Genomic DNA, 72,089 nt, shown 5'->3' with positions numbered 1-72,089 from the left:
ATCAGAAATCCACTACCTCATTGATTTTGAAATCTGCCCTTACATTGTAATATATGGATTCAAAAGAGAATATAGCAAGCTTTTCTCTTTTGAATATGTGGAATTATGCCAATTTTTTCTGTGTGTTTCTTAGAGATGGGAAGAGAGGAATGATAGCAATAATAAAAGTGTGTGCGTCTGAAGGTATGAAGTCAGTCTCTGCCTCCTTTGTATGCCAATACAATGAATAGGCTACACTGCAACCAATTTCACAAAGAAACATTTCAGAATTAGTTGAAATAAATGAGAATCAGTAAACTCACATCTAGAATATCACATTAGCAACTTTTTGTGTGTGTAGCATTCTAGGTAGTGATAGCTGGGTCATCCTGAGTTAATGATTGGAAAGGTTTATTTTCCGAGGCTCTGCCCTTTACCTGGTTTTATTTTAAAGTGCTTCACCTTTTAGGCATTCTGATTTAGTTACTTACTTTCTAGAAACAACAACAAAAAAGTAAGAGATGTTTGTTTTTATTAGCATTTATGCAGCATAATGTGATAAAAGCTACTTCTATGTTTCCTAATGTGCAAGGGCTTTTGCTGAAAGCTAATTTAACCTGAAAATGACAAGATATTGACCCATTATCACAGATAAGAAATATCTTTAGTTATGTAGTGTTCCCACAAAAGAAAAAGAACTAAGATAAATGGTCTCTTGCTATAAGCCTAAAATGATAACGAAATAGTCATTTTTCCAGTTGTAAAAATACTAAGATGAAAATAAGGAACTATCAGAGACAAAAGAATATTCAGTAAGATCATATGTATTAATAGATTCAAGCATTTCAAATATTATGTGTGTGTTCTTGATAATTCAAGGTGACCAGCCCCATACATGAAAGCCAGGCTTTTGTATCCACAGAGCATGTTCGCTGAGCAGTGCTTTAATGTTAATGAAAGTTGGCATCTTGTGATATTCTGTTCTCTGCTTTTTGAATAGTTGAAGGTTATTTCCATATGGCCACTTAAGGTTGTGGAGTTTAAAGCAGTATGTAAAACACTTTCTTTGCAATTTAATCCTATCAACAAAAAAGACTTTCCGAGATATATGGTAACTGATCACATTTTTCTCCTTTCACTTTAATTAACAAGAAGCCTAAATGTTAAAAATGCTCAGTTTTACGTACCCTGTTATGGCTTATATATTGAAATGATTTTTGAATCTTGATTTCCACTTCTTTTTTTAAAAAAATTTGATTCTATAATTTTATTTCTATTTTCTTATGTCTTAGGTGTCCCAAATTTGTGCATGTGAATAATGTTGTGCATAAGTGAATGGATAAATAAATGTTGTGTGTTAAAACTTTCTAATTTCTTTAGACACTTTTCAAAGATTTGGTGGTCTTACTTAGCCAATAAACCTGTCACAGAAAATTAAACTTGCTGGAGACAGACTAACAATTAGTCAGAATTCTGGACAAAAAAATTGTTAGGGTAATTGGTCTGCCAAGTCAAGTTGAAGTGTATCAATATTCAAAATCAGCTCACAAAGCAGTGATAACCTGACATAATCAATTATGTGAAAGCTTTTTTATTTAGAATTATATTTTCCAGTAAACTAGTATATGATAAGGGACATAATATTGATTTCCCAAGACTGACACTTGGAAATGCAAAGTAGCCTCTCATATAAAGCCTTTGTTTTTTTTCTTTTTACATTAAAGAAATACCTTTATAAATGGCTTTCCATCTTAGATTTTAAAATAATATTATTTTAGCATCAAAAACTTGTATATATTTTAATAATTTCCAAAAGAATGTAATTTTATTTTCCCTTCTAAAATACCATTATGTACAAGATGTTTGAAAGAGAACTTTATCCGAATATTGTGTTCAGTTTAAAATCATACATTTCAGGAAATGATAAAACAGGCTAGAGGGCATTTAATATGATTGGAGAGGTGGAAAAATTATTTTTAGGCTAATCTAGAGAAGTAGTCATTACTTATTCTGGAAAGATAAATCAAAAGGGGCAAATGAAAGACTCACTTTGAAACTCTCTTTGCTTACCTGCTCTTCATCTTCCCATGTGTGGACTTAAAAAATGAACTTTATTTATTGTGAAGGAAGAATTCACACATAGGGAAGATGTCTTTGATAATATGGTAGATCAAAATGCTGACCTAGTTTGCTGAGGGTTAGGATGCTGTGAATTTTAATCCCTAGGGAATCACTAAATTTGATAGAGAACTATGTGATTTGAATGATTTAGATAGTGGTGCTTGGTACTGAATCACTTGAAGAGATGAAGGTTGGGGTGCTTTTCTAATTTATGTTTCAGTGATTTTATTGAAGCAGATATTGTATATTCCAATAGATATAGTTGCTTCTCCCTAAATTAAGCACAGAGACAGATAATTAAGTTTCTGAAAGTTTTATGTATTACATACACCTGATATCTTTTTTAAAAATTACATTTTTCTTCCATTAAACTCCTCAAATGTGCTGTACATGCATTTATTTGAAGTATTTAATATGTTTCATTGAGTTATATATTCCTTTCTTTCACTAGGTAGTATTTTTTTTTTTTTTACAGGTAAGATCTTGGTGGAAATTATTTGTATTCCTGGAACCTAGTACAGTGTTGCACATGATGTTCACAATGATGATGTGGTAAATGAAAGGAGAAAGGAAGAAAGCCAATAAGAAAGAAGAAATTTCTGGCTCCTGTCTTAGAAAGTTGATCCTGTAATTTTGGCTTGTAGTCATAAGGTGGCAGAAGTGTGCCACCATGAAGAAATTCATTTATTCATTCATTCATTTAATCCTATTACACACTGTTAGATTTTCTTTTCCTCCATGATCTTTCTGGAGTCTTGAAGACTATAGAAAACAGTGAATAATCTGAAAAGCATCTCACCCAATACAGATTTGTCAACTAAACAGCTGAAATCTTGGTAAGGTTAAAGTATCCTGATGCTAAAATGGAACATTCTCTGACATATTTTTTCTCACATTTTTGCTCTTTAGTTTCTACATACACTTTTGTTACTCCGAGAGTCCTAATTTTAAGTTAATCTAATAAAATATTCCAATGTAGCTGAAAATAATTTTGCAATTTCAATGTCTCTACTTTAAAATTTATGCATATTTTATCCTGATGGGGAGGCAAAAAACATCTTTCATTATTCTAAAACTAGCTATCATTCATTGTGGCCCCATAAGATATCACTTCTTTTTTTCTTACTTTTAAGTTTTAACTTTACTTACTTTTAAGTTTAAGTATTATTTTTTTCTTACTTTTAAGTTTGGTGTAATAAATATATTCACTTTTTTAAGATGAGGAAACTAAATAACCAAATATTTAAAGAGTTTGCTCAATGTTGCACTGAAAGTTATGGGAAGAACTTGGGATATGAACCTGGTTTGGCATTCTCATAGATTTGGGTCCACCCATCAGAATTTACCCATGTAGGGTTTTTTTAAAATTCATATTTGCTGATGTATCAGATTTCATTTTTATTTCAGTTCACAGTCAATGTAGAGATGACCCAGCTGAGGACATATATATTAGAATTCTTATCACAATGTATTATAATTGCTCATTTACTTGCCTGCTTAATTAAAATTGAATTCTCTGAGGGCAAAGTTTGATCTTCTATCTTTGCATTCCCAGCATCTGGTCAAGAGTATGCGTGCATGCTAAGTTGCTTCAGTTGTGTCCGACTCTTTGCGACCCTGTGGACTGTAGCCTGCCAGGCTCTTCTATTCTTGGGATTCTCCAGGCAGGAATGGGTTGCCATCCCCTCCTCCAGGGGATCTTCCTGACCCAGGGATCAGATTAAACCTGTGTCTTGTGCGACTCTTGCATTGCATACAGATTGTTTATTGCAGAGCCACCAGGGAAGCCTGGTAAAGAATATTCTAGGTGCAAAATACTCCATATATAAAAATGTTAAACAATTTAATAAATCAAGGTTCTTTTACCAAAGCATAGGTTTCTTTTTCCCTCTCCTCAATCCAAAACCTCAGAAGTAGTTTTCTTAAAGTGAGAATATTTTTGCAGCAGACTCCATTGCTTACAAACCTTACTTTCTCCTCTAACTTCAGTTTTGTTTAGGTGTCAGGATGCTTTATGTTTCAGGGGAGTATGACGTGGAGAGGGAATCAGTCAAGGTAATTTAATCCCCTAGTTTTCAGTGGTTGAGTTAGGAGTGTGTAAGTGATATGATGCAAAATGTGAGAAAGTCTGTTGGGAGTTGACGACAAGTTTTTCTTGCCTTTAGGAAGCAAAGTAAGGAAAATGTTTGTGTTCTTCTGTTGGGTGTTTCAGTGTGAGGATATGATAGTTGGAAGCTGCTTCAACCATTTGAAAGATAAACATCAGAACAATGAGAATTGCAGAAAAGAAAGGTGAAAGAACTTGATTACATTGTAATTTTCTGAATTAATAATGTTTGGAATTTCCAATCCTTTGTATTGGGATAGATAATTCAATCAGAGCCATTGCCACACCTGCCATTTGTTCACCTTAGTTTATTGTAAAATTTCCTGTACAATCAAATGCGGCCACAGCTGTGACAGGGAGGCTTCCTCCCCTTAACTGGCAAACTGCCACGGTCTTCCATAGCAGTTCAGCCAGTTCAGTTCAGTTGCTCAGTCGTGTCCGACTCTTTGCGACCCCATGAATCGCAGCACGCCAGGCCTCCCTGTCCATCACCAACTCCCGGAGTTCACTCAGACTCATGTCCATCGAGTCAGTGATGCCATCCAGCCATCTCATCCTTTGTCGTCCCCTTCTCCTCCTGCCCCCAATCCCTCCCAGCATCAGAGTCTTTTCCAATGAGTCAACTCTGCATGAGGTGGCCAAAGTACTGGAGTTTCAGCCTCAGCATCAGTCTTTCCAAAGAACACCCAGGACTGGTCTCCTTTAGAATGGACTGGTTGGATTTCCTTGCAGTCCAAGGGACTCTCAAGAGTCTTCTCCAACACCAAAGTTCAAAAGCATCAATTCTTCAGTGCTCAGCTTTCTTCACAGTCCAACTCTCACATCCATACATGACCACAGGAAAAACCATAGCCTTGACTAGATGGACCTTTGTTGGCAAAGTGATGTCTCTGTTTTTCAATATGCTATGTACGTTGGTCATAACTTTCCTTTCAAGGAGTAAGCGTCTTTTAATTTCATGGCTGCAGTCACCATCTGCAGTGATTTTGGAGCCCCAAAAAATAAAGTCTGACACTGTTTCCACTGTTTCCCCATCTATTTCCCATGAAGTGATGGGACCAGATGCCATGATCTTCATTTTCTGAGTGTTGAGTTTTAAGCCAACTTTTTCACTCTCTTCAAGCTTTTTAGTTCCTCTTCACTTTTTACCATAAGGGTGGTATCATCTGCATATCTGAGGTGATTGATATTTCTCCCGGCAATCTTGAGTCCAGCTTGTGCTTTATCCAGCCCAGCGTTTCTCATGATGTACTCTGCATAGAAGTTAAATAAGCAGGGTGACAATATACAGCCTCGACGTACTCCTTTTCCTATTTGGAACCAGTCTGTTGTTCCATGTCCAGTCCTAACTGTTGCTTCCTGACCTGCATACAGATTTCTCAAGAGGCAGATCAGGTGGTCTGGTATTCCCATCTCTTTCAGAATTTTCCACAGTTTATTGTGATCCAGACAGTTAGGGAAGATCTAGATGCCATTCACTTCGAGGAGGTTCAGCTGCTCCATAGACATCCAAAACACATCTTCTGAACTACTCACCACCTATGTCAGGACAAGGTAGTGACACAAAGCCTCTGGTATACCAGTAAAAGTTTAACAACTCACTTCCCTAAAACAAAACAGTTGATATTTTAAAATTTATTAATAGTGTCACAGATAGAAAGCAGGTATAGCACTGCTACTGCTGCTGCTGCTGCTAAGTCGCTTCCGTCGTGTCCGACTCTGTGTGACCCCATAGACGGCAGCCCACCAGGCTCCCCTGTCCCTCGGATTCTCCAGGCAAGAACACTGGAATGGGTTGCCGTTTCCTCCTCCAATTCATGAAAGTGAAAAGTGAAAGTGAAGTCACCAAGTCATGTCCATCTCTTAGCGACCCCATGGTCTGCAGCCTACAAGGCTCCTCCGTCCATGGGATTTTCCAGGCAAGAGCACTGGAGTGGGCTGCCATTGCCTTCTCCAGGTATAGCATGCAGTTTATAAATAATAATAAAGTATACAATACTCTTTATTGTAAGTTCCATATAGCTAATTGATTCTCACATAATGCTTTGTTTGGTGTCTGCCAAATGTCGGTTATCTACAGACAAGGTAAAGTTGCAGCCAATGAATGTATTTCCAGCATGACTGTTGCTTGATATTTTCATTTGCATTAAGAATAATACAAATGAAACTATAAAGACATATGTTGGAATACTACTCATTTGCCAATGATATTACCAACTTTTTTGCTGAATATAAGAATGTTTTTCAAATATTGGAAGAATATTTCCTTGCTATTGTGTTCTATTCACAGTGGAACAGATACAGCCATAATATACTTTAAGTTTACTCTACACTATTAACATTTTCTCTATGAATTAAGTTTTCCACTAAGAAAACAATCAATCAAGCCTCCGTTTGTAGGGTTTCCCAGTTGCTCTGGTATAAATATTCTTTCAATGACTGACTTCAAGCTACAGTAATGACGAAACATGAAGCTGGGAAGAGGTGTGTATTGGCACACTATATTTTTCCATCATGTAGAAATAAGGCAAATAATATCAAAAGCAAAGATAATTGTAAGATACACTAAAATAATTAGGAAGTGATGAGGCTTCAGAATTTAATATAAAAATTATCCAATTGTAAATTTATATGATTTAATTTTTAATAATAGCTATGTTTTACAACCACCTTGCGAAATTCCTGAAAATTAAATAATCCGCTTTTGTGAGCTGGTATGGGCCAGCTCAGGCACACTGCTGCACCATATGTTTCATCACTGAAATAAGTGATTCATTTTCCTGGTTCAGTTTAGCAAAATTTGGGTAACAAATTATGTAGAATCTCCTGTTGCTATCAGATGTATTTGTTTTTAGGCAAACAATTCTACTGGCAGACTGTTTTTTCCCTTTTGAGAGTTAATGCCAGTATAGACTGGATAAGTTGTTGTGGACCAAAATCTAATTATTTTAAGATGCTTGTGAATGTCATATACCCAAATTTACCAAAATAATTTTTACTATTATGACTGTTCTTACACATATCAATTGAAGGCCCCTTTAAGAAATATATGTCAATCAAAACTTTGGAGTTGGGCATTTGTTTTGAGGATTCAGTTCAGTTCAGTTCAGTTGCTCAGTCTTGTCCGACTCTTTGTGACCCCATGAACCGCAGCACGCCAGGCCTCCCTGCCCATCACCAACTCCCAGAGTTTACCCAAACTCATGTCCATTGAGTTGGTGATGCCAGATAACCATCTCATCCTCTGTCATTCCCTTCTCCTCCTGCCTTCAATCTTTCCCAACATCAGGGTCTTTTCCAGTGAGTCAGTTCTTCGCATCAGGTGGCCAAAATATTGGAGTTTCAGCTTCAACATCAGTCCTTCCAATGAACACCCAGGACTGATTTCCTTTAGGATGGACTGGTTGGATCTCCTTGCAGTCCAAGGGACTCTCAAGAGTCTTCTCCAACACCACAGTTCAAAAGCATCAATTCTTCTGCGCTCAGCTTTCTTTTTAGTCCAACTCTAACATCCATAAATGACCACTGGAAAAACCATAGCCTTGACTAGGCAGACCTTTGTTGACAAAACTATGGCAAATTATTTTTATGTGATAGTGAAATAAACGTAAGTCTTACTTAAATTATGTTATCATAAACCTGAAATATCATATAATTTTAAAATTTTTGTTTACAGTTCAGTTCAGGCCTTTTGGTTATATCTGATGAATTTATGTGGGTGATTTTCTTTTTACTCAATCCAGATAAATTTAGTGATTTGCCATGAATATAGCCTTAACTTTTCAGATTTATTTAAATCAGACAGGGAACAAAATTGAGGGATTGAAAAATGATATCAACAGCTTTACAATACTATCCTATGATTTGTCTTCTTCTAATTTAGGTTCAGAAATAACATCTAATTATGTTCCTATTCCTGTAGAGAATTCCTGATATTTATAAAACATTCCTCATTGGGTATGTTTTTTCAAAATCTTGATTGCATGCACAATTTCTTTTGTTTGGTTTTAAAATAAATCAATGGAAAGAAAAGAAACTACAGAAATACTTTCCTTCTTTAAATTTCATATTAAATAAAAGGATTTATTTTTGAACCTGAACAATCGCTGGTGTAGAAGAAACGATACATAAATTTGGCATTAGATGAAACAATATATAATTCTGCTCCAAGCTTTTGAGAAACACATGGGAATTAAGTGTCACTGAAATTGAGCCCTCTCTTATCTTAGTAGGGTCAGGAAATAGAGAAATACTTTCTTTTTCCCATAGCTTCAGACTGGGATCTAGCTGAATTTGCCCACTCTGGATTACTGACTTGTGCTTACAGATAAGTTACAGTTGAATGCATGAGCAGCCCACCTACATGGATTTTTGAATGAGGAGAAAAATAGTTTGGCTTTACTGTCACAAATGTATTCCAATTGCGATAGACATAATACAGTTAATATTGGACAATTTGACACAAGTGTCTGGGCAATTCAAGAACAATCTTTTCTATTACCTAATTATTCATGTAATTGAGGAAAATGGGGATATTATGGTGACCCCTGTATTTAAATCCAACCTTTCAATTTTTCGGTGTTTGCAGAGAACTTCATTTGAGAAATTATTCTCAGTGTTAATTTTATACATGTTTTCTCTACTTACTGTCTTTAGAAATATATAAAGGGATCTTTTTTCCTAAGAACTTTCCTGTTTCTAATATCTCGGTACTAAAATTATTATAAAATGGCTAGATATTTCCTCAGTAATAATTTATAAATATCTCAACTTGAGAAGCTTTTAAATACAAACTCTAAGATTTAAAAGTTCTATTTTAAGTATTGCTATTGATTTTTTTTTTTATTTTGAATATGTTAAGTTGCTCAGTTGTATCCAACTCTTTGTGACCCATGGACTGTAGTCCATGGAATTCTCCAGGCAAGAATAGTGGAGTGGGTTGCCATTCCCTTCTCCAGGGGATCTTCCCAATGCAAGGGTCGAACCTGGGTCTCCTGGATTGCAGACAGATTCTTTACCATCTGAGCTCCCAGGGATGCCCAATCAATAATATGCTGATTATTAATGCTTAATGAATATGCTGATTTTTCCAAAAAAATTATTGATAATTTTAAATGAGGCCCCTTTTCCCCCCAAAATAATGCCTCTAGAATATATTTTGATCAAAAGAGTATACATCCTGGACCTGTTTTCAGTAAGACCTATGATATGTGATGTGCATATGATTTTTGGTAATTTAACCACTAGGCCATACAGGTATGAACTAAATTAAATCCCTTATGATTATACAGTGGAAGTGAGAAATAGATTTAAGGGCCTAGATCTGATAGATAGAGTGCCTGATAAACTATGGAATGAGGTTCGTGACATTGTATAGGAGACAGGGATCAAGACCATCCCCATGGAAAAGAAATGCAAAAAAGCAAAATGGCTGTCTGGGGAGGCCTTACAAATAGCTGTGAAAAGAAGAGAAGCGAAAAGCAAAGGAGCAAAGGAAAGATATAAGCATCTGAATGCAGAGTTCCAAAGAATAGCCAGGAGAGATAAGAAAGCCTTCTTCAGTGATCAATGCAAAGAAATAGAGGAAAACAACAGAATGGGAAAGATTAGAGATCTCTTCAAGAAAATTAGAGATAGCAAGGGAACATTTCATGCAAAGATGGGCTCGATAAAGGACAGAAATGGTATGGACCTAACAGAAACAGAAGATATTAAGAAGAGGTGGCAAGAATACACAGAAGAACTGTACAAAAAAGATCTTCACGACCCAGATAATCACGATGGTATGATCACTGACCTAGAGCCAGACATCCTGGAATGTGAAGTCAAGTGGGCCTTAGAAAGCATCACTACGAACAAAGCTAGTGGAGGTGATGGAATTCCAGTGGAGCTCTTTCAAATCCTGAAAGATGATGTTGTGAAAGTGCTGCACTCAATATGCCAGCAAGTTTGGAAAACTCAGAGTGGCCACAGGACTGCAAAAGGTCAGTTTTCATTCCAATCCCAAAGAAAGGCAATGCCAAAGAATGCTCAAACTACCGCACAATTGCACTCATCTCACACTCATCTCACATCTCATTACTAGTAAAGTAATGCTCAAAATTCTCCAAGCCAGGCTTCAGCAATATGTGAACCGTGAACTCAGTGATGTTCAAGCTGGTTTTAGGAAAGACAGAGGAACCAGAGATCAAATTGCCAACATCCACTGGATCATTGAAAAAGCAAGAGAGTTCCAGAAAAACGTCTGTTTCTGCTTTATTGACTATGCCAAAGCCTTTGACTGTGTGGATCACAATAAACTGTGGAAAATTCTGAAAGAGATGGGAATACCAGACCACCTGATCTGCCTCTTGAGAAATCTATATGCAGGTCAGGAAGCAACAGTTAAAACTGGACATGGAACAACAGACTGGTTCCAAATAGGAAAAGGAGTACGTCAAGGCTGTATATTGTTGCCCTGTTTATTTAACTTATATGCAGAGTACATCATGAGAAATGCTGGGCTGGAAGAAAGACAAGCTGGAATCAGGATTGCCGGGAGAAATATGAATAACCTCAGATATGCAGATGACACCATCCTAATGGCAGAAAGTGAAGAGGAACTAAAAAGCCTCTTGATGAAAGTGAAGGTGGAGAGTGAAAAAGTTGTCTTAAAGCTCAACATTCAGAAAACGAAGATCATGGCCTCCGGTCCCATCACTTCATGGCCAGTGGATGGGAAAACAGTGGAAACAGTGTCAGACTTTATTTTTCTGGGCTCTAAAATCACTGCAGATGGTGACTGTAGCCATCAAATTAAAAGACGCTTACTCCTTGGAAGGAAGGTTATGTCCAACCTAGATAGCATATTCAAAAGCAGAGACATTAGTTTGCCAACAAAGGTTCTTCTAGTCAAGGCTATGGTTTTTCCTGTGGTCATGTATGGATGTGAGAGTTGGACTGTGAAGAAGGCTGAGTGCCGAAGAATTGATGCTTTTGAACTGTGGTGTTGGAGAAGACCCTTGAGAGTCCCTTGGACTGCAAGGAGATCCAACCAGTCCATTCTGAAGGAGATCAGCCCTGGGATTTCTTTGGAAGGGATGATGCTAAAGCTGAAACTCCAGTACTTTGGCCACCTCATGCGAAGAGTTGATTCATTGGAAAAGACTGTGATGCTGGGAGGGATTGGGGGCAGGAGGAGAAGGGGCCGACAGAGGATGAGATGGCTGGATGGCATCACTGACTCAATGGACGTGAGTCTGGGTGAACTCTGGGAGTTGGTGATGGACAGGGAGGCCTGGCGTGCTGCTATTCTTGGGGTCGCAAAGGGTCAGACACGACTGAGCCACTGAACTGAACTGAGGCATTAATTTTGTGTACCAATACAGATTGTTTGCACATAATGAAAGAGTGGAATCTGGTACACTGGAGAATCCTCCATACACACACCATAAAGGAGAAAGATGTTTTTAGGAGTAAATGCTGGAAATTTTTTTGTTTCTTACTGGTACGTTGATGAAAAATAAGCCAAAAGCAAACCTGATGTCTTAGGGAAACACTCCCAGATATTAGGTAACAGAACCTAACGGAATGCCTTTCTCCTTTCCTCTTGTTAAAAAGCCAAAAGACTGTAAAAATGGCCATATTTTTTAGTACCTTGGTTATTTTATTTTATTTTTTTGTGAGTGCGTCATCAAAATAGCAGCTCTCAATTTCTCCTCTCACTTTGCAACAGAACCATAGTGATTAACAGCATAGATATGGAATCTGTAAAGAGTCAACTTGTTTGGGCTAAGGGATGCTGGGATAGCCGGCAAAACATACATTTCTGGATGTATCTGTGAGGGTGTTTCCAGAAGAGATTAACATTTGAATCAGTAGATGTCAGTCTAAAGAAGATCTGCCCTCACCAATGTGGGTTGGCATCATTCAATTTGTCGAGGGCCCAAATAAACAAAGAGGTGGAGAAAGGTAAATTCTCTCTCTTGCCTTGAGTTGAGTCATTCGTCTTCTTCTGGCCATGGACATTGGAGCTCTTGGTTCAATGTACCAAGAAGCTTCACCAGCAGCACTTCTGGGTCTCACGTCTTCAGTCTTGAAATGGGAGTTAGTCTCATACGTTCCCCATCATCTTCCTTGGTTCTCAGGTTCAGAATGAATTATACCACCAATTCTCCTGTTCTCCAGTTTGCACACAGCAGTTTGTGGAACTTCTCAGTCTTTGAACTGTGTGAGCCAGTTCCTATATCTCCCTTTGTAGAGATCTTGGAATATCCTACTGGATCTGTTTCTCTAGAGATCTCTGAATAATACAGACTTGGACTGCCTGACTTCACATTTTAAATGTTTATTTATATATTTGTAAACTTCTATACCGTGATATTGGTCTTCCTAGGTGGCTCAGTGGGTAAAGAATTCGCCTGCAGTGCAGGAGACACAAGTTCAATCCCTGGGTTGGGAAGATCCCCTGGAGTAGGAAATGACAACCAACTTAAGTATTCTTGCCTGGAGAATCCCATGGATAGAGGAGCCCGGAGAGCTATAGACCATAGGGGTGCAAAGAGTCGAACACAGCTGAAGCAACTGAGTGCATATATATTTAAATAGTGACGATTATGTGCCAGGCAATGTATTAAGCACATTTACAAATATTACCTTATTTGGTCCTCATAACAGCAAAGCTAGTATTAAAAGCTCAGCACTCTGTCTCAGAGCCTATGCCCTCAGCACATTCTCAGCTTTAAGATGTTGGGCAGATGCTATAGTTTCTATAAAATGCCAATAAAAATCATATCTTTTTATATTTTTGAAGAACAAATGAGTTGCTACATATTAAGCACATAGGGTGGTGGCTGGCACTTAAGTATTAAGTGTCACCATTCCTGGGCTTCCCTGGTGGCTCAGAGGTTAAAAGCATCCACCTGCAATGAGGGAGACCTGAGTTCAATCCCTGGGCTCACCCCTTGCCCACTCTTGCCCCCTCCTCCTCCATGCCTGCAGCAGAAGGGTGACTTGATTACTCTTTGGTCATTATCGATAATTCCTCTTCGTTTTTTCTTCCAATGATTTTTGTTTTTGTCTAATCTAAAACCTATTGGTTCTCTATAAGTCATACGTTCATACTTGCTATGAAAGAGAATCACATTGATTTCATTGGTCACTGTCAATCTATGTAAGATTACTAGCTTTTGAGTGATCCCTTTGGATTGCTAGATTTTTAGTCTTATAGGCAACCAACCCTGGGCCCATGATCTGAGTGAGGCAAGGATGGCAGAGTCATGAAACAACTTTTCTTAAAACTGGAACAAATGCCTAATATATTCCATCATTCTTCACTATGAAGATATGCTGTGTGCTAGATTTTTAACTATGCCAGACTTATACTCCTTTAATGATCAATATGCTTTATTCATCAGTTTAACTAATTGTGTTGCTAGTTTGAGTTCTGGCCAAAGCATGTTCAGCCAGTAACACTCCAGTCTACCTCAGCTTGTAATTTGTTCACTGCTGCACTTCCCAAGTGCCACTAGTCGTAAAGAACCCACCTGCCAATGCAGAAGACATAACAGACATGGGTTCGATTCCTAGGTTGGGAATATCCCCTGGAGAAGGAAATGGCAACCTACTCCAGTGTTCTTGCCTGAAAAACCCGATGGAGAGAGGAGCTTGGTTGTCTACAGTCCATAGGGTTGCAAAGAGTGAGACACGATTGAATTGACTTAGTTCTTAGCAGTTGGCTTTGACCTATTTGCAAGGTAGCAAGCTGGCTGTTAATTTAGATTATGTTCTTGGTTTATTTTAATTGAATAATTTTATTTATTGTTTCTATTAGGCATATAGAAATTAACTTTTTATAGTATCAAATGTTATTTACCATTTACATGCATTAGTCTGTTTACCTAAAATAATATATAAGTTTACAAGTAGAGCAGAGTCCTTTCTGAGACAAAACTGCCCTTTAGAGTTGGAAGTGGCTGACAAAATGGTTCAGGACTTTATTTGGATGCATTAATTTGAATTTAAAGAAAGAAAAATGGAAAAGGTAGTCTGAAGACAGAGACTGAGGGAGGGCTGAGTATTTTCTCTCCCAACTTTAAGGTCTGGGTATGAGCCTTACTGGGCTTTCCTGGTTGTTCAGCTGATAAAGAATCTGCCTTCAATGCAGAAGATCCTGGTTCAGTTTCTGGGATGGGAAGATTCTCCTGGAGAAGGGATAGGCTACCCTATCCCACTCCAGTGTTCTTGGGCTTCTCTGGTGGCTTAGATGGTAAAGAGTCTGCTGCAGTGGTAGAGACCTGGGTTTGATCCCTGGGTTGGGAAGATCCCTGGAAAAGGAAATGGCAACCTAGTCCAGTATTCTTGCCTAGAAAATCCCATGGACAGAGGAGTCTGGCAGGCTAGAGTCCATGGGGTCACAAAGAGTCAGACACAACTGAGTGACTTCACTTTCTTTCTTTCATAAATCATATAATCAGTCAACTTTTTAAGTTTCCTATCAGTATTTTTTGTTTATAATGCATACAGAGTAAAAAGTTAATTCACATATTTAACATTTATTAAATATCTTGTTGAAAGAGTTTAGGTATAATCTTCTGTATCGTAATGATTATGATCGAAACTGTTTGCAAACTGTTTTGGACCTAGATCCTTATGATATAGAAAATAAGACCATATTTGATGAGTATCTCTAGTTCTGGTATAAACCAAGATCCACTCTACTTAATGAGTTAAGATGTCCAGGGCTTATTCTCCCTGTAGCTGTGACTCTTGGGCTTTTAAGTTCACCTAAATTAAAACAGAAACCAGGTGGGTAGAGGAAAGTTTGATGATGAGCAGGATAATAATGCTGACCATGATGGTGATGATTTAGACACATTTTCTATGGCACCCTATAGAAGTTAAGCAGAGTTCCATTTTATAAATTATCACGATTTTTTTCAGTTTCCTCTCAATAGCTCCTCCTTCTGTTGCAGCCACTAGATTCACAAGAGTGGGGGTAAAGGGAACATCTTAGGAATGTATTGTTTCAGATTTCACCTCGTATCTTAACAGGTTTCAGATCCTTTCTTTTCCAGTGACCTTGTTCATTTTTTTTATTTTCCATACACAACATGACTTGGTATCCTACGCCTTCAGTCCAGTTCAGTTCAGTTACTTAGTAGTGTCCGACTCTTTGTGACCCGGTGGGCCATAGCACCCCATTCTTCCCTGCCTATCACCAACTCCTGGAGCTTGCTCAAATTCATGTCCATCCAGTCAGTGATGCAATCCAACCATCTCATCCTCTGTTGTTCCCTTCTCCTCCAGGGAAAAGCATTCTTTATGCTATACTGTGTTATGCTTAGTTGCTCAGTCATGTCAGACTCTTTTTGCCCCTATGGACTATATCCCACCAGGCTCCTCTGTCCATGGGATTTTCCAGGCAAGAATCCTGGAGTAGGTTGCCATTCTCTTCTCCAGGGATCTCCCTGACCCAAGGATTGAACCCACATCTCCTGCATTGGCAGAAGATTCTTTATCACTGAGCCACCAGGGAAGCCCTAGTAGAACTCTTTCCATGGCTATAAAAATAATTGACATTTGCAATTTTACAGGGAAATATTAGGGTTTTCTAGAACTTTCAAAAATTGTCAAGCTTGTGCAAATAGGGCAGAACATTTAGGTCAGATTATTTATTATCTCTTTTGGGCTTCCCTGGTGGCTCAGATGATAAAGAATCCTTCTGCAATGAGGAACACCTCAGTTCAATCCCTGGGATGGGAAGATCCCCTGGAGGAGGACATGGCAACCCACTTGAGTATTCTTGCCTGGAGAATTCCATGGGCAGAGGAGACTGGCAGGCTACAGTCCATGGAGTCCCAAAGAGTTGGACATGATTGAGCGACTAAGCACATACACACTCATTTATGATCTCTTTAGTTGAAGATATTAAAAGGCTCAGACCAGTGGAACAGCTCTGCTACTTGGGTAGGTGGCTATGAAGACATTATCACAGAGAAGAAACTGTGATCCATTTTCTCACTAATGAGGGCCTTTCTTTGTTCTTGTAACTTTCAGGATTTAATTTTCTTTTCATTCTTTTGGATAATGCACTCTAATAGAAAATGTTATTATTAAGTTGGGGAAATAGGTGGAAAAAAGTATAATATTGAATTGAAAATAATATTGAAAATTCTTGAAGTTATGGAAAATTTCCCTATATAGTTTAGACAATTCAAAAGCTATTTCAGCTTCCATTCAATTTCCAAATCTTCTACACAGGGGGCATTTTTATTTTTCTTCTTAATAGACTTTATAACTTATCTTCAAAGAAAGTTGGCTTTTAGGCACTTTATGTGGCTGCTTCAAAAGTATCCTTTAAAATGTCGATTTTGATGTTTAATTATTACAAAGCAATCAAACATAATTAAACTGTGTTGATGTTTTCTTGAATTGTTTATCTGTCACTTTCATTGACATTCATTTTAGGTCAATTATCATATTTCAATATTTAGTTTCATTACATGCTTTTTATGACTATGACTATTACTATTATTGGAGGTATATTTTATCACTTACTTGGAAAAGGTTTAGGGTGCTCTTTAATGCCTTTTGAATTTCTTAATTGTAATTAGTTAAATATATGAGGAATGCAAATTTTATTGCTACAAATTATTAGTCAATTCATTTCATCCTAGGTTAGGTAATATTTATCTGAAAAACCCAGAGCTTCACTCACTTCAGGCAAGGCTTGATGTCATATCTAGCAATATTGAGGATCAAATTTCTTTCTGTCACTCTATTTTGGATTCAAATTCATTGTAAGATTGTCTTCCTTTGTGACTTCAGGAAGACTATTGGCTACTCCCAGGGCTTTTTGATTTCTTAAGCATGCCCATTAGCGTTCTCTGTGATGGTTTAAGGTTCATTATGAATGTGCAATTTAGGCCACATGTCTAAGTCAGTCACCATGTATTTCAATATGAAATATATTGATTGCTTTGCCTAGGTTATGAGCTATATCTTTGGTTCTAATGATGGAATCAGCTTCCTGAGAACTTTGTTGCATGTGGTATTAATATTCTATTGCTATATTTTAAAAAATATATCAAAACTTAGTGTTTTGAAACAACCACATTTATATCATCACAGTTTCTGTGAGTCAGGAATATGGTCAAGTCTTCACTGGGTTCTCTGTTTTCCAGGTTCCTCACAAGCCCTAAAATTCAGGTGTCAGTAGGAAGTGTAGTCATCTCAAAGCCCAAATGGGAAAATATATGCTTCCAAGTTCACTTGTATGGTTTGTTGGTAGAAGTCAGTTCCTTGTGCATTATTGGGTTGAAGGACTCAGATCCTTGCTGCCTATTGGCTGTAGGCATCTCTTGGCGGTGGTTTAGGGACTGTGGTCATCTCAGAGCCCAAGTGGGAAAATATATGCTTCCAAGCTCACTTGTTTGGCTGTTGGCAGAACTCATTTCCTTGTGCATCATTGGATTAAAGGACTCAGATCCTTGCTAGCTATTGGCTGTAGGCATCTCTTGGTGGTGGTTTAGTTGCTTAGTCTTGCAACCACATGGACTGTAGCCTGCCAGGCTCCTCTGTCCATGGAATTTTCCAGGCAAGAATACTGGAGTGGATTGCCATTTCCTTCTCCATAGGCATTTCTTAGCTCCTCACTACATGGGCCTCTGCAACATGACAGCTTGTTTCATCAAAGCTGCAAATCAAGAAGGCAATAAAGAATGCCTAAAAACGTTGAAGTTATATCCACTCATAAACTCAGTTTATACATACCTGAGTTAAAAATATCAGGTTTGTGATTCTTTTTATAGTAAAAATATTTATCTCTTTTTCTATCAGGAATGCTTAGGTTAAACAGAGATCAGTTGCAACAAGAAGAAAAGCAATCATAAAATTAAGGGAGGCAAGAGGCTTGGAAAATGGATTTTATTTAATTCAGTAGTGTCTAAGTTTTAAACTGCTAATTGTAAGTACCTAGAGGCCTTTTAACTGATCTCAGGCAAATATCCTAAAAATTGGACATGTTCTTTAAATCATTTTTAGGGGACCCAAATTAATAGCAAAATAAGAGGTTGATCTATGAAGGATAGTAATCCTGACATCAGTCAGTCATCTGTAATCTGGAGGCAATTCTGGCAATAGAGATAAGAAAATGTTTCTTCCTGAGCATTTACTTATTAATAGTAGTTGAAGTTTGAAGTCTGCATCTCTATTAGAGAAGTAAGGTAGAATATTTGAATACTATAAACCTTGCAGCCTATATCAAAGGAAATATTTTAATGATTTAATAAATGAAACCACACACCAATATTAGCTCTGATTTCCACTGTGACTGGATAAACCATATACATTTTCTCATTTATAAAAGAAAGATACTGAAGTATGAGCCATCCTCACCCTGACTTATCAAACTCTTCTGAATCAAATATGAGTGTTTTCTTTGAGTTATTATCCCAGCCCTTTCAATGCAGCACTGAGATTTACGAGGGTCTTTTGTTTCTGGTTTAAGTCCTTCCTGAATTTGATACATTTATATTAAATTTTTATGTAGATGAAAATTTCAGCATCTTAATTGCTGGGTATTTTTAGTAATATTTACTAAACATTAATTGTGTGTTTTTCAAATTCATGCATTGGTTTATAGTCTAGTGATGTAGGAAAAAAATATCTACGAAAGAAAGGCAATTCAAAACAGTGGGTCTTAGGTTTATGAAAATATTAGAAATAAGGAACTAGAGGAGAGAAATTTTTCATGGCTAGGGCCAGGGCCAATGAAGGAAGTTTTCAAAATGGAAGTCACATTTGATACATGACTTGAAGGAAAGGTGAACTTTAAAATGTGGAGATGGTGGGTCAAAACTTTTACTTACTTCAGGGGGAAAAACAGGAGCAAAATATAGATAGCAGCAATGAACAAGCAGTGAACACAACCAACTGCCTCAGTTTGCCTTGACTTGCACAGGCGGTGCATACAATAAAGCCCTAGTGGGCTTGGAGTCAGACTCTGGAAAAGCTTCAAGGCCAGATGATGGAGTTTCCATGATTTTTTGTTAGAGGAGGAGAGTTATTAGGGGTTCTGAGTGACATGGTTGAAAGGCGAGAGGCAGAGTTAAGAGACTGGTGTCATAGCACATAAGTGGGCTACTGCACCAAGTATGGTTTTCCGTACAAGCTGCTATTCAGTTAAAAAAAAAAGAATGACTAGCCCTGAAAATAACTTCCAGCCTTAAGTAGTTGACATCACTTGAAATTATTTTATCATTAAATGTGTCTAATAGATCAATTCCAGCTTTCAAACTATAGTTTTTCCTTTTGGGATTGATTTTGAAACAAAAGGTAATTTTTCGGTTGTTTTGTATGTCTTCCTTGTTCGTGCTACAGGATTTTTTCTTGTTGCTGTTCAAATAAGAGCTCTATTCTTGTAGCAAAGAAGATTTTCCTTTCTTTGTTTCCATCAGGCAGTGAATTTATAATCCTGTATTTCTGACATCGGGTCTGTTTCCATGGGAATGGATGTAATAGAGCATATTTGGCACTATGGACTTGATCCAGCTAAAAATATTTGTAACAGTCTGGAATGTGAGGCTGTATAAAGCTATGGGTGTTGGCTCTGCCTTAGTGTTGATGTCTTCATTGAAAATGTCAGCTTTCTGTGAAGTCAGAAAGCAATTAAAATGGCACAGCAGGAGACAACCCTTCAGAGCTGACTTCTCTGCCACCTCAGTTAGGTTGTTCGGTTTCTTCCTAAGAATGCTTAGAAAGGTTCGTGTGTTACTAACTATAATCAAGTGAGAAGATCCTTCAAGATCCCTGTTTCAGAAGTGTGATTTTTAACTGCAGTAGAAAAAAATGTAAAGAATACTAGCATAGAGAAGATGTAGCATTTGCCTTCTGCTAAGAACCTATTGCCTTTAAATTCTTGTTCAAGCACACTTGGGCTTCCCTGCTGGCTCAGACTAGAAGGAATCTGCCTGCAAGGCAGGAAACTGGGGTTTGATCCCTCGGTCAGGAAGATCCCCTGGACAAGGGAATGGCTACCCATTCCAGTATTCCTAAAGAATTTCATGGATGGAGGAGCCTGGTGGGCTATGGTCTGCTGCTGCTGCTGCTGCTGCTAAGTTGCTTCAGTCGTGTCCGACTCTGTGTGACCCCATAGAAGGCAGCCCACCAGGCTCCCCTGTCCCTGGGATTCTCCAGGCAACAACACTGGAGAGGGTTGCTATTTCCTTCTCCAATGCATGAAAGTGAAAAGGGAAAGTGAAATCGCTCAGTCGTGTCTGACTCTTCATGACCCCATGGACTGCAGCCTACCAGGCTCCTCTGTGCATGGGATTTTCCAGGCAAGAGTACTGGAGTGGGTTGCCATTTCCTTCTCCAATGCATGAAAGTGAAAAGTGAAAGTGAAGTTGTGTCTGACTCTTAGTGACCCCATGGACTACAGCCTACCAGGCTCCTCTGTCCATGGGATTTTCCAGGCGAGAGTACTGGAGTGGGGTGCCATTGCCTTCTCCGGGGCTACGGTCTATGGGGTCACAAAGAATCAGACAAGACTGAGGGACCAATACTTTCACTTTTTCAAGCACACACAGAAGTTACAGGGAGAGACAGCAGTGCCCTGTTGACCAAGAATAGCATTCTCTAATATGAAATGCTAGTTGAGGGGACAAACTAACCCCTGAAACCATTTTTATGTGATATGGAAATTTTATAGGATATACCAATCTGTGAACAGAGTAGTATTTCAGTATCTTCATATTTAGTTCAAATATTATCCTTGAGAAAAGTTTGATGATTCTTTTTTAATTAAAAATTTCTCAGATTTATCGAGATATAGTTAACACATAACAATGTATACATTTAAAGTGTGCCATGATAATTTGATACACTTATTTTTGAGAAATGGTAACCATAATAGACTTTATTTTTTTGGGCTCCAAAATCACTGCAGATGGTGACTGAAGCCATGAAATTAAAAGATGTTTACTCCTTGGAAGGAAAGTTATGACCAACCTAGATAGCATATTCAAAAGCAGAGACATTGCTTTGCCAACAAAGGTCTGTCTAGTCAAGGCTATGGTTTTTCCAGTGGTCATGTATGGATGTGAGACATGGACTGTGAAGAAAGCTGAGAACAGAAGAATTGATGCTTTTGAACTGTGGTGTTGGAGAAGACTCTTGAGAGTCCCTTGGACTGCAAGGAGATCCAACCAGTCCATTCTGAAGGAGATCAGCCCTGGGATTTCTTTGGAAAGAATGATGCTAAAGCTGAAACTCCAGTGTTTTGGCCACCTCATGCGAAGAGTTGACTCAGTGGAAAAGACTCTGATGCTGGGAGGGATTGGGGGCAGGAGGAGAAGGGGCTGACAGAGGATGAGATGGCTGGATGGCATCACTGACTCGATGGACGTGAGTATGAGTGAACTCCGGGAGCTGGTGATGGACAGGGAGGCCTGGCGTGCTGCAATTCATAGGGTTGCAAAGAGTGGACACAACTGAGCGACTGAACTGAACTGAATTGAACTGAACCATAATAGAGCTAGTTAATACCTTCATCACCTCATGTAATTGCCATTTTTTTTTTTTTTTTGGTAAGAATGTTAAAGATCTATTTTCTTGGTAATTTTCAAGTATATAATACAGCATTGCTAACTATAGTCACTATGCTATACATAGATTCCCCAGGACTTATATTTATTCCCCAGGAGAAGGGAAAGGCTACCAACTCCAGTATTCTTGCCTGAAGAATTTCATAGACAGAAGAGCCTAATGGGCTACAGTCCATGGACTTGCAAAGAGTTGGACACAACTGAGCAACTTCTTCATATTCTTCTTATAACTGGAAGTTTGCATCTATTGACTGACAGTTTATCTCCCTTACCCCCCAGGCCCTGGCACCTACCTTTCTACTGTCTGTTTCTGCGAGTTTGATTTTTGTTTTATTTTTCTAAATCTCACATATCAGTGATATCATATACTGTTGCTTTTCCTTTGTCTTATTTCACTGTGTAATGCCCTCAAAATCTATCCATGTTATTACAAATGTCAGTATTTCCTTCATTTTCATGACTGAATAACACTCCATTATGTCTGTCTACTTATCGCCCTTCGATCTTCTTTATCTATTCATCTGAACCTCACACCTATTAGGTGATTATTATCAAAAAGAGACAAAAATATCAGAGAAGATATGGATAAAAGTAAATCCTTGTGTACTCTTGATTGGAATGTAAATTGGTATAGTCATTAAGGAAAACTGTGTAGATGTTCCTAAAAAAAAAAAAAAATTAAAAGTAAAGTTATCCTATGATTCAGCAATCTACTTTTGGATATTTAGCCAAAATAATTGAAATCAGGAACCTGAAGAGATATCTGCACTTCCACATTCACTGCAGCATTGTTTGCAATAGCCAGGACATGAATACAACCTAAGTAACCCTCTTCAGATGAATAGATAAAGATGATGGAAGATAGATAAGTGGACAGATATAATGGAGTATTATGCAGTCATGAAAATGAAGGAAATACTGCCATTTGCAATAACATGGATAATACACAGAAGAACTATAAAAAAAATTCTTAAAGACCCAGATAACCATGATGGTGTGATCACTCACCTAGACCCAGACATCCTGGAGTGTGAAGTCAAGTGGGCCTTAAAAAGCATCACTATGAACAAAGCTAGTGGATGTGATAGAATTCCAGCTGAAACTATTTCAAATCCTGAAAGATGATGCTGTGGGAAAGTGCTGCACTCATTATGCCAGCAAATTTGGAAAACTCAGCGGTGGCCACAGGACTGGAAAAGGTCAGTTTTCATTCCAATCCCAAAGAAAAGCAATGCCAAAGAATGTTCAAGCTACCACACAATTGCACTTATTTCACATACTAGCAAAGTAATGGTCAAAATTCGCCAAGCTAGGCTTCAACAGTAGATGAACCAAAATCTTACAGATGTTCAAGCTGGATTTAGAAAAGGCAGAGGAACCAGAGATCAAATTGCCAACATCTGTTGGATTGTTGAAAAAGCAAAAGAATTCCAGAAAGACATCTACTTCTGCTTCACTGATTATGCTAAAGCCTTTGACTGTGTGGATCACAACAAACTGTGGAAAATTCTGAAAAAGATGGGAATACCAGACCCCCTGACCTGCCTCTTGAGAAACCTGTGTGCAGGTCAGGAAGCAACAGTTAGAACTGGACGTGGAGTCAAGATTGCCGGGGGAAATATAAATAAGCTCAGATATGCAGAAGACACCACATTTATGGCAGAAACTGAAGAGGAACTAAAGAGACCCTTGATGAAAGTGAAAGAGGAGAGTGAACAACCTGGCTTAAAACTCAACATTCAAAAAACGAAGATCATGGCATCTGCTCTCATCATAGATGAGATGGGGAAGCAATGGATACCATGACAAACTTTATTTGCTTGGCTCCAAAATCACTGCGGATCATGACTGCAGCCATGAAATTAAAAGACACTTGTTCCTTGGAAGAAAAGCTATGACCAACCTAGACAGCATATTAAAAAGCAGAGACATTACTTAGCTGACAAAAGTCCATCTAGTCAAAGCTACGGCTTTTCCAAAACTCATGAATGGATGTGAGAGTTGGACTATAAAGAAAGCTGAGCACTGAAGAATCGATGCTTTTGAACTGTGGTGTTGGAGAATACTCTTGAGAATCCCTTGGACTGCAAGGAGATACAACCAGTCCATCCTAAAGGAAATCAATCCTGAATATTCATTGCAAGGACTGATGCTGAATCTCCAATACTTTGGTCATCTGATGCAAAGAGCTGACTCATTGTTAAAGACCCTTATGCTGGAAAGATTGAAGGCAGGAGGAGAAGGGGACGACAGAGGATGAGATGGTTGAATGGCATCATCGACTTGATGGACATGAGTTTGAGCAAGCTCTGGAAGTTGGTGATGTGAGGACGCCTGGCATTCTGCAGTCCATGGGGTGGCAAAGACTCAGACACAACTGAGAGACTGAATTGAATATGTCATTTTTATTTTGATTTGCATTTCCCTTATAATTACTAATGTTGAGCATCTTTCCACATACTGTTGGCTATTTGTATGTATGTTTTCTTTGGGAAAATATCTATATAGTTATTAGGTCCATTTTTAAATCAGATTGTGTCTGTGTTTTCTTTATATGTTTTGGTCACTTATCCCTGATCATTTATGTGAACTTCTAGTATTTTCTCTCATTCTGTAGGTTGCCATTTTGTTGTTTGTTTCTTTTGCTGTGCAAAAACTTTTTAATCTGATGTAGTCCTGTTTTTTTGCTTTTATTTGTGCATTTGATGTCATATCAAAAAAATTACAGCCAAAATCTATATCAATAAATTTTCCCCTATGTTTTCTCCTAGGAGTTTTATAGATCTGGGCTTTGCATTTAAATCTCTTATACATTTTGACTGAATTTTTCTGTATGTTATAAGGCAGGGGTCCAATTCATTCTTCTGCATGTGATTGTCCAGTTTTTCCAACAGAATTTTTAAAAATTTTTAATGGAGTATAGTTGATTTACAATGTTTCGTTAGTTTCTGCTGTACTGTAAAGTGAATCAGTTGCATAATACATATGCTCACTCTTTTTCAGATTCTCTTTCCATACAGGTACTCACAGAGTATTGAGTACAATTGTCTGTGCTATATACTAGGTATAGGTCTTTATTAGTTATCTATTTCATTTGTATTTTTTAAAATTTATTTTTATAGTAGGTCCCTGTTGGTTTTCTATTTTAAATACAGCAAGTGTGTACATGTCAATCCCAAATTCCTAATCTATTCTTCCCCCACAACACTCTCCCCCTGGTAACTATAAGTTCATTCTCTAAGTCTGTGTATTTGTTTTATAAATAAGTTCTTTTTTTCCATTTTTAAAGATTCTATCTATAAACAATATCATATGATATTGATCTTTCTCTGTCTGACTTGACTCAGTATGATAATCTCCAGTCCATCTGTGTTGGTACAAATGGTATTATTTCTTTTTAATGGCCAAGTAATACTCCATTATATATACACACACACACATACACACACACCACATTGCCTTTATCCATTCACTTGTTGATGGATAATTAGGACACTGAATGTCTTTTGATTGGGTATTTTTTTTTTTTTTCACTATATTCTTGGCTCCCTTGTCAAGTTGACCGTATATGGGAGGATTTATTTCTGGGCTGCTGGTTCTATTCCATTGATTTATGTTTTTATTTTTATGCCAGTATCATACTGTTTTGATTATTACAGCTTCATGGTATAGTTTGAAATTAGGAATTGTGATGTTCATTCAGTTCAGTTCAGTCGCTCAGTCATGTCTGACTCTTTGCAACCCCATGAATCGCAGCACGCCAGGCCTCCCTGTCCATCACCAACTCCCAGAGTCCACCCAAACCAATGTCCATTAAGTCAGTGATGCCATCCAACCATCTCATCCTCTGTTGTCCCCTTCTCCTCTTGCCCTCAATCTTTCCCAGCATCAGGGTCTTTTCAAAGGAGTCAACTCTTTGCATCAGGTGGCCAAAGTATTGGAGTTTCAGCTTCAACATCAGTCCTTCCAGTGAACACCCAGGACTGATCTCCTTTACTTTCCTTAAATCAGGTATTTTGAATTCTTTATTGAGTAAACTGTATATCTCCATGGCTTTGTGGTCAGTTATTAGAGGACTACTGTGATCTTTTGGTGGTGTGTTCATTCTTTGATTTTTCATTTTTCTTGAGGGTTTGTGTTGCTGTCTTCACATTTGAAGTAGCAATCATCTCTCCTAGTCTCTATCAACTTATTTTGGAAAAGAAATACCTTCTATCAGCCACTAGAAATTCTGAGGCTTTCTCAGAACTTCTGTGGATATGCCTGCTTGATGTTTCTTGCTCACTCTTGTGACAAAATTCTTAAGATTATGACTTTTCTTGATTCTGCAAAGCATCAGCCTGGGTGCTGACAGTCTTCCTTTTAGTTTTCCAAGGTCAGAAGTAAAGCTCAAATTTGCTGGTTTTCCCTGATCCAGAGATTCTGGCAGAATTTCTGCAAATGCTCACTAGCTGTCTGTCAAAGCTTTCTGTCATTGCTGTTGGGAGTATGTACAAGAGCTGGCTACAGGATGGGGATATATGTGAGTAAATCGTGTAGAGCACTAGAGGTGACAATTGGCTGGTTTGGGGTCTATGTACAAGGCATCCACAGTGGCTCATAAGCAGGCTTATTCATACAGTCAGAGCATAATTGGTAAGATCCATGTCCCTTTAACACCTTCTGAAGATTCTATCTGCTGTCTCAGTCTCTTTTCACTCCCCAGTTGTATAAGTCATGGATGAGGTGAGAGAGTAATGGGCTTCTTTGGCTGCATTCTGTACAGCTGGGGAAGCCAGGGGCTCACTCACACACTTTTACTTTTCCCTGTAGGAGAATCATAGACTGAGATGATCTCGCTTGGCACTGAGCAGTACCATGTTGGGGGAGAGGATAATTCAGATAAAATCAAACTCTTCCTGTTTCTGTCTTTAATGTGTCAAAATTTGTATTTTTTTTTTTTTTTTTTTTACCCTCCAGTGGTCTTCTGGAACTTCTCCACTGGAAAGTTTTACTTCCACAAAAGCTCTTTTGTCTGTGAGTGATTGTCTAAGATAGTGTTCTCCAAAATCTCCTGGACTGTGGTTGAGAGGCGCTGGAGCCAGTTCACAGGACACTGCAGGATCCATGGCTAGTACTGAGATCTGTATCCTCTTACCCAGTACATGGATGGGAAAGACTTTTTATGGGTCTTGTGGCATCTTGTGTTCAATCCCATAGCTCCTATAAAGGTACTGTGGGTGGATGCCAAATTATTGTTGAGGAAGGGGTACAAATGAGAGATGTTTTATTTGGCTTTGTTGCTAACATCACTCCAAGGAGTTCTTTGATTTTGGATTTTTAAAAAGGAATATGGAAAGATTATTTAAGGATAGTTGAAACTTTAATATGAACAATTACTTACTTTGCTGCCAGTTTATCATGAACACCCGTGAATCACTACTTACCGGTTTCCTTGGTTCTCTTATAGCTATATCTTGAGTTGTCTGTGCAAAATATCCTTTCCATATAGTCAGTCATGTAATTTGAATAAGTTTGTGTCCATCCTCAAACATTTCTGGGGGCTCTCAATGGTTATTCCAAACATATACCCTAGTGCTTGCTTCAAGGATACATAATAATGGTAGATTATATTATTTTGACAAATGTTTATACCTTCATGTTCCTATTCATATCAATGATCTATGTGGCCAATGTAACATGTTTTGGCCAATGCCAATGGTATATGAAGAGTGATGATCTGTGCCATGTCCAAGAGATTACTTTAAATGTCCTGTGTGTCAGAAAATGGGTGTATCAGTCAGGAATTACAAGGGGAACAATTATGATGAGTTTTATAGGATGAGGAATTTATTTTGAGAATTAGAACTTACATGTCAAAACAGGTGAAGAAGATATAGACAGAGAATTTGAATATCAGAGAAATCATTAATGAATCTCAGAAGTTAAGCAAAGAAAGAAAAGTTTGTGAGGAGGTATTTTGCTATGTGCACTGATAGCCAAACATTTACTGGTGAGTTATTCAGTTGCTAAGTCGTGTATGACTCTTTGCGACCCCATGGACTGTAACATGCAAAGCTTCCCTGTCCTTCACTATCCCTGAGTTTACTCAAACTCATGTCCATTGAGTCAGTGATGCCATCCAACCAACTCATCCTCTGTTTTCCCTTTCTCCTCCCGCTGTTACTCTTTCCCAGGATTAGCATCTTTTCCAATGAGCCTACTCTTCGCATCAGGTGGCCAAAGTATTGCAGCCTTAGCATCAGTCCTTCCAATGAATATTCAGGGTTGATTTCCTTTAGGATTGACTGGTTTGATCTCCTTGCTGTTGAAGGGACTCTCAAGAGTCTTCTTCAGCACCACAATTTGAAAGCATCAATTATTCATCACTCAGTCTTCTTTATGGTCCAACTTTCATATCCATACATGACTATTAGAAAAACCATAACTTTGACTAGATGGGCCTTTGTTGGTAAAGTAGTGTCTCTGCTTTTTAATATGCTATCTAGGTTGGTCATAGCTTTTCTTCCAAGGAGCAAGCGATTTAGGAGACCAAGAAAATAAAATCTGTTACTGTTACTACTTTTTCCCCATCTATGTGCCATGAATTGATGGACTGGATGCTATGGTCTTAGGTTTTTGAATGTTGAGCTCTAAGCCAGCTTTTTTTTATTTTTTTTATTTTTATTTTATTTTAAACTTTACATAATTGTATTAGTTTTGCCAAATATCAAAATGAATCAGCCAGCTTTTTTACTCTCCTTTTTCACCCTCATTTAGAGGCTCTTTAGTTTCTCTTTGCTTTCTGCCATTAGAGTGGTATCATCTGCATATCTGAGGTTGTTGGTATTTCTCCTGGGAGTCTTAATTCAAGCTTGTGCATCATCCAGCCTGGCATTTCACATAATGTACTCTGCATATAGGTTAAATAAGTAGGGTGACAATATACAGCCTTGATGTACTCCTTTCCTGATTTTCAACTAGTCCTTATTCCGTGCCTGGTTCTAATTGTTGCTTCTTGACCTGCATACACATTTCTTAGGAGACAGGTAAGGTGATCTAGTATTCCTGACACCACTATTTGTCAATAAGATAGCATTCAAAAAAGATACTTAAATGCAGAGCAAAAAAGAACGAGACTAAATTACAGTGCACCCAGACTATGTGTAACTAGTTTTACCTGTATTGAGTCCATAAACTTTTGACTTTCTCATCTGTTCATCATGATATCTTACTCTGATGTTCTTCAGGCAATAATGGTCACTGGTTCACTTCTGCCTTGTGTATATAAAGCAAAATCATCTTATGATCAACTCTAACATGAAGTTTTAGAGGGAAATAGATTCTGGAAAACAGTTTTAAGCTTAACAAGATGGATAGTACAGGATACTGAAATGGGTATTTGCCAAATTGAAACTACTCTTTCAACCTGGATCAGGATAAAGAATACATGTAATTGAACCACAGCTGGAATAGAGTTTCAGGTAACCAGCAGCTCTTGTATAACATGAACAAAAAAATATTTGTAGTCAGTCACTGAGAGGTTGGAGTTGTTTGTAATTGTAGCATACTTGACTCACAGGGAAATTGATACTAGAAGTGATGTACTGCCCAAACCCAGAGCCAAAAATATATATCATTTCTTTTATTGTTGGCTAGGGAGGAAACAGGAATCTGGAAAAAGAGTGACCTGTATTTTCAATAAAATGCACAATGGATAACTTGGAGGACAAATAATGATATAATAAAATTGTCTAGCTACTCCAGGAATGCAAAGGAAAAAAGAGACATAAATATTGGAATGGAATAATTAAAACTTTCTATATAAACAGAACATTATCTCTGTAGAACATCACAAGACATTTCTAAAATACAGATGGAATTAAGAAGTCAAATTAGTGAATTCACATGATAGAAGATCAATATAAAAATGATAGTATTTTTAAATTCTGCAACTAAGAAACAAAAAACAAAATAAAAATAGAGAGGCATTTCCAATAAAATAAAAAGTGTAAAATATATGCAAGCAAACAAAAGATGTTCAAGACCTGTGAACTGAAAACTAAACATTACCTAGGGAAATGAAAGAAAATGCAAACAAGTGAAGAGATATACCAAATTCATAGATTGGAAACCTCAACATTATCAAGATGTCCAGTCTCTCAATTCATCTGAAGAGTCAAGGGAATAGCAATCAAAATTCCAGCAGATCCCTTTTGTCCTTTTTGTTTAAATTTGAACAATAATTTAAAATTTACATGAAAATGCTAAGGACCTAGAATAGCTAAAACAATTTTTACAAAGGGAAAAAATGAGTAATTTTTTTGCTTGACTTATAAATTGATGGAATAGAAGAGAGATTCCAGAAATAGAACTACACATAGTATATTAGTTGATTTTCAACAAAGTTACCAAGGGAAGCCTTTGTGAGAAATGATAATTTTCAACAAGTGATACTGAGACAACTAAATATCTGCATTGAAAAAAAAGAAAACTATAACCTGACTTAGTGCTTTACATATAATACGTTCACTATGGGCTATAGACATAAATGTAAAACCAAAATAAATATATTTGTATAAAATAGTAGAAATTCTTTATAACCTTGGAGTAGGCAGATTCCTTTGGTCACATAAAGCAGTAAACATTAAAAAATGATAAATTGGGCTTTGGCAAAATTAAGTGTATTTATTCTTTGAATAGTCATTGAACTGATGCTAAAGCTGAAGCTTCAATACTTTGGCCATCTGATGCAAAGAGATGACTCATTGGACGAGACCCTGATGCTGGAAAAGATTGAGGGCAGGAGGAGAAGGGAATGTCAGAAGATGAGATGGTTGGATGGCATCATCAATTCAATGGATATGAGTTTGAGCAAATTCTGGGAGATAGTGAAGTATGGGGAAGCCTGGCATGCTGGAGTCCATGGGGTCACAGAGTCATACATGACTAAATGTCTGAACAACAACAGTGCTTTAAAAAAGCCATTCTGTTTATATTATGGCACTCTTTGTATTATTTGTAATATATACATTGTATTAGATCAATTATTTTTAATAACCAAGAATTTTACAAATTTTAATCCACAAAGGATTTGATAAACAAATTATTATATTCACACAGTGGAATACTACTCAGCAATAAGAAGGGATGATTAATTGAAAAAAACATAGAGATATGTAACAACATGGATAAATCTTAAAAAAGCTTAGGGGCAGAAGCCAGACACAAAGAGTTAATGTTGTATGATAAGGTTTGGCAAACTTTTTCTGTAGAGTTTGTAAATCCTCTAGGTTTTCTGAGCCATATAGTCTCTGTCACAACTCCTCTGCTGTGCCATGATAGCATGAAATCAGTAATAAACAAGATGAAAATGGGGCTATGTTCTAAGACTTTACTTTCAAAACTAGGTGTCAAGGTTGGTTTGGCCCATGAGCTATAGTTTGCCAACCCTTGCTGTATGAGTTTATTTATATGAAGTTCAGAAACAGGCAAAACTAACCTATAGAGATAGAATTCAAAATAGTGGTAACCTAAGGTGGTATTGGAGAAGGCACTGGTAACCCACTCTAGTACTCTTGCCTGGAACATCCCATGGATGGAGGAGCCTGGTGTACTGCAGTCCATGTGGTCGCTAAGAGTCGGACACAACTGAGCGACTTCACTTTCACTTTTCACTTTCATGCATTGGAGAAGAAAATGGCAACCCACTCCAGTGTTCTTGCCTGGAGAATCCCAGGGACGGGGGAGCCTGGTGGGCTGCCGTCTATGGGGTTGCACAGAGTCAGACACAACTGAAGCAACTTAGCAGCAGCAGCAGCAAAGTGGTATTAGGGTGGAAAATTCATTGCTAAGGAGCAGGAGAGAATTTTCTAGTGCAAAGTGAATGTTGTATATTTTGATTGGCATGGTAGTTACACAGAGTATACATTTGTTAAGGCTCATTAACTTATGTAGAAAGAACAACATGTGCAGAGGTATGGAGGAGACAAGAAACAACACAGAGAATGCAATTTTAATTTTTCTAGGTTTAATTTCAGACTTCTAGATTACTTAGGTCTGTAACTGGATGTTAAATTAGGACTCAACATTAGTTTCTAGAAGTTCCAAGACTTTTTCTGCCAAATATCTCTTCATTCCCAAGCAAGGATGGAATCTCATCAGGGCTTGCAAAGGAGGATGGAGAGATGGTCCAATATATGCTTTGTAATCCTCATCTCCTTACCTAGTTCAAGTATATTAAAGAGTTGGCATAGAGCTGTCCAAATTTGGTGGGGGTGTGTGTGTGTGTCAAGGGAGTGGTTCTATGGAAAGAATGCTAATATGCTGTTGATCCCTTCTTCTGCCTTGAAGAGGTGGTTTCCTCCTTAAATGAGCCTAGAGGTGAGTCTTCAAGGAGACAAATTGAAGAACTTCACCTATGTCTCCAGTTGGCTGAATGAAGATAGTTTTATATCCATACCTGAGAAAGCCAAGAGGCAAGAGATGGTAGCCAGAGAGCAACCTGTATAATAGAATGAGACATGGTAGCTTTTGAAATACTTTGTATGCCCAGAGCTATTTCAGGCCAAGGATGATCCATTTTCCAGGAAAAAATGTAAGCTTTTGTTCAAGAGGAATAAGGTAACTCCCAAATAAAAGCTTTTTTATAGAGTTTCTTGAACAAAGAGCATTCACCCACAGCATGAGGAGCCTTGGCTAAGGACACTGCTAGTGAGTCCCCAGCAATGGAAGGACTCGAACCGTAAATAATCTCCTGTAAAAAGAATGTTTTTTATTTTTGTTTTTGTTTGAACTGGCCAGCCTAAGGGAAACTAACACCAAATTATATCTGTGTCAGTCAAGGGAGGTTTTCTTGTCCTTTGCATCTTTTTCTTCCCCTGTTTCAATCCTCAGGACCTAGAAACGGCCCATGGTATGGGAAAGCAGAAATGAGAGCTTCAGATGGAAAAAAAAAAAAAAAGAAGAAACTGACCCCATCACCTTTTCTATTGTGGCAGCCAGCCTGGAAGCAGGCCCACTTTGAAAATTCAAGACCTTATACTATAGACATTTTTAAAAAATTTAGTAAGTATGCGGATTTGTGAACCTCCTGCATAAAGCTTGCCTAATTCCAAGTATCTGTGGCCCATAGGTTGGGAATTGCCTCTTTGAAGAATCTCTGTGTTAATTTAATCCAAAGGGTTGACTTTCTAGTCATTTCTTAAGTAAAGCAAAATGCTTTAAACACTCTTGGCTCTTCAGCTTTATCTCCTACTCTGCTTCGTTGTTTCTCAGACATGTAATATTCATTTAAGCCCTCCCCTCTCTGGAGAAGTGAATGGCAATCCACTCCAGTATTCTTGCCTAGAGAATTTCATGGACAGAGAAGTCTGGTGGGTTATAGTCTGTGGGGTCGCAAAGAGTCGGACACGACTGAGCGACTAACACACACACACAAGCCCTCCTAAAGCTCTTCTCTCTCTTGCTATTCTGTTAAATACTTTTTCAGAACCCATTAAGCAGTTCTTTGCTATTTCCTGGATTCATTTTGTACTTTCTTTTTTTGCCCTTCTGTCGTTCCTTTAGAGGCTCTGTGGAAGTACTCTCTACCTTTTGAACTACCCATCTTTCAGGGCCTATCTCAAGTGTTGCTTCCTTCATAAATGATATTTTTCAATCAGAATTTTGTCTCTCTGTGAAACCTTATTACCATGTTATGGCTTATAGTATTTAACATGTTCTCTGTTGTAGTATAACTATTTTTTAAATTTTATTTTTAATTAGTAAACTAACATATGCATGGTTTCTTTAAAATTCCAATGACATAATAGTGAAAACTATAAATCTACCTTCACTTGAGTAGCCACCCTCTTCCCTATTTCCACTCCACCATGTAATATTTTTGAAACTTTGATGTTTATCTTCAGGTTTAATATTTGTGAAATAGTACCACATAGTTACATGGTTGATAAGAGGACTAACCAAGATAGTTTATAAAAATACATAACACAGTACCTGGCATATAGTGATTATTCAGTATTGGTTATATTTATGATTGTGATTACATTATTGTTAACATCCTTTCAGATTTTTTCCATCACATTTTTAAAATTTTTAATAGCCTGCATATCATTACATATATGCACATAATATTTCTTTTTGAAAATGTAATACAAACAATCTATATATTGTTAGCACATTCTCATCCCATGTCAAACATGGGATTTTATGATTCTGATGCTTTGCTGTGAAAATGTTGTCTTGAATATACTATTATATTCTGCTTTCTGTTTAAATATTTCTGAAGGATGGATTCTTAGTAAAAATTTGTTTTATCAAAACTTGTAAATATTTTAGAGTTTGATAGGTACTACTGTGGAACACTACCTTATTTCACGATACCTCTATTAGGATCAGGTATTGGGGATTTTTTTTTTCTTTTGAACAATTGGATGGAAAAATGATATTCCATTATTATTTTAATGTACAATTCTCTGATCACTGACAAGTCAAGGGATCTATTTATTTCTTTTTCTGCTAATTGCTCTCTGTTTAATTTTCTCAATTTTAAATAGGGTTGTTGTCTTTTTCCTGTATCTGGTGTATTGTCCCATATTATCTAGTACAGCTATGCACAAACATCATCTTACTAAGTTCTATAAGAGAATCTCCTTGGATTTTAATTGTAATTAGGTGGATTTGTAAAATATATAAAATTTAATGGGGAGAATTTGATAATACTTAGTCTTGCCATCCAGATTCAGAGATTATCTATCACTCATTTATTACTTAACATAATGCCATTGAATATTGCCTGGTATCCTTGCATACTTGAATGTTTGAAGTGATATATGTCCTGGCTCCTACATATATGCATGTGTGTGTTTCTAATTTGGAAAACTCAGTTATTTGACCTCTCTTCTTCTTTTGTTGGAAAGGAAGGAGGATAAAAAGATATTAAATTTTAAATGTTGGAAACAATGCTTTTTTAAGGCTTCTAACTTTCCCTCTAGAATTAGAATGGGGGAAATCATAAATTTGGTAAGTATGAGTCTGAGAGAACTATACTGATGTAACAGTTTTAAATTTGACATGATTTTAAATGAAAATATGGCTGTTCCTTAGACGTCTACATCACTTGTATAATAGCAAGGTTCAGCTACTCAATATGGCTGTGTACTACAGAAATCTGGAGTTCTAAAATCTCATTTTTCCTTTCCACTGTTTATGTGCATAACAAACTTATAATATAATTGAATGACTGTAATAATGTTCTCTATATGTAAACCATTTTAATAACCCTGTCCTATCAGGAAAGCACAAATATCATTTTAGTGCCATCTACACATTTTGGTTAGATAACATCACAGACTCAAGGGACATAAATTTGAGCAAACTCCAGAAGATAGTGGAAGACAGAGGATTCTGATGTGCTGCAGTCTGCAGGGTCGCAGAGAGTTGGACATGACTAGCGACTAAACCGGAGAAGGCAATGGCACCCCACTCCAGTAATCTTGCCTGGAAAATCCCATGGACAGAGGGGCCTGGTGGGCTGCAGTCCATGGGATCGCTAGGAGTCGGACACGACTGAGCGACTTCACTTTCACTTTTCACTTTCATGCATTGGAGAAGGAAATGGCAACCCACTCCAGTGTTCTTGCCTAGAGAATCCCAGGGACAGGGGAGCCTGGTGGGCTGCCGTCTATGGGGTTGCACAGAGTCGGACACGACTGAAGTGACTTAGCAGCAGCAGCAGCAGCGGCTAAACAACAAAAACACATTTTGAAGTCTTCTTAAGTTTTGATGGCTATATGGGAAAACAATTGTAACGTTAATAAATGTTTTCCATCTTTTTTTGTAGAAGCTAAAAGATCTAATCCAAAGATAGAGCAAAGCTTTGAATTGACAACAGAGGAATTTACTTGCCAATAAAAGGATGATTTTTCATGAAGGGATTTCTGAGCATCTCTGCTCCCAACAAAAGAGCTTGAAAACACACTATTTAAGGACAAATTTTATTTGACTAATTTTATGGGGATCTCCATAAACCAAACAATTAGCTCAGAGCAGAAGGATAAATCTTTTTATATAAACTTTCACAATTTGGGTGTATTTGGTAACTGAGCCTTCTTTTTCAGATCACCAAATTTAATGAAACTTGAATAGTTATAGGATGGGAAATTTCATAAATAAATACAAGCTGCATCGTACTAACCTAGAGTCTGGAATGATTTAAAATATTTCCTTTGATATGATTCCCAAATTCTATATAAAAGTAAAGTAATAATGCAGAAATAAAACATAATGTGGCATGTCTAGAACTTTTATAACTAGCCTGACTTTGAAACTGAGTGAAATAAGTAAGAGATCAAAGCTTTAATGACTTTATCTTCTCTCGCTCCCTTTTTTTCCCCTTTTGGAAAGGCTGTTCTATGGGGAAACTAGAACAATTGACACTTCGAAATAAAATTATATATTTAGTTAAGAATATAACATTGATCATCTCATAGTAAAGATTCATAGGTACTATGAGATGGGCTTTTAAAATTTTTATTTTATTTTATTTTTTTTAGGGGGAGATAAAAGTTTATTAAAATTTTTATTTCTACTGCATTTGTCTAAGTAGTTTAGAAACAGTTTACCAGGCATGGGCTGGAAAAAAAAAAAAACAAAAAAACTAGGAGAGGAGCAATTCTGAATATAATAGTAATAAAATATATTATTAAATTAACTATTATAGAATATATTCTTCAGTTGAATATGAATCTGCAGGAACATATTACTACATGTTATAAAAGAACAAAACTTTATCAAATACCTTCCTTTCCCTGGGTTTTTAAGTTCTATCATTTAATAAAGCAGATTGTGTGCATAGGAGGAGGAGCTAGCATTGGGCAGTTCCAAAGAGAGCTAAATGAAAAATCAATTTGATTTGGTCTTATAAAATACTATTGACTTTGATTTTTGTGTTCAATTTATGCTTCTGTGCATTTTCAGGGGCATCATTTCTAACAAGATCACGTGATTTGGACATGTGCAAGCTGAAGTACTTAATTACCCCCTGGAATGAACCAATTAGATTTTTGACTAGATTTCTTTTGTCAAGAAGCCGCTCTTGAGCTGAATTCAGTAATTTTGTTCCTTGATAACATTAACTGTACCACTGGCTCTTAAACTTGGGCGTAGATCAGACTCACCTGGAGAGCTTGTTAAAACACAGACTCAGTCTCTACCTCAGGAGTAAGTAGTTTAGTAGACGAGGCAGAGAGCTCAGTGATCTCAATAGCTAATAGTTCTCAGGTCATGCTAACAGTAGTTTTGAGAAGCATTGGCTTAATACCTTGTTTGGCTTATAGCATCTGCTTTCTTTTCCTCTTCAGACCTGAAGGTACCTGTTTCTGAGCCTAATGGTTTGGAATTTCTTTGTATTTTTATCTTCCGGATCAGTGGAAAGCTAAGCAAGAGGTGTGTATTAACCCTCTCTTTAGGAAGTCAATGTTAAGTCCACCATGCTCCTCAATTTGGCTGAATTTATGCTCCGGTTCTGAAGGTAACTTTAAATTTCTTAATTTCTCTGAAGTGTACCAGATTTCTTCCTTCACAATCTTCTTAGTGATTTTCTTTTTGTTGTTGTTGTTCTAAGTAATAGCCTTCTAATGTATCTCCTACTTTTTCTAATAGATTTTTAAAGTTCTACCCAGATAAATTTTCCATAACACTGCTTTGCCTGTACCATTCTTTCCTGAGAGATTAAGTGATATAACATATATGAATAAGAATTTTAATGCATCATTTAAATTGTCACTGTGCTTAAAATCCTGCAATTGTTCCCAATGCCTAGAAATATTTCCTACTGTTGACCTATAAGCTAGGAAAGGTGATAAAAATTTCCTGGAGTGAACCCACTTCTTGACTGTCTCTTAGGTTTTGTTGCAGTTGTTCAGATTATTTCCCCACCCTCACATCCATGTCTAGGAATTTAGATTATTTGCTTGTTGATACTGAAACTAAGGTTTGGAAATGTGGGTTAAAAACAAACCTCTAAATACTGAACATGAACTCTGTATGCCTCTACCCTGCCTTTTACCTAATTCTCTACTATTTTCTTCTCTAGAGAGGCTGGTTTTTTGTTCTCTTCCAAACACATTTCTGAAACATTCTACACCATCTTCCTGCATGGATTTCACTCTTAAATTTCACTTCTTAATTTGCCCTAGTCCTTCTTGTTCTTTAAACAACTGCATACTCTTCTACCTTGTAGTCCCTGTGGAGTTTTCCCTGAGTTTCTGCAAGCTCCTAAAATGTCTCCCTCCACAGGTGTGCCTTGTTCTTCTCATGAAATCTTCAGGATTTAGTGTCTTTAGTATTGTTCCTATTCTCTGTACACAGTAGAGTGAAACTTTGTGTCCTATACAAGTTAGAGCTTATCTGAGTACTATTGTAGTTGGTGTGTTTTTATAAATAATGTTTGCTAGTGATTTTTAAAAAAAATTCTAAGAAAACAAAGCAGCAATGACTTGGCATCCTGATGAAACACAAAATAAGATAGCCAAATTCTTGGGCTTTTGTATGTAACGTTCTCAGGTGGTGCTGTAGTAAGTTTGAAATGGAAGAAGCCTAAGAGGATAGTCTATGCTAATGTCCTTTTTTATTGTCTCAGGGGACTAGGTTAGTGCTGATGTGGTTTTTCCATCCTAATATCTGGATATCAAGCTGGTAATAACTGATGCAGGCATGGTGGCTTACACAATCTTCCTCATGAATGTTCTCAGGCTGATGTTACAGAAGTTACAAGGCATGTACATATCCTTTGAAATTTTTGTAATACAATGAGCAGATTTACTTGATGTATACCTATGATTTCTCTTTTTTATTTTATCTGATCACTTCTGGCTGGGGAACTGCCAACTACCTTATTTTCAATGATTATGTATCATGTTTATTATTTACATTCTTAAATATTCATATATCATTAGAACACTGAAAAAGGCTAATAGATAGTTAAAATTTACTCATGAGTTTATGTTAAGATATTAATGAAATCTGATTTTTTTTCTCAATTCTGCCTCTTATTTTTCAATTTAGGGTTGACTCCTGTTACTCATTAGTGTTTTCACTAGGATTTCTCTATTGACTTATTCTTTTGAATGATAAGAATGAGCTGGTTGTATAAGTGTGAATGATTATTTTTCTACCTTTAACCTCATTAAAATGTAGTAAGAATCAAGAGGAGAAGCAAATGAGAAACAAGTTTGGCAGTGCTCTGATAGAGTAGATTGGGAGCCGTCCATATTGGCAGATGGTTTGACTAGTTTGACTAATGTGGCTTGTTAATTGGTAAAGAAAGAAGCAATTTCAGAAAGGGTTTGTGTGCTTTTTCTTGGTAGTCAAATCTAAATATGTAGCTTCGAAGCTTACAGAGTATAAAGTTCAGTTAGTATGCATGTTGCATATCCGGGACTATGTGAATGGCTGCGTTTAGGGATTTCCTTTTGTTTGTCAAGGAGAGTAAGAAAATCAGTTGTTAACTTTCCCCTCCTCCTCTCTCCTACACTTAGCGTTGTGTATAAAAAGGCTGCAGTTTGGCATTAACTTGTACAATCAGTCTCAATTACTGGCATGATTCTCATTCTGTCCAAATCTTGAACATTGTAAAGGAGTATGTGTCACTCTTAATCAAAACTCTTAGTACCAAAAGTGAATAAGTTAATGATAAGAATAGTACTGCCCAATTTACCTCAAACATAGCATTTTAGAATCTTCTCTTGAGGTCGACTCTAAGCAGGGAATGTCTCAGCAGTAAGCTCTTCTACTATGCTGCATTTTCTTACATATAAATAAAAATATGTGAAGTTTTTATTTCATTGTTTAGATGTGTTTGAATCTCTAAGTAGACTATTATAGATTAATATTACTTCTTTAATCAATGTTTCCCTTGAGCTCAGCATATCCTATTTACTATGACTGTGACTTCTTGGCAAAAGTTGCTAGACACTGTGTAAAAGGAATAGCCAACAGATGGCCAATGTTCCAAATTGACTTTCATTCCACATATTTTATGTGGTTCTGACATGTTCAAGCTCAGCTTAGTAGATTCAATGATACCTGCAAAGTGGTATTTGTTCAAGTTCAGATAGGATTCCAGTTAGCCCATTTCCCATAAACCCTTTCTAAGCAATTGCCTACCCAAACCATCCTGTTTTTGATGTAGCTGCTATACTTTCTAGCATGAAACAAAATTATAGACAAGGGGAAAACCAGAGGGTTATAGGTCACAAGAATATTTTTGTCTGTTTTATGAATGCTTATTTCTTTAGTAGTAGATTGAAGGATTTGGAAAATGAAATATTTTACTTTCAGATTCTAAAGTTTTATGATTATTTGACCTTACATATAGTGAAAGGTGTACTGCATATTAAATACTTAGTTTTGAAAACAAATTTACTCAAGCAAAGAGAATGATTGACTTGTGAATACAAAATGAGTGACCTGTGGAGGCAAATGGAATTTTTATTTTTCAGTGAGGCTTCAGTTCTTAATTTGCAGTTTGGAGTAATTTTTCTCTTATTGAATAAATGCATTCCAATAAACTATAAAGTAAATGCATCTAAATATATAGATTTATCCACATTTATATATTTTATACATTAGTAACCTATAAGGAGAAATACACAATAAATATTCCAAAATATCTGGTTTTATCCTAAATGAGTTCATTAAAAGAATGAAAAATATATTTTTAAAAAATTTTATTTTATTTAACTTTACAATATTGTATTGGTTTTGCCATATATCAAAATTAATCTGCCACAGGTATACATGTGTTCCCCATCCTGAACCCTCCTCCCTCCTCCCTCCGCATATCATCCCTATGGGTCGTCCCAGTGCACCAGCCCCAAGCATCCAGTATCGTGCATCAAACCTGGACTGGCGGCTCATTTTATATATGATATTGTACATGTTTCAATGCCATTCTCCCAAATCATCCCACCCTCTCCCTCTCCCACAGAGTCCAAAAGACTGTTCTATACATCAGTGTCTCTTTTGCTGTCTCGTATACAGGGTTGTTGTTACCATCTTTCTAAATTCCATATATATGTGTTAGTATACTGTATTGGATGAAAAATATTAATCTTATTTTTTAAATTTTTATTTATTAATATTATTATGTTACTTTACAATATTGTATTGGTTTTGGCATATTATTATAAAATATTTTCCAGGGGATATTTCTAAACAGTTATTTAAAAAAGAATAAATTGACAATTAACCTGGCTTTAGGTTTGACTTAGTAACTTAATTATAGGAATGCATTTTCCAGACTTTGAGATCTATAAATTATCCACATGAATCTGTATTCTTGCTTGGGCTCATAGTTCTTTGCCTCGACTTTTGTCATTTTCCCCTCCTGTATTAGGCTGCTCAAGCTGTCATAAATTATCACAGGCTGGGTTGGGTGGGGGGGACACAGATGCTTATTTTCTCACAGTTTTGGAGGCTTGAAGTTCAAGATAGAGGTTCTGGTACCTTTGGTTTCTGGTGAAGGATCTCTTTCTGACTGGCAGGAGGTCTGCTTCCTTCTGTGTCTTCACATGACTATTTCTTGGTATGTTTACATGGGGAGGTAGAGAAAGCTCTCTGGTGTCTCTTCTCAAAAGGACACTAATCCTATTGCATCAGGGCCCCACCTTTATGACCTCATTTAACCTTAATTATTTCCTTAGAGTATCATCTCCAAATACAGCCACACTGGGGGTTAGGGCTTCAATGCATGAACGATGGGGGGCGGGATACAAACCTTCAGACCATAACACACTTTCATTTCCCTTTCTGACAACAGGTCTTTCATGTCATGCTCTGTGACCATATTATTTCCCTCTGTAGCTTCATGTCTTGTGTTGTTTCCTTCCTTCTGGTTTTTCCACTGCTGAATTGTACTAGGCTGAAACCTACACTCTGTGTATGGTGCTACTTTACATGGCACCTTCAATACACTTAACATTCAAAAGAGTCTACTCTCTGTTTCTTATAGAATCTCTTTTTTCCTACTCCTTATTTTCTTGTGGTTGGAGAAAAAGCTTCTCTCTGGGTTTTGGTAGAATTATGGGTACTCCCTCCTCTCCAAGGTGTCTGAGTCTTAATCCCAAGAACTTGTAAATATGTTACATGGCAATAGGGAATTAAATTACAGATGAAATGAAGGTGGCTCACCAGTTGATTTTTAAATGAGATTATCCTTGATTATTTGACTAGGCCTAATATAATTACAATATCCCTTTAAAGTGGAAGAAGCAGGCTGAAGAGTTTGAATCAGAGATGAGAAGATGCTCTGATATTGGATTTGAAGATGGCTGAAGGGATCACAGAAGTAGGTGATCTCTGGAAGCTAAAATATACAAGGAAATTGATTGTCTTTAATGCCTTCAGAAAGAACACAGCCCTGTCAAACCTTGGTTCTAGTCCAATAAAACCCTTTTCAGACTATACTCTAGATCTGCAAATCTATAAATTGTTTTGATTTTTAAACCATTAGTTCAGTTCAGTCACTCAGTCATGTCCGACTCTTTGTGACCCCATGAACCGCAGCACGCCAGGCCTCCCTGTCAATCACTAACTCCCGGAGACCACCCAAACCCATGTCCATTGAGTCAATGATGCCATCCAACCATCTCATCCTCTGCCGTCCTCTTCTCTTCCTGCCCTCAATCTTTTCCAGCATCAGGGTCTTTTCCAGTGAGTCAGCTCTTTGCATCAGGTGGCCAAAGTATTGGAGTTTCAGCTTCAGCATCAGTCCTTCCAGTGAACACCCAGGACTGATCTCCTTTAGGATGGACTGGTTGGATCTCCTTTCAGTCCAAGGAACTCTCAAGAGTCTTCTCCAACATCACAGTTCAAAAGCATCCATTCTTTGGCACTCAGCTTTCTTTATAGTCTAACTTTCACCTCCATACATGACCACTGGAAAAACCATAGCCTTGACTAGACAGACCTTTGTTGACAAAGTAATATCTCTGCTTTTGAATATGCTATCTAGGTTGGTCATAACTTTCCTTCCAAGGAGTAAGCGTCTTTTAATTTCATGGCTGCAATCACCATCTGCAATGATTTTGGAGCCCAGAAAAATAAAGTCAGCTACTGTTTCCCCATCTATTTGCCATGAAGTGATGGGACTTGATGCCATGATCTTCATTTTCTGAATGTTGAGCTTTAAGCCAACTTTTTCAGTCTCCTCTTTCACTTTCATTAAGAGGCTCTTTAGTTCCTCTTCACTTTCTGCCATAAGGGTGGTGTCATCTGCATATCTGTGGTTATTGATTTTTCTCCCGGCAATCTTGATTCCAGCCTGTGCTTCTTCCAGCCCACCATTTCTCATGATGTACTCTGCGTATAAGTTAAATAAGCAGGGTGACAATATACAGCCTGATGTATTCCTTTTTCTATTTGGAACCAGTCTGTTGCTCCACATCCAGTTCTAACTGTTGCTTCTTGAATTGCATACAGATTTCTCAGGAGGCAGGTCAGGTGGTCTGGGATTCCCATCTCTTTCAGAATTTTCCACTTAAACCATTAAGTTTGTTGTAATTTGTTATAGAAGCAGTAGGAAATGAACACATTGAGAAACTCAGAAGGCCAGTAGATACCATTGCTAAATGATCAGGCCCCTGGTTTACCATCAATCTGGATGAGAGCAATTTCTTAATTGCCCAATTCCTAAACACAAAACTTCCCAGAAAAACTTTCTCGAGAACCATATCCTATCTTAGAAGGTAACCAGTGTTATTTTCAAATCTATTCCTGGTTGTTTACTATCCCTGGTGGCCAGTAGAATCTACTTTCTGCTTCCTAAAAGCTCCTCTTTGGTATAATACATGCCATACATGTAATCCTTGCTTTAGTTAAGAATTTCTCATGCATGTGTGTGGATCATCCCTGTGAGAATAACTTGGGGTGCTCTATCCAAGACTTGGAGATACTGGTGTCAAACGTTTAATGAACATTTCAAGTGATTTTAATGTCCCCTAACATTTGAGGTCAGTTACTCTTCATGGGAAATAGATGGGGAAACAGTGGAAACAGTGTCAGACTTTATTTTTGGGGGCTCCAAAATCACTGCAGATGGTGACTGCAGCCATGAAATTAAAAGACACTTACTCCTTGGAAGGAAAGTTATGACCAACCTAGATAGCATATTCAAAAGCAGAGACATTACTTTGCCAACAAAGGTCCATCTAGTCAAGGCTAGTTTTTCCTGTGGTCATGTATGGATGTGAGAGTTGGACTGTGAAGAAAGCTGAGTGCCGAAGAATTGATGCTTTTGAACTGTGGTATTGGATAAGACTCTTGAGAGTCTCTTGGACTGCAAGGAGATCCAACCAGTCCTTCCTAAAGGAAATCAGTCTTGAATATTCATTGGAAGGATTGATACTGAAGCTGAGACTGCATTACTTTAGCCACCTGATGTGAAGAACTGACTCCTTGGGAATGATCCTGATGCTCGAAAAGATTGAAGGCAGGAGAAGAAGGGGATGACAGAGGATGAGTTGGTTGGATGTCATCACTGACTTGATGGACATAAGTTTAAGTAAGCTCTGGGAGTTGGTGATGGACAAGGAGGCCTGGCATGCTGCAGTCCATAGGGTTGCAGAGTCCGACATGACTGAGCTACTGAGCTGACTGACTCTTCCTTATAACAATATTTATGAGAATAGTTTTCAGAAAGGTCTTAGTTGCTAAATGATTCTTTCACAGTAAAATGATTCTACATGAATACATACACCTAGAGACACAATATTTACTTCTGATTTCCCAGTGATTGTAAACTAGTGAACACATGTTTCTGAGAAACTCTTTCCATCAAGCTTATACATGTTAGTTGCTCAGTCGTGTCTGACTCTTTGCTGCCCCATGGATTGTAGCCCACCAGTTTCCTCTGTCCATGGAATTCTCCAGGCCAGAATACTGGAGTGGGTTGCATTCCTTTCTCCAGGGTATCTTCCTAACCCAGGGGTCAAATTTGGGTCTCCTGCATTGCAGGCAGATTCTTTACCATCTGAGCTAGCAGGGAAGCCCCTGAAATATCTTATACATTACCTGCCTCATGGTAGTTTTTGTTTTTGGCATTTTCAGTAAAGCCAACAGTTTTCACATTTGCCTTGCACTTGTATTCTTTCCTTGTATTATGTTATTTCTATACTACCCACTACTCCTTTGAAACATAGGCCTTGAAGTAAAATGCCTCAGTAGTTTTTCAATATTTTTTTCTGATTAAAATATTTTGTTATTTTGTCCAGGGGGGCCACAGTCTATGGTCTACTACCTACTTTTATAAATAAAATGTTATTGAAATACAGCCACACTCATTCATTTATGCATTGCGTTTGGCTGCTTTATTGCTATGACCACAGAACTGAATAGTTGTGACAGGGACTTTATGGCTCACAAACCCTACAATATTTACTATATGGTCTTTTTCAGAAAAAAAGCTACTAACTCCCACCTTATCCTGTTAGTAATTCCTCTTTCTAAAATTTATTTCCAGTCTAATTTTTTGGTACCCAAATCTATGTTTTCTGTTGTCTTCATGGATACAAAGGATGGCTGTATTTTTACATTTTGAAAATTCTAGGATTGCGAAGTGGTTCAGTAAAATAAACTTTAAATTAGAACAAAAAATTTTCAGCTCTGCCATTCACTGGCTGTGTGAATGGCATTCAGATTCTCTGGGTATCATTTCTCTTATCTGTGACTCATTAAATGAGTTCATGCATATAAGATGTTTAGCTCATTTTCTTGGCATGTTGTCCATCTTTGTGACCTTGTTAAATTATCATTTTTAGCATAGAACACAGGTCCTATATGGTGAGCCTTGGTTTAACAACATATTACAAGGCGATTGAGATAGAGAAGTTTATTACTTCCTGGAGAAGGTACATGGCATACCTTAAGGGACCTCATGGGGAGGTTAAGGCAGGATATAAACAGAGAAATTGCACGACATGGGGCATATGCCTTGAATAAAGTCCATGGATGGAGAATTTTGGGCTTTTAAGGTAAGTCCAGATAAATCAGTTGAAACCAAAAAAGAGTAGGAACTTGATAGGCTTCTGTACTAAGAAGCACGATAAGGGAAGACTCTGCAAAGGGAGGAAACTGTTTGTCACAAGGGCCATTAGAGGAATTGTATTATGAACTTACATTTATTTGTGACTCTTTAGGCTATTTATCACTGGAGAAGGAAATGGCAATCCACTCCAGTACTATTGCCTGGAAAATCCCATGGACAGAGGAGCCTGATAGGCTACACAGTCCATGGGGTTGCAAAGAGTCGGGCACGACTGAGCAACTTCACTTACTTACTCACTTACTCAGGCTATTTATCTAGGGCATGTGCTCCAGGACGGGGCTAAGATCAAATCAGATCAGTCGCTCAGTCGTGTCCAACCCTTTGAGACCCCATGAATCGCAGCACGCCAGGACTCCCTGTCCATCACCAACTCCCGGAGTTCACTGAGACTCACGTCCATCGAGTCAGTGATGCCATCCAGCCATCTCATCCTCTGTCGTCCCCTTCTCCTCCTGCCCCCAATCCCTCCCAGCATCAGAGTCTTTTCCAATGAGTCAACTCTTCTCATGAGGTGGCCAAAGTACTGGAGTTTCAGCTTCAGCATCAGTCCTTCCAAAGAAATCCCAGGGCTGATCTCCTTCAGAATGGACTGGTTGGATCTCCTTGCAGTCCAAGGGACTCTCAAGAGTCTTCTCCAACACCACAGTTCAAAAGCATCAATTCTTCGGCGCTCAGCCTTCTTCACAGTCCAACTCTCAGGAAGGGGCTAGTGTCAGTTCAGACCCTCTGTAAACTACTTGGTTAGCAAGGACGCAATGTTATAAAGTAGCTTATGTATTATTGTATCATAATACAATATTATAAAGTAGCTTTTAATGATTTATTGTGTCAAAAAGTAATAAAAGTAAATGTTAATGGTTTAGCTAAGCTACTTTATGATTTCTTGTGTCAAGGGCTTTCCTGGTAGCTCAGCTGGTAAACAATCCGCCTACAATGCAGGAGACCCCAGTTCGATTCCTGGGTTGCGAAGATCCACTGGAGAAGGGATAGGTTACCCACTCCAGTACTCTTGAGCTTTGCTGGTGGCTCAGCTGGTAAAGAATCCATCTGCAATGCAGGAGACCTGGGTTTGATCCCTGGATTGGGAAGATTCCCTGGAGAAGGGAGCAGCTACCCACTCCAGTATTCTGCCCTGGAGAATTCCATGGACTATATAGTCCATGGGGTCACAAAGAGTTGGACACGACTGAACAGCTTTCACTTTCACCTTGCTTCCATTGTCTCAGAGTAAAAATGAGATATAAATGTGACAAGCCTATCTTAAAATGATAGTTTCTTTATATTTACCTTGATATTCATGTATGTATGATGAATATTAATGTTTATATCATGAAGATACTGTGTATCTTTTGCATTACAGATATATTAATAGCTGAGGCTCTGATGTCAGTTCTACTAGATGCTGCAAACTTATACAAATTAGTGACTCTACTGAGCCTTATTTTTCTTCTTTATAGGTTAGAGATCTTCTAGAATGATCATAACAGTTTTATGCTATTTCTTTTTATATAAAAATATTGATAGTGCTTTAGCACAGTACTGATTAGTAGTTAATATGTGATCAATATTTATTGATTATTCTAATTGTTTAAATAAGTATTATAAGGATTTTTTAATTAAATATTTACTGAAGATTTATTATTGGTGACCTGAACTATTCATCAGAAAATGTCTTGGGAATGTCAAAATGAGCAAGATGTACTCTCTACCATCAATGAGTTCACAATCTAGTAAGGTAGGTGTGTGTATGTGTGTATAATTAGTTGCCACATGTGTGACAAGTGTTATACATAATAAAGGCACCTGAGTCTTGGCCCAATTAATGGAAGAGTTAATTCTACTTATTATATTTTGGATATGCTCAAGGGAGGTTTCCAGAGGGAGATGAACTTAACTTCAAATAAGTGTAAGTAAAGTATAAGTAAAAAGGTAGCAATCGTTGGATATTTAGGAAAAGATATATTTCAGTTGAGGTAATAGCATGTTCAAAGCATACAAAGAGAAAAACAGTGAAGTCAAGGAAACACAAGACTGTTAAGTAGACTGCGGTGTAAGTGACAGTTGGAGTGAGTTGCGAAGTGAGGCTGGAGGTGTGAGCGGAAGTCAGGTCATGGAAAATCGCTTAAGATAACACAAGAGTTTAGATTTTATACTGTAGGTGATGAGGTGTATTGAAAGGCTTTAAATTTTTTATTGGATTCTACATAAGAATGTTTTGAACAGGAGTTTCAGAATCATGTTAGAATTTTTCATCATAACAACCGCCACAACAGCAAGTTATTCAACCTGAAACTTGGCAACACATCTTCTAGATCGGCACTATTTCCTTATTTTAAACTGAGAGCCTGATAACTCAAAAGTCCATAGTAACACAAGCAAGTGAAAGAGTAAGAATACATAATTGGCTTCTTTATTTTCAACTTCCTATTTTTTTCACTATACGTTTTATTCTTTCTAAGAATATTCTGTCTACAGTTTGTAGAATAGAAAAGAGATGAGATAAGGGATGGATCAGGGCAAGAAGAACTGTTAAGAAGGTATGCATTTCTCTAATAATCAGTGAAGTTGGTCATCTTTCATGTGTTTTTTGGCCATCTTTGTGTATTCTTTGGAGAAATGTCTATTTAGATCTTATACCCATTTTTTTTTTGTTTGTTTTATTTATTTATTTATTTTATTTTTTAAACTTTACATAATTGTATTAGTTTTGCCAAATATCAAAATGAATCCGCCACAGGTATACATGTGTTCCCCATCCTGAACCCTCCTCCCTCCTCCCTCCCCACACCATCCCTCTGGGTCGTCCCAGTGCACCAGCCCCAAGCATCCAGTATTGTGCATCGAACCTGGACTGGCAACTCGTTTCATACATGATATTTTACATGTTTCAATGCCATTCTCCCAAATCTTCCCACCCTCTCCCTCTCTCTCAGAGTCCATAAGACTGTTCTATACATCAGTGTCTCTTTTGCTTTCTCGTACACAGGGTTATTGTTACCATCTTTCTAAATTCCATATATATGCGTTAGTATACTGTATTGGTGTTTTTCTTTCTGGCTTACTTCACTCTGTATAATAGGCTCCAGTTTCATCCACCTCATTAGAACTGATTCAAATGTATTCTTTTTAATGGCTGAGTAATACTCCATTGTGTATATGTACCTCAGCTTTCTTATCCATTCATCTGCTGATGCACATCTAGGTTGCTTCCATGTCCTGGCTATTATAAACAGTGCTGCGATGAACATTGGGGGTACACGTGTCTCTTTCCCTTCTGGTTTCCTCAGTGTGTATGCCCAGCAGTGGGATTGCTGGCTCATAAGGCAGTTCTATTTCCAGTTTTTTAAGGAATCTCCACACTGTTCTCCATAGTGGCTGTACTAGTTTGCATTCCCACCAACAGTGTAAGAGGGTTCCCTTTTCTCCACACCCTCTCCAGCATTTATTACTTGTAGACTTTTGGATCGCAGCCATTCTGACTGGTGTGAAATGGTACCTCATAGTGGTTTTGATGTGCATTTCTCTGATAATGAGTGATGTTGAGCATCTTTTCATGTGTTTGTTAGCTGTCTGTATGTCTTCTTTGGAGAAATGTCTATTTAGTTCTTTGGCCCATTTGTTGATTGGGTCACTTCTTTTTCTGGAGTTGAGTACCCATTTTTTGATTGAGCTGTTTGCTTATCTGATATTGAGCTGCTTGAGCTGTTTGTATATTTTGGAGATTAATCCATTGTCAGTTGCTTCATTTGCAAACATTTTCTCCTCTGATGCTTGTCTTTTTGTTTATGGTTTCCTTTGCTGTGCAAAAGCTTCTCAGTTTCATTTGATCCTATTTGTTTATGTTCATTTTCATAAACTAACACAATATTGTAAATCAACTATATGCCAAAAAAACTTTTATTTTTTGAAGGTATTGTGTCACAGGGGAGAACAAGGGCATCTACTTGCTTCCCATTTCCCCACTTTTTATTCTCTTCTGCATCCTTCCTGGAAGGGTCAGTACAGTGGTCAAAGACATGGGACAGTGAGGGAGGGATGTGGATCAGAGGAAGAATCAGTCCTGAGTTGAGGAGCTCCTCCCTGGTGGCATGCGACGGCAGGCCTGGAAAAAGGACACAGGGCCATGAAGGACTGCTGCAGAAGTAGCAACAGGAAGAGATGGCTTATATGTTGGAAGATGGGTTAAAGTAGAGAAATAAGTAAATTGAAGAAATGAATGAATATATTGAGTTGTTTCTCAGATATGGAGGGGATATAATATAATCATGGATAAGAGAAAGACTTGAAATAACTCTTGGTTGTTAGATAATGGGACATGAGGGTAAACTAGTATGTGCATATATTACATATCTAACATTATGTTAGGTGCAATACAAATGTTTCCTAGTTCTTAGCAGGCTTAGAAACAATGATGTCTCAGGAGCAGTGAGCAACCCACATGCCCAAAATTTGCTTTCTAAATATCACCCTCCCTTAAAGGAGAAATGACTGATGACAGGTTGTGGCAGAGAAGGTCCAAAGTCCTGTTCATCTTGTTCATAAAAATTACATCCTCTAAAATAATGTTGCAAAAGAATAAAATAACTAGTTTGAAGGCAGTCCCAATGGATGAATAGAGGAGGACTTGAGTATTAAAATAGTAATAGTCATTAATTATTGATTTTAAAAAACAAAATCTATTAATGTATTAGTATGTTAATATACATTAGTTAAGCAAGCAAGAAGGTAATTGCAGAGAAATGGAAAGCTATTCCTCAGAGCTCCAAAAAATGTTGGAAATAGAGACTCACCATTTAACAGTCATCAGATGAGTTTGATTAAGTTGGAAACGGTCCAGGGATGCTAAGGCTGGTAGGTAGAATTTGAGGAACAGGTTATTAGTAGAATACCTCCTCACCAAAGACTATTCAATTACAATCAGAAAAGTTTTAGGTGGAGAAAGCTGCTAGATACCACAGGTCAGGTTATCAGCACTGATATCACTCATGCTGGAATAAGTTGACATTGCATATTTCCTGATGTAATGCATCACAAAGAACACTGTCATTTCTGTGGTTTTCCTGCCAAGAATGCATGGTCTGAGTCTGGCCCCTGAAGGCTCTGTTGATGGGCCCAGCTCAAAACCCACCCTTCAGACTGTAAGGCCTGTTCTCTTTATAACTGTGAGGACATGAAAGACTGAGAAGGACTCAAGAATTGTTCCAGATTGAAGAGGTTTGTAATACACACTAACTAAATATAAGCATATTTCTAGGATATGAGACTGGAAAAAAAAGACACATTGGAGATGTTTTATCTATTTCTGGAAGGGTTCCCCATAATGTAGTGACATAAAGCAGTAGTCATTGTGTTATATTTCATGACATTTTAGGTCAGGAATTTGGGCCAGGCTTACCTGAACAATTGTTCTGTATAGTGTGGTATTGAACAGGTACAGGTAGCAGGAATGAAGAGCCCAGTATGGCCTCAATCACATTTCTAAGGCCTTGGCAGAGATGCTCAAAAGACTGGGTACAGTTGGGCTTTCAAAGGAACTGCTTAGCTGTAGACGCTCCAGCATAGTGGTGTCAGGATGTCAGACTTCTTTCTATGGCAGCTCAAGACACCATGCATAATCTTGGTGAGCAATTATTGATGTCAACCCTGATTCAAGGGAAGAATAATTAGACAACACAAATTAGTGGGAGAAACAGTGAAGTCATTGCAGTCATCTTTGGTCTATGACATTGGTATGGTAAGCGAATTTAGAATGGGGTCTGAGAAGGTGGTGGTGTTAACAGTTTTGAATAACTGATTTGAAGGGTTATATAGTAGTTTATCAGAGAAGGCAATGGCACCCCACTCCAGTACTCTTGCCTGGAAAATCCCATGGACGGAGAAGCCTGATGGGCTGCAGTCCATGGGGTCGCGAAGAGTTGGACACGACTGGGCGACTTCACTTTCACTTTTCACTTTCATGCATTGAGAAGGAAACAGCAACCCACTCCAGTATTCTTGCCTGGAGAATCCCAGGGATGGGGGAGCCTGGTGGGCTGCCATCTATGGGGTCGCACAGAGTCAGACACGACTGAAGCGACTTAACAGCAGCAGCAGCATAGTAGTTTATATAGATGTGTCTTTTAGTTTAAGGATAATGGGGTATTACATTTGTAGCTTACTGTCATAGCACTGGGAGAAGGCAATGGCACCCCACTCCAGTACTCTTGGCTGGAAAATCCCATGGACGGAGGGGCCTGGAGGGCTGCAGTCCATGGGGTCGCTAGGAGTCGGACACGACTGAGCGACTTCACTTTCACTTTTCACTTTCCTGCATTGGAGAAGGAAATGGCAACCCACTCCAGTGTTCTTGCCTGGAGGATCCCAGGGACGGGGAAGCCTGGTGGGCTGCTATCTATGGGGTCGCACAGAGTCGGACACGACTGAAGCGACTTAGCAGCAGCAGCAGCAGTCATAGTACTGAAACATATACGTTACCATATGTAAGATAGGTAGTGGGAAGTTGCTGTATAACACAGGGAGCTCAACCAGGTGCTTTGTGACAACTAGAGGGGTGGGATGGAGGTTCAAGAGGGAGAGGATACATACATATATATATATATATATATATATATATATACACTTATGTCTGATTCACACTCTTATGTGGCAGACACCAACCCAATAGTGTAAAGCAATTATCCTTTAATTAAAAACATTTTTAAAAGTTTATGGAAAGGACTTAGATATGTATGTGTGTATATTTGGGGTTTCCCTGGTGGATCAGATGGTAAAGAATCTGCCTTGCAATATGGGAGACCTGGTTTTGATCCCGGGGTCAGGAAGATCCCCTGGAGAAGGGAATGGCAACCCACTCCAGTATTCTTGACTGGAGAATTCCAAGGACAGAGGATCCTGGCAGGCTATACTCCATGGGTTGCATATATTTATGTACATGTATATATACACTTTGTCTATGTGTATAAATGTGTGTATATATGTATATGGAGCAGGGCACAGTGGGGCAAATGTAGTAAAATGTTAACAATTGGCTGTTCTGATTTAAGGGGATATGGGAGTTCTGGCTACTCTCCTGTATGTATAAAACATTAAAATTTAAGAGAAAGGAAAATGTGATTAGGGTCTGAAGTAAGGCAGCGGCAATGGACATGAAGAGAACAGGATGAACTGATGATCAATAACACTTTAATGGTCGAAAGGATGTTAGGCTGAGAGAGATGGTTTGCTTGGAACACTGTCATAAGCACAGAAGTTCCATTGGCTGCTCATTTACAGAGAGATGCAAACAAGCAAAGCTTGCCAATAATGCTTTGTTCTAACATTTTGCTTTGTCCTTTAATGATCACCCTGGAAAACAAACAATAAGCCAAGTTTAATTTTAAAAAGCATTGGGACTATTTAAGCAGAGTCAGATTTACTTAAATGTATAATGGATTCTTTCGTTAAGAACAAAATCTGTGGCTCTTTTTTATTTGATGGAAAAATTCTTCTATGTAAGCATATTCCAAATGGATGCATAGACTCAGTGTGAGGAATGTGGTTTAGTTTGTACAGAGTATACACTTCCACAAGAGGAGAAATTCTTTCATAATAAGCATATATCTTAAAGTATATTTCTGGATTAAAAAACTTTTACCTTTTGTATGAAATGGAGTGTGGAATGAGTGTGTAGTGGATTCTGTATGAACTACTTAAAAGTCAGAAAGAAAAGTTATAAAGCAATGCAATTTGAAACAAGGAATCTGAGGACAGTGTTATAAAGAGGTTCAAGTATATGAGTAAATAAAACCATTCTTTTTTTTTTTTAATTTTATTTTATTTTTTAAACTTTACATAATTGTATTAGTTTTGCCAAATATCAAAATGAATCCGCCACAGGTATACATGTGTTCCCCATCCTGAACCCTCCTCCCTCCTCCCTCCCCACACCATCCCTCTGGGTCGTCCCAGTGCACCAGCCCCAAGCATCCAGTATCGTGCATCGAACCTGGACTGGCAACTCGTTTCATACATGATATTTTACATGTTTCAATGCCATTCTCCCAAATCTTTCCACCCTCTCCCTCTCTCTCAGAGTCCATAAGACTGTTCTATACATCAGTGTCTCTTTTGCTTTCTCGTACACAGGGTTATTGTTACCATCTTTCTAAATTCCATATATATGCGTTAGTATACTGTATTGGTGTTTTTCTTTCTGGCTTACTTCACTCTGTATAATAGGCTCCAGTTTCATCCACCTCATTAGAACTGATTCAAATGTATTCTTTTTAATGGCTGAGTAATACTCCATTGTATATATGTACCACAGCTTTCTCATCCATTCATCTGCTAATGGACATCTAGGTTGCTTCCATGTCCTGGCTATTATAAACAGTGCTGTGATGAACATTGGGGTACACGTGTCTCTTTCCCTTCTGGTTTCCTCAGTGTGTATGCCCAGCAGTGGGATTGCTGGCTCATAAGGCAGTTCTATTTCCAGTTTTTTAAGGAATCTCCACACTGTTCTCCATAGTGGCTGTACTAATTTGCATTCCCACCAACAGTGTAAGAGGGTTCCCTTTTCTCCACACCCTCTCCAGCATTTATTACTTGTAGACTTTTGGATCGCAGCCATTCTGACTGGTGTGAAATGGTACCTCATAGTGGTTTTGATTTGCATTTCTCTGATAATGAGTGATGTTGAGCATCTTTTCATGTGTTTGTTAGCCATCTGGATGTCTTCTTTGGAGAAATGTCTATTTAGTTCTTTGGCCCATTTTTTGATTGGGTCATTTATTTTTCTGGAGTTGAGCTGTAGGAGTTGCTTGTATATTCTCGAGATTAGTTGTTTGTCAGTTGCTTCATTTGCTATTATCTTCTCCCATTCTGAAGGCTGTCTTTTCACCTTGCTAACAGTTTCCTTTGATGTGCAGAAGCTTTTAAGGTTAATTAGGTCCCATTTGTTTATTTTTGCTTTTATTTCCAATATTCTGGGAGGTGGGTCATAGAGGATCCTGCTGTGATGTATGTCAGAGAGTGTTTTGCCTATGTTCTCCTCTAGGAGTTTTATAGTTTCTGGTCTTACGTTTAGATCTTTAATCCATTTTGAGTTTATTTTTGTGTATGGTGTTAGAAAGTGTTCTAGTTTCATTCTTTTACAAGTGGTTGACCAGATTTCCCAGCACCACTTGTTAAAGAGATTGTCTTTAATCCATTGTATATTCTTGCCTCCTTTGTCAAAGATAAGGTGTCCATATGTGCGTGGATTAATCTCTGGGCTTTCTATTTTGTTCCATTGATCTATATTTCTGTCTTTGTGCCAGTACCATACTGTCTTGATAACTGTGGCTTTGTAGTAGAGCCTGAAGTCAGGTAGGTTGATTCCTCCAGTTCCATTCTTCTTTCTCAAGATCGCTTTGGCTATTCGAGGTTTTTTGTATTTCCATACAAATTGTTCTAAGATACGTGGAATGAATGTTACCTCACATTTTGAAGCCTTAAAATAAATAACCCAGTCGTTTTCAGTATCTCTGCTCTGGATGTAATGTTGACATCTATCTTCATGGGGGGGTGCTGACATTTTGCTGGAACCTTATAAAAAGAAAGCTCCTGCTGTGGCTCAGAAATGCTATTTCATCAAAACTGAGAAATCAGAAGTCAAATATACTTTAAGGAGAGTTCTTATCATTTTTTCTGTAACTGTAGTCATTTTTTCTGTAACTGAATTCTTCAGATGACTAATATGTGATTTTATTAAATAGGTTAAAAATAGGTGGAAGAGTGGCATGGATTATTTAGATTAGTTTTCATGAGTCAGGATGGTTGCAGAAAACTACTAAAAATGGCTAATTTTTTCTAAATTTATATTATGATGTGAATCACCTCAATTTTAGTTCAGTCGCTTCGTTATGTCCGATCACCTCAGACACTTCATAAAGTGCGTAATCTTTATCCAAGAACAACGGTACACCTGCTTCTCCAGTGTGCGTGCCCACAGAGGCACGTGGTCTACATTGCGGGAAATGGGAGTGGACACATACACGAGATGGGAATGAACAGAAGATGAAGAATGGTGACTTTAGCTGAGAATTAGAAAGGCTTATCAGAGACTTTAGCTTTCTGAATTAATTTTACTTTTCATAAATATGTGTGAAAGAAAGCAGAAGTGTTAGTCAGTCAGTCATGTCCAACTCTTTGGGACCTCATGGACTGTAGCCCTCAAGGCTCCTCTGTCCTTGAAATTCTCTAGGCAAGAATACTAGAGTGGATAGCCATTCCTTTCTCCAGGGAATCTTCTTGACCCAGGGCTCGAACCAGGGTCTCCTGCATTACAGGAAGAGTCTTTACAATCTGAGCTATCAGGGAAGCCCATAAATATGTGTACATCTATGTATTGTTGTTAATATCATAAGATTTCTGATACTGATTCTTAAGGATTCTATACTAGTCTTTAGTTGCTTACTTGATACTTGAAGTGAGTATTTCAAATATAGCTTATTAGATAATCATGTCTGTATTAGTTATCTATGACTGTATATCAAATTACCTCAAAACCTAGTAGCTTCAAACAGCACACATTTATTGTCACATAGTTTCTGGGGTTAAGAATCTATGTACAGCTTAGCTGTGTGCTTTTGACTCAGAGTTTCTCACATGTTTGCAATGCAAGGGATGGGCTGGAGCTACAGTTATCCCAGTAGGGCAGCCTTCAAGGTCATTCACATGGCTGTTAGCAGGCCTCAGGTCTGGCTGTTTGTTGGGAAATCTCAGTTGTTTGCCGTGAAGACCTCTGCATGGAGTTACTAACAACATGGTGGTTTGTCCTCCCACCTCCAGCCTCCCCCCACCTTCTGGCAGGGTGAGGTGTATAAGGGTGAGAGGGAGAGACATGAACTGAAATTATGTCTTTTTTGTATCTAATCTTAGAATTGACATCTAATCAGTTTTGTAATATTATTCGTTAAAAGCAAGTCCGTAGGTCCAGTGGCAGACTTTATTTTCTTGGGCTCCAAAATCACTGCAGATGGTGACTGCAGCCATGAAATTAATAGAAGCTGACTCCTTGGAAGAAAAGCTATGACAAACTTAGACAACCTATTATAAAGCAGAGACATTACTTTGCTAACAAAGGTCCATCTAGTCAAAGCTATGGTTTTTCCAGTAGTCATGTATAGATGTGAGAGTTGGACCATAAAGAAAGCTCAGTGATGAAGAATTGATGCATTTGAAATGAGGTGTTGGAGAAGACTCTTGAGAGTCCCTTGGACAGTATGGAGATCCAACCAGTCAATCCTAAAGGAAATCAACCCTGAATATTTATTGGAAGGACTGATGCCGAAGCTCCAATATGACGACCATCTGATGAGAAGAGCCAAGTTATTGGAAAAGACCCTGATGCTGGGCAAGATTGAAGGCAAGAAGAGAAGAGGATGACAGAGGATGAGATGGTTGGATGGCATCACTGACTCAATGGACATGAGTTTGAGAAAGCTCAGGGAGTTGGTGAAGGACAGGGAAGCCTGGGGTGCTGCAGTCCATGGGGTCGCAAAGAGTTGGACACAACTGAGTAACTGAACTGAACTGAGGTCCAGTATTTACTCAGAAAGATAATTTACACAAGTAGATGAGTACCAGAATGTGAGACTCCCTGGGAACCAACCACCATAATGCAAAAATTGTTGACCACTCCTGTATCATTAATTTCTCCCTGTGCAGCTTTCTACTAGACTGTGACCTATTGCCAAATTAAGTCATTGCCTCTTTCATTCTTGTTTCTCTTCTCTTCCCTCTTTTATCGGCTTTCTCCCATTTCCAAGGGGCTTTCCTGGTGGCTCAGAAATTTGTTTTTAAATCACTGCATATCAAACTGAGAGTTCCAAAAAGTTACCTAGGTAATTTCTACATCAACTTTATGTTCTCTTTCCTAAAATCATTCTGCCTGAGATATTCCTGGACTCACACTGGCACTTTTCCTTTACAAATGTAAGATAATCCTCAATCCTCTGACCACTCCTTTTAGTGCTCCCAGTCTTGCTTTGGGGCACTGCTCCTCTATATAACAGCCTCTGGGATATAGACAAATGGAGGTATCCTTTAATGGCTCATCAAGGTATCTTAAAGCCCGAGTGCTTTCCCATTTTTCCTCTCTTTGTATATATATCTTTTTTCAAAATGAGGTATTTTCATGTATATATCATTTTCAAAATGAAGCATAATTTTTACAAGTTGGATTTTTTCCCATCTTTTGTGATATTCTGAATTCAAATATATGGTCATATATGGTCTTGAATATGAGATCAATTCCCCTTTTTTAATGATTTGTCTCCTTATCCTTACTTCCATCTCCATTCCCTCCTTTTTAAAACATTTTTTTTTTCTAATGGAAGAGTCCTTCAGAGCAAAAGTAACTACTTAAAAGTGGCATTTTCATGTTTTTAATCATAAACAATTCCTCTCAACTATTCTAGACCCTCCTATCTGGGATATATCATTAGTTGGAAATAAAAACAGTCATAAAAGTTGAAGAAGAATAAGTTTTTTACAAAAGCATCACTAAATCATTTTGCATTCTAGGTCTGCAAAAATAATCTAGGTATGTTGGATAAAATCCAAAGATAAAACTTATATGTTATTTCTTCAAGACTTAATGTATATTTTTAAAAAGTAGGAAAAATGATCTTTATCAGATCATATGGAATATGTCTGAATCACAGTCAATCCTTCCCTTATTTCTTTCCACAAAATGCTTAGTCTTTTATGCTTTCTTTTAAAAAATGACTTTTACCAAAAACTGTTTAGGTACTAGACATAATTTTTAACACATTATGCCTTTTTGTTTGATTGAAAGGAGAAAACTAGAACATCTAGACAGATCAATAGGGAATCAACTTATATGAGAATATAAATACTTATATGAGAATATAAATAACATAGACAAATCAGATCTATAACATATACAGACGATTTCACCCAACAGCAGACAAATACACAGTCTTAAATACCTATGGAACTTTCTTCAGGTTAAATTTCATATTAGCTTACAAAATGAATTTTAGTTAATCAAGTTAAGAATTTAAGAAGTTTAAAATTTAGAAAGATTGAAATTATACCAATTGTCTTTTCTGACCACAGTGGAGTGAAACGACATCAATAGCAAAACTGGAAAATTCACAAATATATAGAAATTTAACAACACACGCTTGAACAATGATTGAGTCAAAGAAGACATTGAGAAGGAAATTAGAAAATACCCTGGGGAAAACCAAAATGAAAATACAACATAAAAAACATAAGAGATACAACAAAAAGTAGTACTAAGAAGAGTTTGTAATAAGTGCCTACTTAAAAAAAATCTTAATCAGACAACCTAACTTTATACCCCAAGGAACTAAAGAAAGAGCAAAGTAATCTAGATTTATCAAAAGGAAGGAAATAATAGATGAGGGCAAAAATAAAATAGAAAAATAGTAGAAAACAAAATCAAGAATTAGCTTTTCAAAATAAAACAAATTGACAAACCATTAACTAAATTAAGGAAAAGAACACTTAAAATCACAAATGAAAGAGGAGACATTACAACTAATTCCATGGAGATAAAAAGAATCATGAGTGGCTACTATGAACTATTATGTCAACAATTTAGATTTCCTTGAAGAAATGGTTAAATTCCCAGAAATATACAACTTACAGAGGTCAATTCATGAAGAAATAGAAAATATGAATAGACCTATAGCTGATGTAGAGAATAAATCAGTTGTCAAAGCCTTCTAACAAAGAAAAGCCTAGGGCTAGTTGGCTTCACTGGTGAATTCTATCAAACATTTAAACAGTAATTGATGCCAATCCTCTTCAAATTCTTCCAAAAAACTGAAGAGGAAGGAACTGTTCCAAACTCATTTTATGAGTCCAGTATTACCCTAATACCAGAGCCAGACAAAGATGCCAAAGAAAATAAAATTGCAGGCCAGTATCCATGAGGATCACACCCCATGACCTAGTGAACTTTATCCCTGGGACGCAAAATTGGTTCAACATATTAGGATGGTGTTGCTTCTGCTGCTGCTAAATCACTTCAGTCATGTCCAACTCTGTGTGACCCCATAGACGGCGGCTCACCAGGCTCGCCCGTCCCTGGGATTCTCCAGGCAAGAATACTGGAGTGGGTTGCCATTTCTTCTCCAATGCATGCATGCATGCTAAGTCACTTCAGTTGTGTCCAACTCTGTGTGACCCTGTGGACAGCAGCCCACCAGACTCCTCTGTCCATGGGAGTCTCCAGGCAAGAATACTGGAGTGGGTTGCCATTTCCTTCTCCAATTAGGATGGTACATCATGCTAATTGATCTTAACAGGACAAGGAATTAAATCTTATTTCAGTAGGTGCAAAAGAAAAGATCATTTGACAAAATTCAACACTTTTCATGATAAAAACTCACAAACTAGGGATAAAAGAGAATTGTCTCCATATAGGCCATATATGAAAATCACATTGCTAACATCATACTAAATGGTAAAATGCTGAAAGCTTTTTTCTAAAATCAGGGATGAGGCAAGAATGCTTGCTTTCACTCCTTCTATTCAACATAGGACTAGAAATCATAGCTGGAGTAATTAGACAAGAAAAAGAAAAGGCATCCAAATTGGAAGGGAAGAAGTAAAACTGTCCATGTTTGCAGATGACATGCTCTTATATATAGAAACCCCTAAAAACTCCATAATGAAAGATAAACTGTTAAAGCTGATAAAAAGTTGAGTAAAGTTTCAGGATACAAAATCAACATGCAAAAATTAGTTGCACTAACAATAAACTACCTGAAAAGGGAATTAGAAAAATAATTTCATTTTCAGTAGCATTGAAAAGACTAAAATACCTTAGAATAAACTTAACCAAGGAGGTGAGAGACCTATATATTGAAAACTGAAAAACATTGATGAAAGAAATTAGAAAAGACAAAACAAATGGAAAGAAATACTGTGCTCATGAGTTGGAAGATTTAATATTGTTAAAATATATACTATCAGAGTGATCTATGGATTTAATGCAATCCCTATCATAATTCCAATGGCTTTTATTAACAGGTAAGTAATTTATGTAGAACCATAAAAGCTCACAAATAGCCAAATCATTCTTAAAGAACAAAGCTGGAGGCATCATGCTGCCTCATTTAAATCTGTTAATATCTTACAAAACCATAGTAATCAAAATAGTACAAGACTAGCATAACAACAGACATATAAGGTCAATGGATCTTCAAGAGTGGTAAGAAAACCCAATGGGAAAAGGATAGTTTTTTTGATAAATGGTTGAAAAAAACCTGGAAAATCATATGCAAAAGAATGAAATTGGGCTGTTAAACTACACACAACCTAAAATGGATTAAAGATATATCTACCTAAAGAAACTAAAGACCTATATATAGAAAACTATAAAACACTGGTGAAAGAAACCAAAGAGGACACTAATAGTTGGAGAAATATACCATGTTCATGGATTGGAAGAATCAATATAATGAAAATGAGTATACTACCCAAAGCAATTTATAGATTCAATGCAATCCCTATCAAGCTACCAACGGTATTCTTGAAACAATAATTTCACAATTTGTGAACAAATAATTTCACAATTTGTATGGAAATACAAAAAACCTCGAATAGCCAAAGCTATCTTGAGAAAGAAGAATGGAACTGGAGGAATCAACCTGCCTGACTTCAGGCTCTACTACAAAGCCACAGTCATCAAGACAGTATGGTACTGGCACAAATGGAAGACTTTAAACTATAAAGTTTCTAGGAAAAAACAGGGAGAAATCTTCCAGATCTTGGTCTTGGAAGTGATTACATAGTTATGACACCAAAAGCAGAGGCAACAAAGACAAAAGTAAGCAAGCAGGACCGTATCAAATTAAATTCGTTCTTCACAGCAAAGGAAGCAGCAGAGTGAAAAGGCAACTTATGGAATGGGAGAAAATATTTGCAAACCATATATAAGAAGTTAATACCCAAAACATACAAGGAAATCTGACAACTCAATAGGGAAAAATTTAAAAACTGGATTAAAAATTGGTCTATGGACCTGATCTTACATTTCTCCAGAAAATACATACAAATGATCAAAAGGTATGTGAAAAAATGTTCAGTGTCATTAGTCTTCAGGGAAATGCAAATTCATACCACAGTGAGGGATCTATTCAGCCCTGTCAGGATGACTACTAGAAAAGAAAAAAGTGTTGACCAAGTGTTGATATTGTTGGTGGTAATTCAAAATAGTGCAGTTGCTATAGAAAATAATATGGAGATTCCTCAAAAAATTAAAAGGAGAACTGTCAAATAGAACCAGCAATCCTACTTCTGGGTATTTATCCAAAAGAATTGAAATCAGAATCCCCCCAAAATATTAGTACTCCTATTAGTACTCCCATGTTCATTGCACCACTGTTCACAGTAGCCGAGAGGTGGAAACCACCTTGATGCCCATGAACAGATTAATGGATAAAGAAAATGTTGTATATGCATATTAGGGAATATCATTTTGCCCTAAAAAATTCTGACATATAGTACAACATTGGTGAACATTATGCTAATGAAATTTAAAAGTTACAGAAAGACAAATATTTCATAATTCTATTTATATGAGGTGTAGAATAGTCTATAGCACCAGAGTGAAATGGTGATTGTAGGGGCTGGTTGAAGGGGGAAATGAGGAGTTGCTTCTCAAGGGGGGGGCATAAAGTTTCAGTTAAGTAAGATAAACTCTAGAGATCTATGTACACTGTATCATAGTCAAAAATAATACATTTTATGCTTAAATATTTTAAGAGAGTAGATCTCAGGTTAAGTGTTCTTACTACAATAAAATGAATACTAGAAAAATACAGTCATGTAGAATGAAATTGATACTAAATTTTTGTTCATGTTTCTTACTTATTCAAAAAAGCTCAACTCAACTTGTGAGGGATATATGCATGTGCCAAAATACATACATTGTAATATATATATATATGTAAAAATACATATACATACAAAATACATACATATGAGGTAAAAGAATTCCTTACCTCATAAATAACTTTTAATATTTGCTATTCATCATATTGATTTATTAGTAAAATAATAATAGGAAACAATATACTAATTTGTTAGTTTTCTAAATTGTAAAAATAAATTAATTGCACTAGATCTGTAACACTGCTTTTGACATAATGCTTTTTGCTACTATATATTATCTAGCTGACTACTTCTAATTATTTTAGTGTATTTTGTAAATTCACTAAACTAGAATTGAAAAATAAAGTTAGCATATTTTTTCTTAACCTAAAGTAAGATTTGACTGATTTTACAATATGAACTGGTTTTGCAAACTAGATTATATAGTAAATATTTTAAAAAATGAACTAAATCTGCAGAGGCAAGATTAAAATAGATGGTAAAGCATCTACCTGCAATGTGGGAAACCCGGTTCGATTCCTGGGTCAGGAAGATCCCCTGGAGAAGGAAATGGCAATCCACTCCAGCACTCTTGCCTGGAAAATGCCATGGACGGAGGAGCCTGATAGGCTACAGTCCATGGGGTCGCAAAGAGTCAGATACTACTGAGCGACTTCACTTTCACTTTCAAGCTATATTAAATGTAACATCTGTTTCCTCCTTCAATTGTAAGTTTATCAGGATTAAGTTACATTCGTCATGTTATTATATATTCAGTGCTTAGTATGGTATCTAGTAGAGATTATTATTTTCAATAATACAGAGAAACTTGGTTATAATTCTGCCTTTCCTCAATTGTAGAATATTCAAATGAATTGCATCATTATATGAAAAGTTTTTTAGATATTTGACTTATACAGTTTTTTTTTTAATAGATGGAAAGAGGAAGAATCAATATGTTAAACTGATTATCTTAATACTTATGCAGTACTCTGTGTTTTTGTGTGGATTTCAGTTACCATCAAATGCCCTTTTGTTTCAGCCTAAGGACTCCCTTTAATATTCTTATAGGGCACATTTGCTAGTGATGAATGCTTTGTTTATCTGGAAATGTTTAATTTCTTTTTAGTTTTTGAAGAAAACAGCTGCATGTAGAATTCTTAACTGACAGTTTTTCTTTGAAAACTATGAGGATATTATCCAATTGTCTTCTTGGTTCAATAGTTTCTGATGAGACATGAGCTGTCAATCTTATTGAGGCTACTTAAGTCATTATTCACTTGCTGCTTTCAAGATTCTCTCTTGGTCTTTGATTTTTGCCAATTTGCCTAAGATGAGTGGATCTCTTCTATGTTTTATACTTATTGAATGAATAGACTAATATTTTTCACCAAATTTGTGAATTCTTTAGCTACTATTTCTTCCATTTTTTTCCTCCACGTTTTTTGTCTCCTCCTTCTAGAATTCTCAACAGGTATATGTTGGTATACTTGCTGGTAACCAATAGCTTGCTAAAGGTTTCTACATTTTTCTTCATTATTCTTCGATTCTGTTTCTCAGACTGATAAGTCTAAACTGACTTCTTTCAAGTTCAGAGACTCTTTTTCTACAAGTTCAGCTCTTTTGCTGAATCGCTCCAGTCAATTTTCCCTTTCAGTTATTGTACTTGCTACTCCAGAATTTTTATTTGGTAATTTTATAACTTACTGTTTATTGATAGTGATATTCCCTATTTGGACAAGACATCATGCTCCTACTTTTCATTCATTCTTTAGTCATTTCCTTAAAACAAAAAAAGCATGTTTATAATAGCTGATAATAATTTTTGTTCAGTAATTCCAATATCTGTCTTCCCCTGGGACATTTTGTTTTGGCTGCTGACATGTGCAGGTTGGAAAAGAATTTCCAAAGATGAGAGAGAATGAGAGGCAATTGAAGTGTATTAGAGTGGGAGACACTGTTAGAACAGCAGGCCAGCTCAAGGGAGAACTGACGTTGAGCAGTGGTCTTTAGTCCATGTTTATACCCAGTGTACTAGGAGTGGGATAGGGGTCTTGTGGGTCATTTGTTGATTGGATGAAGCATATATCCTGAGTGGGGGAAGAGTAAGGCAAATACCTTCTCCCTAAGGGGTAGGAGGGGAGGCAGGTTATACTGCTCAGGAGGACCTGAAATCCATTAATAGTTACAACACGGGAGAGGGAAGGATGATAGGGGTCTGGTTTTCCCATTCCTGCATTCCAAGACCCTCCTTGGTTTTATCTGTTCTTTCATCCTTGGGTAACCACAGCTGTTTCCCCCCATTCCTGTACAGGTGGCCTACTTTCCTTTTTGTTTGCATGTCTCATAAGTTTTGGTTGAAAACGGGGCATTTTAGAAGTGTATTTACTCTGGCATGGAATTGCTTCACTCTCTAGCACTTGCTGTTGTTGCCTTTTCTCCCCTTGTTGCTGCTTATTATTTAACAACCTTGCTGGACTGATTCTATTGTTTCTGTATTCTGTGTGGTCTGTGGACACTGAGTTTTCTACTATCTTTTTGTTTTTAAGTTCTTGTTTTTATTTTTAAATCTGCTTCCTAGAGATCAGCTCTAGGTCAGTATAATTTAATGGCCTATCAGTCATCAGTCAATCTCCCTTAAAGGCCTTGTGTGCTGTGTGCTAACTTTCTTTAGTTGTGTTCGACTCTTTGTGACCCCATGGACTGGAGCCTGTCAGGTTCCTCTGTCCATGGCTTCTCTAGGCAAGAATAATGCCATGGGTTGCCATTTGCTTCTCAATAAGATCTTACCTGTATACTTTCTACCATTTGCCAAAGGGTTCTGTGTAAGAAGGTTCACCTCAAGCTTCTCAAATTTTACAGGATAGCCTTAGGTTATCACAGTGCTTATGTGGGCCTCAGTGTCAACTATAGTTGAGCAGTTGGTACCTTCTTTTCTCCTAGGTCTCTCCTGGACATGTGTACATCCAAAACTCCAAAATATGTCCTATTGGAGATTTTCAAAGTTTCCTTGTCATGTAGTTCTCTAGGATTTCCTTTAAAATTCCCAGTAAGACTCTTTATGCCCTTACATAAATAGCAGCCTTAGGCAACCAAGTAGTTGCCAGGAGTTCTGTATTATTTTGGTAATGCCTTGAGGACTACCTTACCCTCCCCCGAGGAATGAATGAATGAATAAATGGTATAAATGGAATCTCCCCTATTTATTTAGAATTATCTATGCTATTATTGCTGCCTGTGAGAACTGGTGATTCATAGTTTACATGTTCCTTCACATGCATTATATTCTTGGGATTTTAACCCTGTCATTGAGGCAAACCAATACCTAGCTTGCTAAGTATTATTCTTAGGGACTTGATGTGTGAATGAAGAATAAAATTTATTTGAGAACAACAATTATGTATTATAAGTTCAACACAGTAGTTTTCAAAAATACAGAAATTACATATATATAAATATTAGCAAACATGTTTTTATTGAAAATTTATAATATATATTTTTTTCATATTAAACAGTTCCAAAGTAGTCTTCATTCATCCAGCTCATAATCTGGCAATCAGTAAGGGATAAATAGTTGATGGGCAGAGTTTACAGGAAATATCAAGATTTTAATTTAATATATACTAAGAACTAAAATGGACTGGAATGGGTGAATTTAACTCAGATGACCATTATATCTACTACTGTGGGCAGGAATCCCTCAGAAGAAATGGAGTAGCCATCATAGTCAACAAAAGAGTCCGAAATGCAGTACTTGGATGCAATCTCAAAAATGACAGAATGATTTCTGTTCGTTTCCAAGGCAAACCATTCAATATCACAGTAATCCAAGTCTATGCCCCAACCAGTAATGCTGAAGAAGCTGAAGTTGAATGGTTCTATGAAGACCTACAAGACCTTTTAGAACTAACACCCAAAAAAGATGTCCTTTTCATTATAGGGGACTGGAATGCAAACGTAGGAAGTCAAGAAATACCTGGAGTGACAGGCAAATTTGGCCTTGGAATACAGAATGAAGCAGGGCAAAGACTAATAGAGTTTTGCCAAGAAAATGCACTAATCATAACAAACACCCTCTTCCAACAATGCAAGAGAAGACTCTACACATGGACTTCACCAGATGGTCAATACCAAAATCAGATTGATTATATTCTTTGCAGCCAAAGATGGAGAAGCTCTATAGAGTCAGCAAAAAAAAAAGACCAGGAGCTGACTGTGGCTCAGATCATGAACTCCTTATTGCCAAATTCAGACTTAAATTGAAGAAAGTAGGGAAAACCACTAGACCATACAGGTATGACTTAAATCAAATCCCTTATGATTATACAGTGGAAGTGAGAAATAGATTTAAGGGCCTAGATCTGATAGATAGAGTGCCTGATAAACTATGGAATGAGGTTCGTGACACTGTACAGGAGACAGGGATCAAGACCATCCCCGTGGAAAAGAAATGCAAAAAAGCAAAATGGCTGTCTGGGGAGGCCTTACAAATAGCTGTGAAAAGAAGAGAAGCGAAAAGCAAAGGAGCAAAGGAAAGATATAAGCAACTGAATGCAGAGTTCCAAAGAATAGCAAAAAGAGATAAGAAAGCCTTCTTCAGCGATCAATGCAAAGAAATAGAGGAAAACAACAGAATGGGAAAGACTAGAGATCTCTTTAAGAAAATTAGAAATACCAAGGGAACATTTCATGCAAAGATGGGCTCGATAAAGGACAGAAATGGTATGGACCTAACAGAAGCAGAAGATATTAAGAAGAGGTGGCAAGAATACACAGAAGAACTGTACAAAAAAGATCTTCACGACCCAGATAATCACGATGGTGTGATCACTGACCTAGAGCCAGACATCCTGGAATGTGAAGTCAAGTGGGCCTTAGAAAGCATCACTACGAACAAAGCTAGTGGAGGTGATGGAATTCCAGTTGAGCTCTTTCAAATCCTGAAAGATGATACTGTGAAAGTGCTGCACTCAATATGCCAGCAAATTTGGAAAACTCAGCAGTGGCCACAGGACTGGAAAAGGTCAGTTTTCATTCCAATCCCAAAGAAAGGCAATGCCAAAGAATGCTCAAACTACCGCACAGTTGCACTCATCTCACACGCTAGTAAAGTAATGCTCAAAATTCTCCAAGCCAGGCTTAGCAATATGTGAACCGTGAACTTCCAGATGTTCAAGCTGCTTTTCAAAAAGGCAGAGGAACCAGGGATCAAATTGCCAACATCCGCTGGATCATGGAAAAAGCAAGAGAGTTCCAGAAAAAACATCTATTTCTGCTTTATTGACTATGCCAAAGCCTTTGACTGTGTGGATCACAATAAACTGTGGAAAATTCTGAAAGAGATGGGAATACCAGACCACCTGATCTGCTTTTCGAGAAATCTGTATGCAGGTCAGGAAGCAACAGTTAGAACTGGACATGGAACAACAGACTGGTTCCAAATAGGAAAAGGAGTACCTCAAGGCTATATATTGTCATCCTGCTTATTTAACTTATATGCAGAGTACATCATGAGAAACGCTGGACTGGAAGAAACACAAGCTGGAATCAAGATTGCTGGGAGAAATATCAATAACCTCAGATATGCAGATGACACCACCCTTATGGCAGAAAGTGAAGAGGAACTCAAAAGCCTCTTGATGAAAGTGAAAGTGGAGAGTGAAAAAGTTGGCTTAAAGCTCAACATTCAGAAAACGAAGATCATGGCATCTGGTCCCATCACTTCATGGGAAATAGATGGGGAAACAGTGGAAACAGTGTCAGACTTTATTTTTTTGGGGCTCCAAAATCACTGCTGATGGTGACTGCAGCCATGAAGCAGAGACATTACTTTGCCAACAAAGGTTCGTCTAGTCAAGGCTATGGTTTTTCCACTGGTCATGTATGGATGTGAGAGTTGGACTGTGAAGAAGGCTGAGCGCTGAAGAATTGATGCTTTTGAACTGTGATCAGCCCTGGGATTTCTTTGGAAGGAATGATGCTAAAGCTGAAACTCCAGTACTTTGACCGCCTTATGCGAAGAGTTGACTCATTGGAAAAGACTGATGCTGGGAGGGATTGGCGGCAGAAGGAGAAGGGGACGACAGAGGATGAGATGGCTGGATGGCATCACTGACTCAACGGACGTGAGTCTGGGTAGACTCCGAGAGTGGATGATTGACAGGGAGGCCTGGCGTGCTGCGATTCATGTGGTTGCAAAGAGTCAGACACGACTGAGCGACTGAACTGAACTGAACTGAATCCTAGGAAGGCTGAAATTTAGATTAGATGCATTTATTACTTTATTCACTATACTTAAAAAACAACAACAACAACAACAAAAAAAAACAAAACCAAATTGGTAGTGTCTTTCTCTAGAATATAAGCTCCAAAAGTGCAGATACCATATCTCACTTGTCATCAGTGCTTCCTATATGCTCTAGCAGAGTTGGTACTTGATATATATTTTATGTAATGAATGAATTCTGTCTTATAGCTGGACATCTTAGCCAGAAAGAGTAATCTTCTTTCTCCCTCATATGAGAACTTCTAAAATACAGAGTATATAAGAATAACACAGAAATCTACTGAAGGCTTCTTTCTTAGAATACTTGTTGCAACTTACTGTGAACATCTTCTTTTCCATCATGTATTTTGTGGTGATTATTAATGTTTTTTAATATAAAAACTATTTGAGAATTCAATGAGATATATGTGGACCCTATAGCTTGAGGCGGAGGAGGAATACATTTATTTATCCATCCATCCACACACAAAACTTTTTTTTTTTTTAGCTTTTAATTTGTATTGGGGTATAGCTGACTAAAAATGTTGTAGTAGTTTCAGGTAAATAGTAAAACGGCTCAGCCATGCATATATATGTATTCAGTCCAGTTCAGTAGCTCAGTCGTCTCTGACTCTTTGCAACCCCATGGACTGCAGGATGCCAGGCCTCCCTGTCCATCACCAATTCCCAGAGTTTACCCAAATTCATGTCCGTTGCTTTTTTTGATGATCCAGTGGATGTTAGCAATTTGATCTCTGGTTCTTCTGCTTTTTCTAAAACCAGCTTGAACATCTGGAAGTTCACGGTTCACGTATTGCTGAAGCCTGGCTTGGAGAATTTTGAGCATTACTTTACTAGTGTGTGAGATGAGTGCAATTGTGCAGTAGTTTGAACATTCTTGGCATTGCCTTTCTTTGGGACTGGAATGAAAACTGACCTTTTCCAGTCCTGTGGCCACAAATTTGCTGGCATATTGAGTGCAGCACTTTCACAGTATCATCTTTCAGGATTTGAAAGAGCTCAACTGGAATTCCATCACCTCCACTAGCTTTATTTGTAGTGATGCTTCCCAAGACCCACTTGACTTTGCATTTCAGGATGTCTGGCTCTAAGGGAGTGATCACACCATCATGATTATTTGGTTGTGAAGATCTTTTTTGTACAGTTTTTCTGTGTATTCTTGCCACCTCTTCTTAATATCGTCTGCTTCTGTTAGGTCCATACCTTTTCTGTCCTTTATTGAGCCCATCTTTGCATGAAATGTTCCCTTGGGATTAGGTAGTTAGAATATAAAAAGAGGAGTCCAAATTAGTGGTGGCTAAAAGACAAAGAATTGGAGGAGGAAATGGCAACCCACTCCAGTGTTCTTGCCTGGAGAATCCCAGGGATGGCAGAGCCTGGTGGGCTGCTGTCTGTGGGGTCGCACAGAGTCAGACATGACTGAAGCGACTTAGCAGCAGCAGCAAAAGACAAAGAAAGGAAAAAGCCAGTGAAAATAGAACAAAGGAAGGTCCGAGGACTGGAGTGAGAAACTCAGGTGAAGAAACAGCCTTCCTGGCTAGCCGAATATACATGGGGCAGGCTCAGGCGGAGGAGAAAAAACATTTCAAAAGAGGAGCCACAAGTGAGTTGTGTGCCTGTTTTGGGTCAGCCCACCCTCATACCTTGAGGATGTATTTTCATTTGCTTGCCAAATAAAACTGAGCTGTAACCGAGCTGTAACACTGGTCCACCACTTCAAATTTTTGCTGTGGCAAGACAGAATTGAGGAAATTACATACTCCTGTGACATATCTGGTGCCGTGACTTGGATTTAACCTGGTTGAAACAACCTCAGCTTGGCCCCTGTGAGGCAGAGGCCAAGCACAGCAGAAACCCAACTCAGCAAAAGTTCACGTAGTAGAAGCTGAATGTGAAGAAAACCCAATGCAGTGAAAGTGACAAGAAGCCCAGCGTGCTGGAAACTGGGACAGCAAAAACAAACTAAGCAGAAAGCTCACACAGCTCAGTCTCAGATTTCAGAAGACCTCTGGTTAAGGTAGGAGGTCCTCACCCCTGGAAGGATATATGGCTAACAAAATCTTAATTCCTTTACAGTCTCTTGTTTCTTGTTTCCTTGAACTCCCTGTGAACAGGCAAGCAGCAGTGGGGGCAACCGAGGGATGCTGCCAGGGGGCTACTTCCCAGTGTGTCCGAAAGCCTCTACTATCTTCTGTGCCTTAGTAGCTGTTGCCCAAGCAGGTGAGGGTTCTTCTGTCTTTAATCTTTTTTTGTACCAAGGATCAGGTCAATGAAAATTGTGAGCACAGGTCAGATATTTAGCAGATTTTCTGGCAGGTTATGAAGGGGATTCCTCAGCACATTTTTCCCACTGCTTTTTCCTCCTGTCCTTCAGCCCCTCTCTCCATCTGTGCCACTGCTCACAAAGTATTGGGAAGGTCATCATCTTCCCATTTCTGAAAGTTGTGTTTGAAACTTTTTACCTAAGATTGGTACTCAAACCCATGTGGCAGGGACTCTGTGCTATGCTTAGTCACTCAGTTGTATCTGATTGGAACTTGAGTCTGGCCTAAACCCATGGTACCTGGTTTCAGGATCTAAAGAAGCTGAGGTTCTTGATGTCTTATTGCAAAAAAATACAGCCATAGGTAAGAGGTGGATTGTTTGGACTTAGAGAGAAGCACACTCCAAGAGAGTGGGCCATCGAGTGTGTTGGCCATGGAATGTGGGGTGGTTAGTTTTCATGAGCTGGGTGTTTCATATGCTAATGAGTGGGAGGATCATTCCAACAATTGGAAAACCACCCACTCCTTGGTCTTTTGATAGTGCCTTGGAATTCTGGATGTGTCATTTAGCTTGCAGATTGAGAATCAAGGTTTAGTTGAAATTGACTTGTCTGTCATCTTGGACCCATTTGATTTTAATCGGTTTATGTTATGCCCTTGGGCTATGTCATTATTTCAAAAGCTGTGCCCTGTCCCCTTCCCTCCTGTTTCATGCTCTTTTCCTGAGCCCTGTCCAGGCCCACAATGTTGCCTCTACAGTCTT

The 72,089-nt window shown here is 37.7% G+C and overlaps 1 protein-coding gene across 1 annotated transcript; it reads left to right on the top strand.

Annotated features, from left to right (window-relative positions):
• Positions 1–37,090: 37,090 nt before the first annotated feature.
• Positions 37,091–68,025, top strand: LOC129655762 (uncharacterized). The gene is made up of 2 exons (XM_055586594.1): positions 37,091–37,218; positions 66,470–68,025. The coding sequence occupies exon 2, from the start codon at positions 66,943–66,945 to the stop codon at positions 67,927–67,929; it is 987 nt and encodes a 328-aa protein (XP_055442569.1). The 5' UTR covers positions 37,091–37,218; positions 66,470–66,942; the 3' UTR covers positions 67,930–68,025.
• The last annotated feature ends 4,064 nt before the right edge of the window (positions 68,026–72,089 follow it).

The sequence above is a fragment of the Bubalus kerabau genome, chromosome 1 (assembly GCF_029407905.1).
Source record: "Bubalus kerabau isolate K-KA32 ecotype Philippines breed swamp buffalo chromosome 1, PCC_UOA_SB_1v2, whole genome shotgun sequence".
In the NCBI taxonomy this organism is placed as follows: domain Eukaryota; kingdom Metazoa; phylum Chordata; class Mammalia; order Artiodactyla; family Bovidae; genus Bubalus; species Bubalus kerabau.
This window is presented reverse-complemented; position numbering and strand designations above follow the sequence as displayed.

Coding starts and splice junctions, on each gene's coding strand:
- LOC129655762 (XM_055586594.1), top strand. CDS start 66,943: ATGGAGAAGCTCTATAGAGTCAGCAAAAAAAAAAGACCAGGAGCTGAC.